The 72,089-nt window shown below is 43.6% G+C and overlaps 1 protein-coding gene across 1 annotated transcript; it reads right to left on the reverse strand.

Moving 5' to 3' along the window:
* Window positions 1–23,460: 23,460 nt before the first annotated feature.
* On the reverse strand, window positions 23,461–51,720 carry LOC311233167 (uncharacterized protein). Its single transcript, XM_084320059.1, has 2 exons — window positions 51,676–51,720; window positions 23,461–25,953 (listed from the first exon to the last, which is right to left on the reverse strand). The coding sequence occupies exon 2, from the start codon at window positions 25,912–25,914 to the stop codon at window positions 25,057–25,059; it is 858 nt and encodes a 285-aa protein (XP_084176185.1). The 5' UTR covers window positions 25,915–25,953; window positions 51,676–51,720; the 3' UTR covers window positions 23,461–25,056.
* Window positions 51,721–72,089: the final 20,369 nt, after the last annotated feature.

The raw sequence follows: 72,089 nt of genomic DNA on the forward strand, positions 1-72,089 counted from the left end.
TGGTTAAGGTTAGAGTTTGTCAAAGAGAATGGCAATATAATTTCTATGGTTAAGGTTAAGGTTAGGCATTGTTTCGGAGTTGGTTAAGGTTAGAACGGTTAAGTTTAGGCGCTGTTAAGGAGCTGGTTAAGGTTAGAGTTTGTCAAAGAGAATGGCAATAGACAGCCTATTTCCGCGAAAATGAAAGGCGCATTACTGCATGCCACTACGGTAAATTTTTGCACTGCTTGCTTGGCATAAAGCTACACGCGTAGGGTCCAGCTGCAGACCCGGAGAAGCCTGATTGATTGATTGATTGATTGAACATTTTATTAACAGATTGCAGAATGGGTACAATATAATAAAAAAAAAAAAAAAAAACGATTGCTGTATAAAAATGTATTACACAAACAAAGAAGGTACATTACACGCCCACACACTCACATGAAAGCAGGAGGAACTAATGTGTTCATTGCAGTGAACAGATGGTAAACAAGTCAACGGGGCGGTTACCTAGCAACAGACAGTTCCTGCTACTGTATGTAGAAGACAAGGCCACAGTGAGGAAACATGAAGTTGACAGTGAGAGGGCCACCACTTTCAGGATTGGTGGAAAGTTATATACTTTTTCAATGAAAGCAGAAACAGTTGTGTTTGTCTAATTTGCCAAGAGACTGTCGCTGTTATGAAGAAGGGTTCACTGTGAACAGATATTATGAGCATATTTCAGAAGAATAGTATCAGCTATTGACCTGCAGTGAAACAGCTAGAAGCTACATGTAGCCTAGCCTCCCAGCAGCTGCTTTTTACATGAAGGAGGCGAAGAAAAACACTACCAGGGCTAGTTATGAAGTGGTGATGCTAATCACTAAACACTACCAGGGCTAGTTATGAAGTGGTGATGCTAATCACTAAACACTACCAGGGCTAGTTATGAAGTGGTGATGCTAATCACTAAACACTACTAGGGCTAGTTATGAAGTGGTGATGCTAATCACTAAACACTACCAGGGCTAGTTATGAAGTGGTGATGCTAATCACTAAACACTACCAGGGCTAGTTATGAAGTGGTGATGCTAATCACTAAACACTACCAGGGCTAGTTATGAAGTGGTGATGCTAATCACTAAACACTACCAGGGCTAGTTATGAAGTGGTGATGCTAATCACTAAACACCACCAGGGCTAGTTATGAAGTGGTGATGCTAATCACTAATCACTACCAGGGCTAGTTATGAAGTGGTGATGCTAATCACTAAACACTACCAGGGCTAGTTATGAAGTGGTGATGCTAATCACTAAACACTACCAGGGCTAGTTATGAAGTGGAGATGCTAATCACTAAACACCACCAGGGCTAGTTATGAAGTGGTGATGCTAATCACTAAACACTACCAGGGCTAGTTATGAAGTGGAGGGACTGAGAGACCCATGTTACTGACCAGTGACCAGACACTCTATATCAGTGATGTCTGTTTACTGCAGAGTGGAGGGACTGGGAGACCCATGTTACTGACCAGACACTCTATATCAGTGATGTCTGTTTACTGCAGAGTGGAGGGACTGAGAGACCCATGTTACTGACCAGACACTCTGTATCAGTGATGGCTGTTTACTGCAGAGTGGAGGGACTGAGAGACCCATGTTACTGACCAGACACTCTGTATCAGTGATGGCTGTTTACTGCAGAGTGGAGGGACTGAGAGACCCATGTTACTGACCAGACACTATATATCAGTGATGGCTGTTTACTGCAGAGTGGAGGGACTGGGAGACCCATGTTACTGACCAGACACTCTATATCAGTGATGGCTGTCAGAATGTAGAGCTACTTAACACTTATTTTAACACAAAAAAAAAAACACTTACAGCATCTAAAAAAAACTAAAATAAAAACGTCAAGTACAGTACTTTTCAGGAAACTGTCTCAAGTAGCCTACAGTATGACTGTATGTGATATATGTAGGCAAACCAGGGCTCAGTCCTATATTGCACATTCAGTATTCCAAGCTATTCAAGCTTTAGGGATAAATATACAATGATGAGAAAAAAACGTAAAAAGAAGAGACCAGTGTGTCCTCTACAGAGACCAGTGTGTGTCCTCTAGACCAGTGTGTGTCCTCTAGAGAGACCAGTGTGTGTCCTCTACAGATACCAGTGTGTGTCCTCTAGACCAGTGTGTGTCCTCTAGAGAGACCAGTGTGTTTCCTCTAGACCAGTGTGTGTCCTCTACAGAGACCAGTGTGTGTCCTCTAGAGAGACCAGTGTGTGTCCTCTAGAGAGACCAGTGTGTGTCCTCTACAGAGACCAGTGTGTGTCCTCTACAGAGACCAGTGTGTGTCCTTGTTACGTTCCAGCATGTGGCTGTTGTATGTTGTTTGTACTTTTGTGCCCCCCCCCCCTTTCTCTCTCTTTCTCTCTCTCTCCTTCTCTCTCTCTCTCCCACTCCCTCCACCTGCTATACTCTGATCCAGGTTCCTGTCCTTCATCAGGACACTAATTGGAAACCAGGCAGTCATCCCAGCCATCAAGCAAATCACCAGTTGACCAATCGGAAGCCCTCCTCTTGTTTTAAAACCCATGTAGCACTTCCTGTTTCCCTTCCTGTTAGCCAACTTGGTACAAGTGTATGTGTGTGTGTGGGTTGGGAATTGGAGCAGGTAAGGGGCCCAACACATTTGGTGCTACACGTAGTGGTAATATTGTCTAGACACACTAGGTAAGGAGTGATGCCACTCATTGTAGGTTTTGGACATAACGTTTGGTTAGTCAGTTAGTGAGCAGTAGGTTTTATCTGACCTTTGTGTTTGGATATAGGTAGACAAGATATTCCTTACTGAGTTAGTTGTGTTTTGTTTTACTTAGTTTATTCCTTTGGCATCATTCAAGCTCCTTTTCCCTCCCCCCCCCTTTTCCCCTTGGATGTGTGTATCAAATCCACCATTGTCATTGTCTATTAGTCTGTTTTGTTTGTATATATAAAAGGCACAATATATTACTTTCTTTCAACTAAACTTGTTGTGGGCATTGAATTATTTATCATTTGGTTCATTTATCACTAATTACAACACAATCATCTTTTATGTTATTCACCCCTTCCCCTAGACATACTGGGGTTGTAACATAAAATGGGGGCTCTGTCCGGGATCTCCTGTAAAGGGTTCCTGGTTTTGATGATTGTTTGTGGTGATGATCCACATAATTAATTCTTTGCTACTGTTAGTTATTGGTATTTTGTGATTGGTGTACTGTTGCTGTCCACTGCTGACATGGCACAGTTTACCATAGATCAGTTTGTTCAGAATCCCTCTGTTGAAATTTTTGTTAAGTGCCGAAAGGATGATTTGTTACTGATAGGCAAGCACTATGGTCTCCAGATATCAAGGTCTCTGCTTAAAAAAGAGATTAGGTCTATGGTGTTGGACAAATTGGTGGAGATGGAGATACTTGTGTTGCCAGAGCAGCCTGGTTCTAGTGCCTTGGAGGAAGAGGGGATGAATGAATGAATGAATGAATGAATGAATGAAAACTTTATTTAACAGATTGCAGAATGGGTACAATACAGTACGGCTCAATACATACAATTGTTAAGGGGATGCAGACCTGAGAAAGACGTTTGTCTTGTTTCCATCTTGTTTCCATCAGGGTCCCCCATCAGGACTACAGAGGTTAGTTCACCTTTGTTTCAGGAGGAGCAACAAAAGTCACCGGTTGGCTTGGGTGCGAAGGCAGAGGTGAAACCACCTGCTACCTTACCTCGCTTTGACCCGCTCTCTCCTAGCTCAACCAGTTCAGTGGTTGATGCACGAATGAAAATGTGCTTGACTCGGCTTCACATGGAAGCTCAAGAGAAGGCTGAGGCACGACAAATTGATTTCAGGCTAGCAGTACGCAAGCTGGAAATCGAGGCTGAAACGGCTGTTAAAATACGACAGCTGGAGTTGGAAAATGCAAGAGATGGTTTCCAGTCTCCGATGGCACCATCTTCATCTCAATCAATTCTGTCTAGGTCATTTGACATAAGTAAAAATATATCTCTGGTTCCACCTTTTCGGGAGACCGAAGTAGATGCCTACTTCAGTGCATTTGAGCGTATTGCTACATCCCTTCAGTGGCCGAAGGAGGCATGGCCTCTATTGTTATAGTGTAAACTGAGTGGAAAAGCTCAGGAGGTGATTTCTTCTCTGTCCATTGATGATTCATTGCAATATGACATTGTGAAGTCTGTTGTTCTCCGTGCATATGAGTTGGTGCCAGAGGCCTATAGGCAAAGATTCAGGAATCACAAGAAGTCCTCAAGTCAGACATTTGTTGAGTTCGGCAGAGAGAAGGGAACTCTTTTTGACAAGTGGTGTAGTGCTAACAAGTCTACTGACTACAACTCTCTTAGAGAACTGATGCTGTTGGAGGAATTTAAGAATTGTGTGTCTGAACGCATTGTGGTCTACTTAAATGAGCAGAAGGTAACTTCTTTGTCACAGGCTGCAGTGTTTGCAGATGAGTTCACGCTTATTCACAAAACGGTCTTTACACCATCCCGTAGTGATAAGTTTGCAGGGTCACTTCCTGAAGGCCCTGTGTCACAATCAGGCTATATGACACTGCCACCTGCCCACTCAAAAACCGACGTGCATGTTATTACTGCCATAAGACTGGGCATCTCATTGCTGACTGCCACATTCTTAAACGTAAACAACAGCAAGGTCAGAGTTCATGCCAGACAAAAGGGGTAGGCTGTGTTAAGACAATTAGGCCGTCTGCCTCAGGTCAGCCCACCGAACCGGATCCTAGTTTTAAGCCATTCATTTTTGATGGGTTAATTTCGCTCACTGGAAATCCGAGTGATCAGAAGTCTGTTCATATCCTAAGGGATACTGGTGCTAAGCAGTCCTTCCTGCTTGCTAACGTTCTGCCCTTTTCTGACCAAACGTCCTGTGGCTCTAGTGTTATAGTGCAGGGAATTGAAATGGGTTTCATTCCTGTGCCGTTGCATAAGGTCCACGTCCAGTCAGCTTTGGCTTCTGGGTTCTTTGACATTGCTGTGCGTCATGCATTGCCAATCGAAGGTGTTGCCTTCATTATGGGTAATGACATAGCTGGAGGAAAAGTGATGCCAGTGCTAGAAGTATTGGATCAGCCAGAGCAGTGTCCTGTGTTAGACCTTGGTCAGTTATTCCCTGAGGCCTTCCCTGCCTGCGTGGACACCCACGCTCAGTTACGAAAAGGGGAAGAAATGGGTGATATGGTTAATCTGGCTGACTCTGTGGTAACATCCTTGTTTGTTAGTGATGATATTCTAACTGCTAGCCCTGATGTCTCCAGGTGCCCACCACTAGAAGAGACCAAAGGTCACCCAAACTCTACAGACCAGACCAAGAGTGGCTGTATTCCTCAGTTACCTGTGACTCGTGAAAAGGTTGTAGGCCTTTTGATAAGTACCCCTGACCGCAAGCGCAAGACTCGTGTTTGCCATGTTAACATGTTGAAGTTGTATTACCTTAGAGGGAACCCTCAGCCAGAGGAGGTAGAGGGAAAAGCAACCACCTCAGTTGCTTCAGTTCAGGTGATTGCTTCTGGTGTTACTGATGATGTTGATGGCAAACCACTAAACAATAGTGTGTTTGCTCCAGTGTCTACTGTTTGGGTTACTTTTCTTTTTCTGTTGCTGTCGACTCGTTATCTGTTTCTGTCGACTCGTTTTCTGTTGCTGCTGACTAGTTTCCTGTTGCCGTCAACTCGTTCTCTGTTGCTGTCGACTTGTTCCGTTTGCCGTAGACTCATTCCCTGTTGCTGTCGAATCGTAGTAATCGACCCGAGTGGTTGTTGTACCAACCGCACTCTTTTAATTTTTTGGGTAATTGGTTTGTTTTTGTGTATGGGGATGTTACGTTCCAGCATGTGGCTGTTGTATGTTGTTTGTACTTTTGTGCCCCCCCCCTTTCTCTCTCTTTCTCTCTCTCTCCTTCTCTCTCTCTCTCTCCCACTCCCTCCACCTGCTATACTCTGATCCAGGTTCCTGTCCTTCATCAGGACACTAATTGGAAACCAGGCAGTCATCCCAGCCATCAAGCAAATCACCAGTTGACCAATCGGAAGCCCTCCTCTTGTTTTAAAACCCATGTAGCACTTCCTGTTTCCCCCCCTTCTTTTTGTCTCTATGCTGTTGGTTAAATGTTTGACTCTGATATAGTTAGCCAACTTGGTACAAGTGTATGTGTGTGTGTGTGGGTTGGGAATTGGAGCAGGTAAGGGGCCCAACACATTTGGTGCTACACGTAGTGGTAATATTGTCTAGACACACTAGGTAAGGAGTGATGCCACTCATTGTAGGTTTTGGACATAACGTTTGTGTAACTGAGGGGTACAATTCCCTGACTGTATTGATAAGTATGGTATCATTAAACCACTACCGCTTTATGTACTTTAACTACTGGCCATACAGTACACGATATCTAAATATGATGAACACTTTCCACAATGAAATCGGTTCCAGTCAAAGGTAATAATCAAATATTTAATGGAGCAAAAGGTACATAGAATATTTATCTTACATTTATCATTTGAATGCACTTGTAAGGCAAATGAGTACTCGTAGGCAAATCAACACTGAATGTCCAATCTCTGGTTACGCAGGAAGCAAGTATACAACCTGGCTCTTAGGAAATTATATCTATGGTACACTTAATGATATAGCGGGATATTCTGGAGGGGGTCCTCCCGGTTGTAAGCCGGTAGGGGGGGTAGGAGAGCCGTCGGTAGTAGACCGTCTGGTCAACGATATCTATGGAGACTTCAAGTACAGAAGACAGTGCAATAGACTCTTGATCCGTAGATGAATACACCTTGGTTCTCTTGTAGGCTGTAGCTCCACAATGAAGAAGAAGCTAGGCGACCTCAGTCTCTCTGAGCGCCGACTCAACTTGACTCCTCTCGGGGGTAAATCCAACACTCACAGGCGTCGGCGATTATCCGCTCCACAAATCACAGTACCAAAGCAAATATGTATTCCAGCCGCATAGGGCTCAGCAGTCGTCGGGTAGGTAATCCAGTGTACATGTCCCCCGGTCCTCGCCTAGATCTCCTCGGATGAAAGCGCCATGTGGTCGGCCCAACCTGGATAAGACTCTAGATAACACGAGGAAGCGTTGGAGATGCTGGTCACTTTAGAACTCTAACCGCACGATGCACCATACACGATAGACTATTATTACTTGATAGAAATACGTCGCACTCGACGGTACAGTGCCAAACTCTGATAATTCAGTTATTAATTCGCACGAGGTCTCAATGCTATTCTAAGGCCAAACAGGCCATACTTCACCGCACGTCGTATCGTGGGTGAGGCTTCACGTTCTGTTACTAAGTTGGGAAGAAGGGTAAGGGACTTCTACATTTACTTGTGCCATATTTATATGCACGGTGAACAAATAGTGCCACTCTCATTTCGGTAGCCGTATCCCTGAGCGGAGCCGGGGCTAGTACGGACATGTCTCGTCGGTACCTTTGAACTTGACGCCAGGGGCTGGTCCCCTGGCGCCTGGTCCTTTGTCCAATAAGAGAATGAACTATTATGGGCTATAGTAGGCTAAAGGGATATTCCGTGTATATGTACAAGGAATATACAAGGGATATCAAACGATATACAAATACTATTCAATATATATCAATAAATAAATATATATATTCGGTTTAATCTGATCCTTCGTAACAGTTTGGTTAGTCAGTGTAGGTAGTGAGCAGTAGGTTTTATTTGACCTTTGTGTTTGTATATAGGTAGACAAGATATTCCTTACTGAGTTAGTTGTGTTTTGTTTTACTTAGTTTATTCCTTTGGCATCATTCAAGCTCCTTTTCCCTTCCCCCCCCCCCCTTTCCCCTGGTTGTGTGTATCAAATCCACCATTGTTTATTGTTTATTATTATTATTATTATTATTATTATTATTATTATTATTATTATTATTATTATTTATTGTCATTGTCTATTAGTCTGTTTTGTTTGTATATATAAAAGGCACAATATATTACTTTCTTTCAACTAAACTTGTTGTGGGCATTGAATTATTTATCATTTGGTTCATTTATCACTAATTACAACACAATCATCTTTTATGTTATTCACCCCTTCCCCTAGACATACTGGGGTTGTAACATAAAATGGGGGCTCGTCCCAGACCAGTGTGTGTCCTCTACAGAGACCAGTGTGTGTCCTCTAGAGAGACCAGTGGATGTCCTCAAAGTCCATGTTGGTGTCCGTCTCCAGTAAGCTCATGATGACAGTCATGGCCGCCTCGTCGCTGCTCAGGTTGCCTAAGCCAGGCATCCCCATGCAGTCCAACTCCAACTGGGACGCCAAACCTGAGTGACCAGAACAGTATCGGGTCAAGCGCAGTAGACAAGACTTGAAAACATTACACTTACAACGCTATAAACATAGCAAGGACAGATTGCTGTGGTTGCGTTTGCTGTGGTATGCTGGGGGGGCAACACCAACACAGACAAAATAAATAAACTGGTCAAAAAAGCAAGCTCTGTGGTGGGAGCGGACCTGAAAAGTCTGGAGGTGGTGGCAGAGGGGAGGACGAGGAGGAAGCTGTATGCTATCCTTGAGAACCCCTGCCACCCCCTCCATGATGAGCTGACGTTTAGCCACAGAATTCTTCCCCCCCCCCCCCCCCCCCCCCCCCCCCCCGACATACCACAAAGCGCTTCGGGCAGTCCTTTGTGCCGGTGGCAATGAGGCTCCACAACCAGGCAGCGTCTATGCCAAACGCAACGCAGTTCGGTTTCCAGGTTCCTCTGATTGGCCGCGACGCCCATGTGAGCCGCGCTAGCATGCCCCCTTATCCACCGCTGCCGCTACAGCTCGCCTGTGTGTTGCAGCGCGCGCGGCAGATCGGCTTTGACGCTCGCTTCCTGAGTCAAGAAACGCGCTGTTGGTAACACCACCCACTTCAATGACAGAGCTCTTTTGTTTAATAATATTGTCGCGCCGCCACTCTGAGTCAAGAAACGCAGTCATCTTAATATGCTGCTTATGCAGTTATCAGCTGTATTTGGCATAGACGCCTGAGTCAAGAAACGCTATTGTCGCGCCGCCACTCTGAGTCAAGAAACGCAGTCATCTTAATATGCTGCTTATGCAGTTATCAGCTAGCTGACTAAATGTAAATCTTATGCAACGCCAGTCAAGAAACGACCGCCTCAGCAGCATCACGCATCAACTGTAATGTGGAGTGGACTTAAACATATTTACAAATACAGCTGATAACTGCATAAGCAGCATATTAAGATGACTGCGTTTCTTGACTCAGAGTGGCGGCGCGACAATAGCATTTCTTTTTTATGACTTATACTTTATTGCATATTTTTTCTTTTTGCACACAGTACTTCAGGACAATACAATGAATGACATATTTTGCATCAGCATGGGTCAGTCCTGAAGGACAACATAGACACCTGGACCCCTAACGTCTAGGTTACACTGATACCCCCCATATGGGGGGGAAGACAGAAAAAAAAATAAAAATAAAAAATAAAGACATTAGAATAAGTAAACCTAAACAAACGAAAAATTCTACCATAACAAAAAAATAGAAAGATAAATTAGACTAAGCCGAGAATATAATGGGAAGTAGTACCAAAACAGAAATAAAACACCAAACGAAAAAATAAATCTACATTAAAACATAGCCATTCTTGTCTACATAAACATGGTGCATTTGTCAGGTATTATATACTCATGTGCATCGTCGCTGTCTTAGACAAGTGTGCCCCTCCTCCTTTTATAGTGAGTGAAATTGCAAATATTTCCCCCATTTGCTAATATATTTGTCTCCTTTCTCTCCTAAACTAAAAGATATTTTCTCAGGCAGCTACCCTACCCAGTTCTCCACTCCACTCTCGGAATGACGGGCCTTCTGGTGCCTTCCAGCCTCTCATTATGATCTGTTTGTCTATCACAATACTAGTCTGTATCCAATCAGCTAGGGGCTTTGCGATATGGCTAAGACTGCAGGGATCCCCCAGGATATATAAACCAGAACAGAAATCATACTCCGTCCCTGTGACCTCTGTGATGTAGTCATGTATGTTACTCCAGAAGTCTCTGATTTTCGGACATGACCAGAGTGCATGGACTAGGTCCCCCTCCCCTGTGTGACATTTCCAGCAATCTGGGTTCTCTTTCAGGCCCAGTCTATACATTTTAGAGGGGGTCCAATAAATGCGGTGGAAGATCTTGAATTGTATTAGCCTTGTTCTAATATCCCTGGACACCTGTTTGGGGATCCCCGAGATTATATCCCAGTCCTCTTGCTCAAATGTGACCCCTAGATCCTTTTCCCAGACTATTTTGAGAGCAGAGGATATCCCACTGCCCTCCCTGTCGATAAACATGGAATAGTAGACCGAGGCCTCATGTCCCAACCCAGAAATAGCCAAAATCTTTTTCAGCAGGTCTGTACCCTGGGGGAGGGTCTGTGGCGAGCCAAATGTGCCTATGAGAAGATGCCTCAATTGTAAATATCTCAAATTGATTGTTGGCCAGCTGATATTGTTGAATCAGTTTTTCAAAAGATTTTAATGCATCGTCTTCATAGAGGTCCCCCAGGGTGAGGATGCCTTTGTCTATCCATTCCTTCCACATAAAGGGGGATCTGCATATACACAATTTTGGGTTGGCCCATAAGCCTGCTGACAGGCTTAAATGTGGGTTGATATGAAAGATGCGAGACACCTTCTTCCATACGGCCTGTATGTGAGAGATGATAGGGTGAGTTCGGGCAGTTGGTGGTAATTTAGCTGTAATATACGACAGTGGGGGCAGCCGTGTGTATACCGACTGCTCCATTATGTACCATGGAGGCGCTCTCTCAGGGGGCAGGGCCCACTGTGTCATGTGTCTGAAACTGTAAGCATAATGATATAGTAATAATTTGGGGAGACCCAGGCCACCTCTGTCCACAGGCTGTTGTAGTTTACCAATACGCATCCTGGGTCTTTTACCGTTCCACAGGAATGTGTTGCATATTCTATCAAATTGTTTAAAATACTTGCTAGGTATTGCTATCGGCAGTGACTGGAGGAGGTAGTTTACTCTGGGAATGCAGTTCATCTTAAGAACATTAACCTTTCCCCATAGTGACAAGAAAAGGGGAGCCCATCTCTCCACATCCGCTGAGATTTTGCCTAGTAGTGGGTCAAAGTTGACACTAACAATGTCATTTACTTGCTTGGGGAAAAGAATCCCTAGATACCGAATACCCTTTTCAGGCCACTGAAAGGAGCCATCTTTAAATAGTGATTTGGGGCAGTAGGAAGTTAGGGGAAGAGCCTCCGACTTCGACCAATTAACCTTATACCCTGAAAATCTTGAGAACGTATCTATTGTCTTGAGTAGTGCGGGTACAGCATTGCCTGGGTCTGTAACAAAAAGCAAAATGTCATCTGCATAAAGCATACGTTTTTGGGCCGTGCCCCCCACTGTAACTCCAGGGAAACTTGGGTCCTTACGTATAGCTGCTGCCAGGGGCTCAAACGCTAAACAGAAGAGCAAAGGAGAAAGGGGTGACCCTTGGCGTGTCCCGCGGCCTAGTTTGAAATATGAGGAAATTATCCCATTTGTTTGCACCGCTGCCTCCGGTTGGTTATACAACAACTTCACCCATTTTATAAAGGTCTGACCAAAACCAAACGCCTCCAGGGTTGAAAATCTACGCTGTCAAACGCCTTTTCCGCGTCCAGTGAGATGGCGGCCGTTGGTTCATTATCGCTACTGACTGCCCACATTACATTGATAAGGCGTCTGACGTTATCAGACGAATTTCTTTTGCGAATAAACCTAACTTGGTCAGGATGCACCAGGGAGGATATTACTCCATCCAAACGGTTTGCCAGTATTTTGGAAAGCACTTTTACATCCTGGGAAATCAGGGAAATTGGACGATAATTCTTGCACTCGGAGGGTTCCTTATCTTTTTTCAATATTAAAGATATCAAGGCCTGTGATAGGGTGGGGGGTAAATAGCCTCTATCCAAAGCTTCAATATACATACTCTGCAGTAGAGGTGTCAACTCTGTTGAGAAGCATTTAAAGAACTCAGCTGTAAGACCATCAGGCCCCAGCGCTTTACCGGACGGCAATTTCCTAATAACCTCTGCTATTTCATCTTCTGTTATTGGGGCGTCTAAATACTCACGTTGAGCCGCGTCTAATGTAGGGAGATCCAGCCCGCTAAAAAATAAAGGAATTTCCTGCTGTGTCGCCTTGGAAGAGGAAGTGTAAAGACCCATGTAGTATTCTTTGAAAGTATTGTTAATATCACTAGCCTTAGTCACGACGGCTCCCCCCTGTACCTGAATAGCCGAAATAGTGGATGATGACTCCTTGTGTTTAATATACCTGGCCAGCAACTTCCCGGCTTTGTCCCCCGATTCAAAGTAATTCTGCCTGGCCCTAAACAATCCAAACTCGACCTTCTGTGAAAGGATACAATTATACTCATACTTTAATTGAGTTACAAGCCTTAAGTTATTTGGTGATATTTTTTGTTTGAGCTGACCCTCCGCAACCAGCAGCATTTTTTCTAAATCGCCCATTTTTTTGGCGTTCTGCTTTTTCTTATATGATGCATATTGAATTACGTGACCCCTCACAAAAGCCGTCAGAGCTTCCCAAGCAACCCCTGCTGATGGCGCAGAAGCATTTCTTGACTCAGGCGTCTATGCCAAATACAGCTGATAACTGCATAAGCAGCTGTCGTAAATTAAGTGGATCAAAATGACCCGTATAAGCATTACAGGAGGGATCAAAATCATCTAGCGGTTTCTGGAGAAAGCCACAGGAGACCTCAGTCAAAAGCTAACAGTGCAACCCTTCACCCTTCACCTAGCAGCTATAGGAAAAGGCCCAGAGTGCCATAAAGATAAAAACAGACCAAATGGCAAACAGATGAAACATCTTCCCCCACACAACGAAGTGGGATGGTGGGCCCAATAACTAACTTTAAGTCAGAAAATGACAGCCTGAAGGCCGGAGAGGAGATAGCAGGGAAGAGTTCTGTTTACTTTAGCTAGCAGACCAACCAGGCCATTCTGGGATACCCACTGTTAGGTTGAGTAGATAATATATTTCAATCTGTATGGGGGCCGTGTTCAGGGACACTTGGTTAAATCATTCTAAGAGAAAACTAGTTCAGGTAAGTGTCTAAAATTGGATCAACAGTAACCATCTGCTGAAAACAAAGGTAAATTAAGTTATAATCATTATAGAATAAACCCTAGATGTTGGATTATAATACTGGAGTATTTGAACAAAGGTAAAAACTAAACAAAATATTACCACTTTAAGTTATGTAGAGAAATAATAAAGGCAGAATGATCAGGAAATAGTCTGCCCAATAGAATCAATAAACTAAAGACTAACCCATTTGTGAGAACTAACATAGAAAGCGATGGATCAATGATTGTAAACATTATAGAATCACATTCAGATCAATAAAATAGGTTAAAAGACATATACTGGCCTATAGGAAAACGGGAGGAAGAATGGTATTACTCTAAGTCACTAAATGGGAAGTAATCTAAAAATGAATATTCCGGATAAAACAATGCATTTAGTAAACCAAGTGATTTGAAGTAAAACGGCTTATAGAAAGTAGAATTGTCCCCTCTGTAAAGCAGACTGAGAGAGAGTTTCAGTTTATTTAAAAAGGACAGTACACATGAATCAACAGTACTGTAAATGTGCCAGTTTTAGCCAGCTGTCTAATTCGCAACTGTAGTCCTTTTGGCAAGATGTTACCATACACCTAAAACAGAAGCATTTAAAGTACAACACAATCCAACATGATAATAGTAGAGAGAGAGAGAGAGAGAGAGAGAGAGAGAGAGAGAGAGAGAGAGAGAGAGGGGGGGGGGGACGGACGAGAGAGAGAGAGGGGGGGACGAGAGAGAGAGAGAGAGGGGGGGGAACGAGAGAGAGAGGGGGACGGACGAGAGAGGTAAAGAGAGGGAGAGGGAGAGAGGTAAAGAGAGGGAGGAGGGAGAGAGAGGGGACGGACGAGAGAGAGAGGGGGGGAACGAGAGAGAGAGAGAGGGGGGGAACGAGAGAGAGAGAAAGCTAAAGAGAGGGAGGAGGGAGAGAGAGAGAGGAGGGAGAGAGAGGGAGAGAAGAGAGAGCGAGAGCTAAAGAGAGGGAGGAGGGAGAGAGAGAGTGAGAGAGAGAGTCTCACTGCTTGCTGCCCTGGATTCTGACTGAGACTCCGACCTACTGGGAGCATCTTCTCTGCTCAACACCTTCAAAGACATGAGAAGTTGTCGTCGTCGTCGTTGTTGTTGTTGTTGTTGTTGTTGTTGTGTAAGATCAGACAGGACAATAATGGTGACCACTGCTCTATATATACTATAGTAGTAGATAAGTGCAGGGACTGGGAGACCCATGTTACTGACCACATTCTCTCTCTCTCCCGCTGTGGCCCCTGCCGGGGAGCACCTGGGCTGGGCGTCCTGCCTCCTCTGGCCCCCTGCCGGGGAGCACCTGGGCTGGGCGTCCGGCCTCCTCTGGCCCCCTGCCGGGGAGCACCTGGGCTGGGCGTCCTGCCTCCTCTGGCCCCCTGCCGGGGAGCACCTGGGCTGGGCGTCCTGCCTCCTCTGGCCCCCTGCCGGGGAGCACCTGGGCTGGGCGTCCTGCCTCCTCTGGCCCCCTGCCGGGGAGCACCTGGGCTGGGCGTCCTGCCTCCTCTGGCCCCCTGCCGGGGAGCACCTGGGCTGGGCGTCCTGCCTCCTCTGGCCCCCTGCCGGGGAGCACCTGGGCTGGGCGTCCTGCCTCCTCTGGCCCCCTGCCGGGGAGCACCTGGGCTGGGCGTCCTGCCTCCTCTGGCCCCCTGCCGGGGAGCACCTGGGCTGGGCGTCCGGCCTCTTCTGGCCCCCTGCCGGGGAGCACCTGGGCTGGGCGTCCGGCCTCCTCTGGCCCCCTGCCGGGGAGCACCTGGGCTGGGCGTCCTGCCTCCTCTGGCCCCCTGCCGGGGAGCACCTGGGCTGGGCGTCCGGCCTCCTCTGGCCCCCTGCCGGGGAGCACCTGGGCTGGGCGTCCTGCCTCCTCTGGCCCCCTGCCGGGGAGCACCTGGGCTGGGCGTCCGGCCTCCTCTGGCCCCCTGCCGGGGAGCACCTGGGCTGGGCGTCCTGCCTCCTCTGGCCCCCTGCCGGGGAGCACCTGGGCTGGGCGTCCGGCCTCCTCTGGCCCCCTGCCGGGGAGCACCTGGGCTGGGCGTCCGGCCTCCTCTGGCTGACGTGGAAGGGCCCGGCTCAGTACTCTGCCAGTGCCACCCGTACGATGATTAGATCTACTGGTTAACGGTGTGAGAGGCTGTTCTACGACTCGATTTGGCCCTAGAAATTCAATCTCAGACTGATCCAGACCCCGAACTGAGAGACGGAGGCGTTTAAGGGCTTTTACTGTGGGCCTATAAGCTCAAGGCCAAACTTTTTCCCCCCGAAAATATTTTTCAACCCGAGCAATTAAAAGGTCCTGTAAGGTGTTTTTTTGGTTAAAATAAGTGTTAACATTCCAACAGCCATCACTGATATAGAGTGTCTGGTCAGTAACATGGGTCTCCCAGTCCCTCAGCTCTGCAGTAAACAGAAAATACATTTGCTGGTATCCTGTTCCCACTTTATCCAATCAGGAGAGAGAACGTTAGGTTATGACTATAACCAAGTTCTGTTAACACTTAGTGAACGCTCAGCGTTCATTGCATATATATCTCACTTCAGCATATATACACTGAATAATTTCACAATGTACCTTTAAATGCCAGCATTCATCTGGCCACACCCCCATCCGCTTACCTATATAAGCAGGGATGGTGCCACACACTCATCTCCTTCCCAACAAATTTCATCACAATGAAAGATCAAGGGCCTGCAGCGTCGTCTAAACGCTGAGCGTTCACTAAGCGTTAACAGAACTTGGTTATAGTCATAACCTAACGTTCTGTATCACACTTAGCTCACGCTCAGCGTTCATCGCATAATAGGAGCTGAGCGGGAGCTAGAAGCTCGACAAATGTACCCTGCTGAGGCCCCCCACAACCATCAGACCAGGGAGGGCCGAGCCCCCCCGACCCACCCTAATGGAGAGCACCCCCCCTATTGGTGGCTTCACGGGAGGGCGACGGACCCGACTGTGCGAAGAGGCACTCAAGCAACTCAATGCACAGGGTGAGCAGACCGTGGCTTGACCCCACGACAACACACACGCACAACCCGCATGCCACCCGGGAACGAACGGAGGGATAAACCTCGTTACTGCCCCCAGAATCACGGGGTCAAGGGTAAACCCAACCCCGTGGCAAGGCCGTAGCCGCGGAGCGCGTAGGAAGACCCAGACCCACCAAAGGGACTGGACCCCCTGGAACGGGGGCCCGGAGAAGTCCATGATGCCAGCATCAAGACCCCACCAGGTGGGCACTTAGTGACCCCGCCCCCCACATCGCCAGCGTATTCGGACAAAGGCCCCTCAGCCGAGCGGGCCCTGTCCCCCCAATAGTACACCGCCTGGCACACTGACCCTGCAGAACAGGCAGTCAGCATGGCCGTAAGCACACAAAAAAGGTTAACCAACGGAAGCAGGCAGCGCACCGGAGAAAAACCAGGCAACAGGCTATTATAGACAGGCGCCAGAGGGGACAGCTGAACACAGCCGCCCCGGCGGAAGGAGCGGAAGCTGGCGGTGTTGCATGACCAAGCCTCCATTTAAAAACCCCCACCCAGAGGGGTTGAGGCAGAGAAGGCTGACACGATTGGCAGACGTCATGAACGTGCAGGGGCACCCTCAAACGGTGAACCCGGGAGTTGACACTGCTCCAACACACCAGGGAATCAACCACCTTGGTGTTACCCAATGCGGTGGTTGTTCCATAACCCCTCAAGGAAAAACTCCAAAACACACCTGCGGGTATACACCGGCTATACCGCAGTACAAGTGTTTCAGTTTTCAAAAAAGGGTTAACCCAGGCCTACGGGTCGACGAAACATTACCTCGGACCGGGCCTGGCGATACGGAAAGCACAGGGTCACCAGAGGAGGTCAAAGACCACCACAACAGGCCCCTCTTCGCCATGCGTGAGAAATGAGCGAAAAAGAATGGAGAACCAGCCCCTAAGCACACCGTACTTGGTATTCGCAGGCGGTCTCCCAACCAAGTACTAACCAGGACCAACCTGCGTAGCGGCCGAGATCCGATGAGATCGAGCGTGTACAGGTTGGCATGGCCGTAAGCCATTACGACAGTGCTGAGTAAAAACGTACCCAACCAGGGTCTCCATAGCGCTTAACCCTGTGACACCCGGACCGACCTGGCATTTTTCCCCCTGAAAAAAGCAAAAGTCCCTCAGGGTACCAGAACAGCAGATCTGCATCCCCGGCGGACAACGGGTTCAACTGATCCGGACCAGCGTGACCAGAACCAGTCCCGTGCCCTAACCACGCCGACATGCCTACTCCAGGAGAAAGGGCAGATATGCGTGTCGATCTTAACATGAAAAGAAGGCGCCACCCAGACGTTCGGGCGAACCGCGCCTGGTGGCCCACCCCAAGGGCGTGAGACCCCTCTACATATGTTCAGATCCATTCCGTCATCATCCCCCAGACATGAACGAGAATCCGTCGATAACCAACCCAGGTCGTGGGATGTGGTCGTCGGAAGAGGAAAAACCCCCATCTCAGTTGCTTTATAAAAACGCCGTTTTAACCACAAGCAACCAAGGCGTGCCAGTCAGTCGCCTGTTTACAGCGAGCTAGCACTATACGTGCGTCGGGACACACCCCCATCAATGAACAGGCTATTTAGACCGGTCATTGAATCCCCAAGGCGCCCAGGGGAACGACAAGAGGGGTTTGACACTTCCTAACTCCAACACTTTTTGAATAGAAAAAGAAGGAAGCACCAACAGTATGTATCCCAGTCTACACAGCCGGGGGTAAATTTTTTTCACATTTTTACATCCCACCACCCTCCCATAGGAAGGAGACGGGGATCCCCAGAGAGACTTCCCACGCGAGCTGTACAGATTGAAAAGAATATATTGCACCTTGAGCCATGTAAAAAATTGGTCTTAGGGCTCTCCGGGGAAGAGGCACTGAACCCATACACACTCAATAATCGAATTGAATCGAATACATACACAATAGAATAGGACACCTTCTAGAGGATCCACTCACTTTGACAATCTGAGGAGGAAGGCTCTGTACTCTGATGGAGGCTCCCTCACATGGAAGGAGGAGTCCGAACTCACAGAAGGCCCGAATAGGCGCTTGGTGAGGAGGAGCCCTGACCACCCCCCCGAAACAGATCCATCACATGGACCTGAACAGCACACGGAAGTCCTACCAACAGAGACGTGCACAGTGACGTACTCTATGGCGGGGGAATTTCTGCGGTGCACACGCCCAATATTCCAGGCCGTGGCACCAGGAAAACCCCCCCCCCCCCACCCCGTAACGTGCCGAACCGCAACGTGACAGGAACCTTGAAGGACAGTGGGTGTACCCCTGACCGACAGAAACAAGGGGGAGAGGAAAGGTTACCAGTTCACCCCTTTACGACCCCACACCCATGATACGATGTAATGACAAAAAGAGAATATGACAGTCATAGTCAGCTCTATGAAGCGCTTGACAGCTCCACACAGCGCATGAGCTAACCTGCTATCTGATTTTTACTAAGGAAAAAACACAGAATAGAGAGGGCTCTCTAAGAGCCCCGGTCCAACATACACATGTGCTTCTGTGGCCAGTCCAACCCAGTTGTAGGTCACATGACACACACAACCCATCAACACCTACAAAAAATGGCAAAAACACTCTACAGAGGAATGCCGTTTTTCATAATGAGAGAATACATAATTCTCTATTAGCATCGGCCACAGGCCTTGCTAAGCACACACGACAGCGACCAAACAATCTTTTCTTTTAGGAAAATAAAGTTTCTCCAGCAGTTTTAGCACAACCTCAGCAATCAAGCTAAGGGTTACATCGCATCCCTACCACACAAAAGACACAATGTAGTGCAACATGTCTGATAGGAGGATGAAAAAGTCCCCAGGGAACCGGGGGGAAACACAATCCTCTTATTTTACCCTTAATACGGCCAGTTAAAACAGGAAAACCTGTTAATATGTGAACACACTGTTCATTGTCATCACAGGCTGAGAAAAGAACATTCTTTTACTCACTTGTCACTAAGCATAGCTTCATAGGTTAGTTACCTTAGTTGTGAGTACACGGTACATATAAACACACATGATGTTTCTCACACAACAACCAGATCATTTTCACATCTGTAACAACCCGATTTGCACAGAGAAGCTAACTGCCAGTGACAAAGACAGTTCACACATAACTCGCGTCGTATCCTAAATGCATTGCAGCAACACACGTTTTGGGAAAACATCGTTATTCACAAAACATTTAGAAAGGTAAAACCAGAAGACGTGTTATAAGGTCTGGTCAAACCTTGTCCTACCCGGAACGTAGATCAGCGAAGTGCAGTCTCAAGACACCGTAGAAACACAGCCGTCCTGTGTTGTTCGATCCGGGCAGCGTCGCCGCTCTACCCATCGCAACGGTCCCTTTGTTGACGCAATCCTTGCCGTCCTGGCTCAGGGCAGGGTCGACGAACATCCCCTGTCAAAGATGACGTCGTAGTCAAGAGTGTAAAACATGTTATAATCAAAGCACGTTCAACAGAGTAGCATTAAGCTAACGGCCGCTCCAACCGTCGGTCGCTATTACCCCTGCTCGCGAGACGCCGAGCGAACGGCGCACGCAACCAGAGGGGAGCTCACGGCGGCGCGCGAGTAACCGAAGCTACCTCGCGCTGGCCTTGTCCGATAGCAGCAAGCTAACGTTTCCCAGAGATCACAACAGCTAGCGCCGCAGCTAACAGCTGACAGTAGGCCCAACCTCTGTAGGCCACGCAGTGATGCCAGCAGGCTAACGCCGCAGCTAACAGCTGACTGGCTAACCGTAAGCTAAGCAGCTATCACCTGAACTTGTACACAATGATATAACACTCACCCAGACAGGCCGTCGTTCTGAAACCCTCCTCACTTTTTAAGAGAAAAGAGAAACAAGATGTCAACACAGCTTTACAACGGTGATTTTACCAACACCCGACGGAATCAGCACAATACCAAACTGGCCTGTGTAGCTGACTTGAACATGGATCTTCCGCTATCGAACATCCATGCACATATCTCCTCGTGAAGGAATACTCTCATTTGGATATGAAAGAAGGGGCTACACGGTGACAGGGAGATACCCACTCGTCCAGAAAACACAGGGATCACCAGTGTTAATGGTCGCGGCCCACTAGTTAAACTACAATGGTCTTCAGACCAAGGTCTTCTGTCGCCTAGGTGGCTGAACAAAGGACCCTAGCCTGGGGCCGGTTTTCATAAACATTGTCAAGTAGCCCCCATAGCACTAACAGACAAGTGAAGCCTGCCAGCAACAGTACTCACCCAACCTGAAACCTACCGCTTCTCACAACAGCGGCGCGTCCGACAGTTCAGCTGTGGCCTGAAAGGTTTCACCCCAACCAAACACAGCAAGGAACTGCAGTTGAGAAGCATGCAGCGGCGTGCTCCCAATACGAAAACCGGTGGAGGGTTTTAGAATGATCACCATCTTCCAGACACTCCAGTGATGAAGACAACATCGCCGTATTTTCTCGAAAATAGTGAGAGAGAAAATAAAGATATGATGTCAACGTATCTCCTTGTTCTTACTCTCCTCGTAAACATTATCTTTCTCCACGTCAAGTGGGCATATAGCAACACGTTGCTTGTGATGAAATTTGAGAAGGAGATGAGTGTGTGGCACCATCCCTGCTTATATAGGTAAGCGGATGGGGGTGTGGCCAGATGAATGCTGGCATTTAAAGGTACATTGTGAAATTATTCAGTGTATATATGCTGAAGTGAGATATATGCAATGAACGCTGAGCGTGAGCTAAGTGTGATACAGAACCCTAGATAATGTTAATAAATCAGATTTTCTTACTGCACTGGTAGATTATTTCAATTGTACTTGACACATTTGCTTAAAAATAGTTTTTATATCTTATCTTTTTGCAGTGTGGAGTTCTCTCTCCTGATTAGATCAAGTGGGAACGGGATACCAGACAATGTATAAAGACAGGCAGTCAAATTTGAATAAATAAATAAATAAAAATATGAGAAAAGTAAATTGTGTAAACAATATAATAGGTCCACAAGATCTACCCAGAGAGGGGACTGTACTGTGCCGTTTAGGTCCAGCTCCTTCAGTCAGTCCTGTTTTGCAGTCAGAGCCACTCAATTTTGGAACATCCTACCAACTGAAATAAGATACTGTGCTATCTACCACCTTTGCAAAAAAAACTCAAGACCTGGCTATTAACAAATCAAACATGTGCCCACTTTTAATCAGTTCCTTGTGTATTTTGTTATTGCTTTTACTATTATCATGTTGGATTGTGTTGTACTTTAAATGCTTGTTTTAGGTGTATGGTAACATCTTGCCAAAAGGACTACAGTTGCGAATTAGACAGCTGGCTAAAACTGGCACATTTACAGTACTGTTGATTAATGTGTACTGTCCTTTTTAAATAAACTGAAACTGAATTAACAGTGTAAACAAGGTGCAGATGAGGGTCTATATGCACCATCAGTTATATTAAACATTACAGTAAATATAGGCAACAAATCCTTTGAATCTTAATATATACTATGAGTAAGAGTAAAAGTACACAGTATACACAAGGTACCCTGACTGGCATGCTATACGTCATACGTTGTAGTCCGTGCAGGTTTAGGTGGTTAAGAGTCAGACACACATTCCTAGTAGTTGAGCTGTGATGGACCTGTAAGCGCCTGGCAGAGGGCAGCAGGTCAAACAGGTGATGTGCTGGGTGGTGAGAGGAGGTCAGAGGTCATCGTGTCACATCGTAGCCCCTCCCTGCTAGCTGGCACACCTCCACCATGCCGTATCGACGAGATGACCTGCCTTGTGCAGAGCAGACAGGTTTCAGATCACGTGCAGGCAGCTTAAAACGCCTTAGACACCATTATTCTGTACTAGAGATAAGTAATAGAGATAAGGCTTATAATACACAACGGAGTAATTCGGCCTCCACATTGTTCAGGTGTAATGCCGGTGGATATGGTGCAATATTGCCCTAAATTATTATCTCATAATTGAACTACGCAGTTACATCATTAGGCCACAAGATGGCCCCGTTGTATGACTGAAGTAATGGATCGGTTTTGTCAGCATTTTGCCGTCTGTTTCGAGTAGGGGGTATCTGCACCATTCGCAACTACTTGTCCAGACCACTTATACTTGTCCAGACCACTTATACCCGTCCAGCCTGGCTCTGCGGCTCTGCAGATACCCCCTATTGTCTGTTTCAGTTACGGCATACTGCTACTGTCTTTCATGGATCAACAATCATTTTAACATTCTCTTTAGTCTGTGTTACAACCCCAGTAAGTCAAGGGGAAGGGGTAACTAGCATAAAAGATGATTGTGTTGTAACCTGGGATAAATTAACCAAAGGAAAAATAAACCAATGCCAACAACAAATCAGGTGAAAGAGAATTATATATTGTGCAATTGATATTTAGTGTTTGCAATAAACCAAAGACACAACAATGAAAATGGTGGATTCTGGAGAGACACGACCGGGGGGGGGGTTAAGTGATGCCAAAGGAATGAAGGAGTAAAACTAGGGATGCCCCCCGAAACCCGGTTCTAAACGGGAACCGGTACTAAATTAGAAAAAAAACAGAGTATTGATAAGCTCCGACGTTATCGGTACTGCTATCGGTAGTCTTGGAGCGGATTAGCTACGGAGCTAACAGAGTGTACCACTATGAATTGAAAATGGGGGACCCTGATGTAAACAAGACAAAAGTCTTGCTCTGGTCTGCATCCCTTAACAATTGTGTGTATTGAGCCGTACTGTATTGTACCCATTCTGCAATATAAAGTTTTCATTCATTCATTCACCATCCATCTGCGACGCAACGGAGCGGATTAGCTACGGAGCTAACAGAGTGTACCATCCATCTGCAACGCAACGGTGGCAGCAACACTTGAAACGGACTAAGTTACTCCGTTTCCATGAAGTGTTTAATTAGCAGCAATCTGTTTGTTTTTTTGACCAAATGTTTTTAATTTTCCCTTTTTCTTTTTACATAAAACAAGACAAACAATACAATAACAGTAATAATCAACGATAAATCACAGGACAATAACAGAAATAATAATAACAATAATGACAGTACAGTAATTTAAATCAGAATGAAGTAGATTAAAAGACATAAAAATAATAAATACAATACAATACATGGGCTCTTGCTCGCTCTCCCCTCCCCCCCCCCCCTCTGCCCCCTCAGGACCCCCACTTGGACTATACATCCACTACTTCATTCAGCATCAGGAAATTCCTAATTTATCTGCGTTCCTTTATCTTATCCACCACAGCTACCCAGATTGCTATGCTGGCTTCGTTAACACCTCAAATTTGTGCAATGGATATCTCTAGATAAATCACATCGAGATAGGTGAGAATCCATACCTTCCGGCACATTTTATCCGGTTGAATCCAGCGTGACGCTATCAACTTTTTGGCAGCCGTAAGACCCGCCAAAATGAGTCTCTTTACATGTACAGAGGTCGATAACTGAGAAACATCATTCAACAACAATACAGAAGGCAGTGGTCAGAGACAAATTCTGATAATTGAGTGGTGACATTTTCCCAGAAAGTTTTCACAGGAGGGCATTCCCAATACATATGCATATATGTACCAATAGCGTCGCTCAAAGCTGCTCTTATTTGTAGATAGAAGAGATAAGTGGAAGTGGTGAGGTTAAATTTGTTGAATATATCTCGATAACTGCGGAAACCATGGTCATCGAAGACATCCCCCAATGTATGTATGTCTTTCTTTTCCCATCCAGGGTATCTGATAGGTTGTTGTGCAATAAGGAGTAAATTGTTATTAAATAGGGGAGAATGCCTGTGCCATTTATGTTGGTTAGTACACTTTTACTGTGTGTCACGCCATATCTGGATCACATGTGTAATAAGAGGGCCAAATCTTAAGTTGCATTGCTTAATTGATAAGTTGGTGTACACTATATCCTGCAGTCTATGTGGTGCCACTATATTCTCCTCTAATGGTCTTCAGGATACCGCTGCTTGCGAATCAAACCAGGTGATCAGTGGGCTTAAAGAAAACGCTTTAAAGTAATAATTGAAGTCTGGAAAGGCTAAACCCCCGTCGGTTTTATTTCTCTGTGCAGTGGATCTTTTTAATCGTGGACGTTTGTTGTTCCAAATAAATGTATATGCAGCGGAGTGTAGTTTTTGCCAGTAACCAGCAGGGGGTTCTGTTGTTCAAAATGTAACGTTAAACCGGAAATGGAAACGCGAGGACAGGAAGCCGTCATGAAATCGTTGTAGTCATATTGTAGTCTTTTAGTCTTATTACCTAAAAGATTTTAACAAAATAAAAAGCAGCAGCACTATTGGATAACTGAGTCATGTTTGCTATACATTTCTTTCTTTAGGGGAGTAGGACATTTGTTTCACAGTTTTAGCATTGATGTTTTATATATGGCTAGGTTAAACACAGGTTTTTGTTTTTAAGAGAGGGGTTTGATTTGATTGAAGTTTATTTCAAATATGCAACACAACAAACAAACATCAAGTACAGATATAGCCTTAAGCCGTTCAAATAATAAATGTATACAATTTCTTTTAAATAATAATAATTGAAAATAACCGATAAAGTACCGAACCGTTAAGCAGTATCGATAAGAGTAGTAGTATCGATAAAATCCTAACGATACCCATCCCTAAGTAAAACAAAACAAAACTAACTCGGTAAGGAATATACTATAACTGTACAATAACGCAAATGTCAAACCAAACATGCCCAAAACATACAAAGGGTGGCATCACTCCTGACTAGGGATGTCAGATATTATAGAAAAAACTTAAGATTGCCGTTATTCTCACACTGGTCACTTCTCTCCTGTATGAATGTGCTGGTGTGTCTTTAAGCTGTCAGATCTACTGAAGCTCTTCTCACACTGGTCACAGTAGTAAGGCTTGTCTCCTGTATGAATGCGCTGGTGTTTCTTTAAGTTGCCATAATGACTGAAGCTCTTCTCACACTGGTCACAGTGGTAGGGCTTCTCTCCTGTATGAATGCGCTGGTGTTTCTTTAAGTTGCCAGAATTACTGAAGCTCTTCTCACACTGGTCACAGTGGTAGGGCTTCTCTCCTGTATGAATGCGCTGGTGTATCTTTAAGGTGCCATAATGACTAAAGCTCTTCTCACACTGGTCACAGTGGTAGGGCTTCTCTCCTGTATGAATGCGCTGGTGTTTCTTTAAGGTGTCATAATGACTGAAGCTCTTCTCACACTGGTCACAGTGGTAGGGCTTCTCTCCTGTATGAATGTGCTGGTGTCCCTTTAAGGTTCCAGACTCAGTGAAGCGCGCTCCACATTCGTGACAGCAGTAGGGCTTCTCTCCTGTATGAATGCGCTGGTGTCCCTTTAAGGCTCCAGAGGTCCTGAAGCTCTTCTTACATTGGTCACAGTGGTAGGGCTTGTCTCCTGTATGAATGCGCTGGTGTTCCTTTAATGCTCCAGACTGACTGAAGCGCGATCCACACTGGTCACAGTAGTACGCCTTCTCTCCTGTATGAATGCGCTGGTGTCTCTTTAAGTTTTCAGCCCGACTGAAGCGCGATCCACACTGGTCACAGTAGTACGGCTTCTCTCCTGTATGAATGCGCTGGTGTTTTAGAAAAGCAGACTTTTTGCTGAAGCTCTTCTCACACTGGTCACAGTAGTGAGGCCATGACTCATTCATATCTCTGCTTGTTGTTGGGGAGCAATGCAGCAATTGTACCTGGAGAAGAGAGAAGTACACCAATGAACAGTTCAGATTTTGCATTCGTTCAGTTTGTATTTCTCAAGTTCTCAAAATGTTTTATGCTCCAAATTTAGTTGATGTGATTTAAAAGTGAATCTGCTCCAAGGGCGGTTATTGAAAACTGGCCAACATTAATAAAATACTGAGATAAATCCCAACAGGCAGTTGCCTGCAATATGACATTGTGGTTGTATCTGTCCTTGTAACAATATCATTGTTGTTCCTAGTTTGTGTTGTTTTTGGGAGCAATTAAGAGTACACAGACCACTAGTACAGATAATTCAGTCTGAAATTATATATTCAATGGAATGGATATTATATTAGCAATATCAATTATACGTGTCAATTAATCCATGTATTGATTAGCCAAAGAGTAGCCTATAATTAGCCAAAGAGTAGCCTATTGATCATTAGTTTGTAATATATCTATCAGATCAAGATCATGAATTAAGAGACAACTGTTGGCATTGCAGCCTTGATGCTGCTCGTTAATCCTGTTGTGGCCTATGGCTGAAAGAAAGGTAAAGGAGGAAAGACCTTTTTCTGTTGATTTGGTCATATCCGTCTGTCATAGTAGTCTTTACAGCTAGAGGTTGTAATATTGTGAAGAGAATGAATGTAATATTTAATTGTGAAGAGAATTCCGTCATTGCAGATGCTAGCAGTTAGCTGACCATTATTAACACTTTGGGTGCCATGGGTTAAATTCATTATATACCATAGGTTGCCGGCTCTATTTGTCTATGGAGAAGTACCCCTTCTTTGCATGGCTATAACTTTTTAAATTCTATTGCTACATTGCCATTATTAGGGCCCATTCAAAGTCCTATATGTATTGTTCATTGTGTAGCAACGTTAAACTTTTTCATTCACATATTCATAGTAAAGTATGGTCTAATGTATAAGTATGTTTTCATCTCTTTCTGCAGCTTTCTCCAGAACGTGATATATAGCCCCAAATGCATTATATTGATGATGAAATAGAGTTTGATGGCAATCGGGGCGATATAAAAAATTAACCCTTTCAGTGCCAAACACGTAATATTACGTTTTTGCTCGCCAGCGGTTGAGTGCCAGTCACGTAATATTACGTTTTTGGATAGTTTGTCCTTTTTTCGATTTTAATATCCTATTCAATGTCAGGGACCCGTATGTTGCCGTTAGAAGGCATACTGTGACTCAGAGGGTGCAGTACCGGCCAGATCCTCCCAGGTGGCAGTATCGAGTGCAGTAAACCCTGTTCCAGACCCTGTGTTACACTCAAATGTCTCCGGGCGCAGTTTTTCAGTAGAGGGAAGCCTAGAGGTTCAATCGATCGCATCCAAACGTCTACGGGACATCCGATGCATATGCTGTGGTGGGTTATGTCGTGGACCAGATGGACAGCAGATGGACCAGATGGCGATCAAACAATTGGAATATTATTTTTGGAATACTCCCCATCACAGGTAAGGACGTCAATTTCAGCTTGATCGTGCAATGTTCTCATACACATCCAGCTGATCAGCGTTTTGTGTTCAAAAACGAATGCCGTTACTGGCAATCAAAGTATCAGAAACGACCCCCCCCCCCCCCTTTCATGCATTCATGATGAAACATAATACCTAGTATATACATTTGATTTGGAAATAGTAGCGTGTCCAGACAAGAAACACCAACGCTTATAGTAGAATTCAAATAGCGCCCTATTACTCGCCTTTCCGGGAATGATCCTGGATCATTCTGAAATTATACTTATATTCACCACGGGATAACGCTTTTTATTTTTATTTATTTTTTGGAAACATGTGGAAATATGTAATGTAACTGTCTGACAAAATTATCATTTTATTTTCAAAAGTATTCAAGTATAAACATTATAACCAAGGGCGCCCCAGTGGCTAACCACATAGCGCGTTCAGCCGCGACACGGCCGACCCGGGTTCGATTCCTGAACCCGTCGTTATTTGCCGAATGTCTTCCCCCCACTCTGTCTCCCATTCCTCCTCTATCTCTATCTACTGGACTGCCCAGTAGAAATAAAGCGATAAAACGCCAATAAAAAAAAAAAAACATCATAACCATGTCGAAAACAGCAGTTATAATGTATATTATCATCAATACGTTAGTTTACCAATAGGTTAAAGTGTTATTAGTGCGATTTTAGTATTCGTTTTTGTGTTGTTGTGATCGTGAAAGTCGGCCATTTTGAAAAAGCGACCGTCGGTAATTGTAGTCATTTTGACGCCATTTTGAAGAGGACATCCAGAGCTTTCAATGAGCGTTGGAATTTTAAAAAGAAAAAATACACTTCCCAAAGGCCTCTAGGTGACTTCAAGCAAATTACTTCTGTATGCATTTTTTTTATATCTCTTATTACTCTGGATAATATACCACAAAACTGAACGTTATTGGCATATATTGAAGCGCAGTTAGTTTGTATCCGCTATTTTGAGCATTTAGCCACAACCAGATTTGAAATCAGTTTAAAAATGGCTGAACTCTTGCAAGAATAAGAAACCTACTGTACATACAGTAGATTTCATTCTCTGTTCTTCATGCACAGCTGGTGATACTAAATCCAAATAGAACTCGCCCATTTAAAAGATAAGATTTGGCACAATCCATAAATGTGCTATAATAAGGTCTACTGTATATATTGCTCCACTTCTACAAGTCCATTTGCATATTCTTGGTATCTAGGGACATCCATGGACCTCAGTGGATGTATTCCCAGTGTCAGAAATATTGTATCTATTACTAGGCTTGCTTAAATTGTGATTTTTCTTTGCATATTTGACAGTGAATAACACCATGCTAATAATGACCAAACATTAAAAACTGCCACTGATCTCGTTCAGTACCTTCTTGATGTGTACAAAAGATATAAGGAAATTAATAAAGGGAAGATGATTAAACAGAAGGTTCTGTAGATACAGTACTGAATTCTCCCATCCGGACCCATGCCATTTGAAATATTATTATAGAATATATAATAGCAGGCGTATAAATTACCTTATTATAGCCAATTCGCACATTTATATATACACATATTATCTTTCAAATGGCTGAGTTAAATTTGAATTTAGTATCACCAGTGCATAAGAACAGATAATAAAATCTACTGTAATCTACTGTATTTTTTTTATTTTCACCACGGTGCAAACGTTTTGAAACAAATTTCATATCGAATTGTTGCTGCATGCTAACAATAAGGAAGAGAAACTAACTGTTTCAATATTTGTCAAAAACAAAAAAATGCATACAGAACTATGAACCTTGAACCCCATAGATCCTTTCAGGAAGTGTAGTTTTGAAAAATTGCAGATCCAGAGCTATGGATGTCTGCTACAAAATGGCCAGAAAAAAACTACAATTCCCACGATTCAAGGGTTTCCACCTTAACCTATTCCTAAACTAACGTATTGATGATCAAATACATTATAAATGCTGTTGTGACATGGTTATGATGTTTATACTTGATTATTACATGGCGTTTTCACATTCGCCGAAATGCTTGCTTGTGATTGGTCAATAGCCCCCCGACAGCGGTCATTATTTTTCAATAATGACCGCTGTTTTTTCAATAATGACCGCAGTGCGCAGCTGTTGGCAATCAAGCCCACATCAGTGCAGCAAATCAGACACACCTGCCGCGCTGCACTGACAGCGGAGTGTCAGCGGAGCCAGAACAGAGGCTGCCCGCGATAATAATAATCACTTTATTTGGGCTGACAGAGCCACAGAACTGCGATTTGTCAAATGAATTAGGTATATTGTTAGTAAGTTAGCCATGTAATAAGCGGGATAATGTATAGCCTACTCGGTCATTGTCGCAAAATAATTGACCTTCACTACGTTTAAAACACGTTTATCCCGCTTATTACATGGCTAACTGGAAGAGGTTAAGAAATAAAGAAAAATTTGGCATTTTATCGCACTTTAATCTTTGTGCACTCCAGACCCTGCAGAATGTTTCTCAGTGGACCAGTTCCAGGCATACCGTTTATTCAGTTGCACAGCGTGCATTGAGTGACGTCAGAGAGTTATAGCCAACATGGAAAAATCTGTTGAGACTGCGTTGCTTGGCCCATTGAATGGGATGTTTCGATATAAAAAACAACCAGATGGAAGTGTCGATAAGAGAACGGTAGCATGCACTTTGTGCAGCAAAGACTTTGCCCATCACCGGAGCATTTCTAGCCTACACTATCACCTAAATGCCAAACATGTTGGAGCTACCACGGAAGCTAAATCTAACACCGGTCAGGTTAACATTACCCAGAGTACAAGCAAGCAGGGTCGCCTAACCACACTAGACCAGATGACGGGATTCAGAGCAAAAATTTGTCAGACCAGGCGGCTGGGTAGCGCAGTGGAGAATGCACTCGCCTACCACCGCAGAGACTCTGGGATCAAAGCGGCTGGCTGACTCCACATGTATCGGAGGAGGCATGTGGTAGTTCTACACCCTCCCTAGGCCGATAGTGGGGCAATGCACGCAACGACCAGGAAGGGAATTGGCATAACGACAAAATTGGGATGGGAGGAAAAAAATTAATAAAACAGAAAAAGTGAGAACAAAAATATTATAAAAAAATATATATATATATATATAATTTGTAAAAATAAATAAAGAAATTGTCAGACCAAGTGTAACAAATTAACTAACTCACTGCTGGATTGCCGTGGACTGTAGACCACTTTCGGTGGTCGAAGATAAGGGGCTAGAAAATGTGCTGCAGATGGCATCGTCTGACACAACATATAAACTGCCGTGCAGAAAGACAATGTCCAAGAGAATCCAGCAGCTTTATGAACACTGAAAAAGAAGCAAAAGAGTGTGTTGCTCTGACTGGGGATCACTGGACCTCGGTAAGCAATTCAAATTACATTTGCCTTAACATCCAGAAAACAAACATGATCTTCTGTCTGTGGTAGAGGCCTGGGACGTTCAACAAAAGGTCACCACACTCGGAACAAACAGCGCCCGAACCATGATCACTGCAGCAAGACAGCTCACTTTCCAGCACATGTCGTGTGTTGCTCACATGTTGCAGAGGGCCATCACTGTTTGCCTTGGTGACAGCGGGTTTACTGGCATGTTGGCAAAGTGTTGCAAGATTGTAGGTCACTTTAAACACAGCCCTGCCAATACGGATTAACTACACCAGCAGCAAAACGTACTTGGGCAGGAAAGAGCCACTGATACGGTTTCCACAAGGTGGAATTCAACGCCCTTTATAATCTCTAGTCTCCTGAAGAACCAAGAGGCTGTGAAGGCGACTCTAACCAAACAGAGGCACAAGCTAACCATGTTGACTACAGCAGAGTGGGGAAAACCCAGAAGCTGGAGACCCTCCTTGAACTATGCAGGTAAACAAAAACAAACAAAAACCCACCTACAACAACAACTGTTTTACAAGATGGCGCCCCCCGTGGCTGACGTCTCCTCCTGACAAGTACAATACACCATCCAACCAGAGTGGATAAAGAAATGCTCCAGAAATAAATATGCCTGGAGAAAGGCTTAGTGAGCCTCCGCGCGCAAGCACACACACAAACACACAGATGTATTGTACACGTTCGAAATTAATCATTCCAGCAAAGTAGGCTTCTATTATTCTAATTACTTGTTTTATTGGGTATCATAGTAGCACGTCCTACTGTAGAACATGACATATTAGCATGACATCTGATTTCTTCATGCCAATATATATTTTTTTTTACTTACATTTCTATTCACATTTACAGACATACAACACTTAGACAATACCTACAATAACATCAATAACACAACAGTATACAGACATGGGCCCCTTGAATTAATATGACTGCGTTCAGCCGCCCAGACCCCCATAAGAGGGACCGCCCCCTCCCGCCATCCACCCCTAGAAATAGGGCTCCCCAAATCCCAGGTCAGTCCCACGCGGGGCCGAGCACTCAGCGACATGGGTCCCTTGAATTTAATTGGGCCAGGCTCAGTAGAGGAGCGAGGGGTGGTACTCCCCCCCCCACCGAGCCAAGCCCGCTACCTCCCATGTCACCAAGCACCCCACCCACAACATTTACATCAACATTTACATTGTCATTTAGCTGACGCTTTTATCCAAAGCGACTTACAAGTTCTGTACGACAAGCCATCAGGAAGGGCACAACTCTATCAGCTGAGCAACAATGTTCATCAAAGTGTTGAGTGCTACAGTGTAAGTTAGTTTATTAGGACAAGTGCATGACAGTACGGTTAGTTAGGGTTCGATTTATTTGTATTTTTTAATTTTTTTTCAGATAATGGTTGAAGAAGTGCGTCTTTAGTCGACAGCGAAAGATTGGACGTGATTCGGCTGTCCTAACTGGGGTGGGTAGTTCATTCCACCATTGTGGGGCAAGGACTGAGAATAGGCGACTTCTCTTTGATGACCCTCCCGGAGCTTGGATAGGAGTAGGTCTGAGGCGGCCAGAAGATGCAGAGCGTAGGGGTCTTGAGGGTGTGTAGTTAGAGACCATTTACCGGAGGTAGGCGGGAGCGGTTCCCTTTGCTGCACGGTATGCCAGGTCGAGGGCCTTGAAGCGGATTCGTGCAGCAATGGGGAGCCAGTGCAGGTCCCTAAGAAGTGGGGTGACATGGGCCGACTTCGGTAGGTTTGAGATCAGGCGGGCCGCTGTGTTCTGAATGAGTTGAAGAGGCTTAGTGGCAGTGGCCGGGAGCAGGGACCGAAACTAGAGAGCGACACCCGCCATTTGCGCTCAGTTTTTACGTTTGGCGCCTCCCACTGAGACGTCTGAGCGCCGTGTGACGGGCAATCAAATAGTCATGTGAAAACCGAAAATCATGATCCAATTCTTTAGCGGAGTTCTCACTCGCTGTCTCAGCACAGACATGAAGCGCGCACCGCGCACTGCTGCTGCTACCCCCTCCCCACCTGTTTCTGTATGCCTGCATGTAAACAGAGGCTATTGCCTCCGAGTCACCGTGACGTTAGTTAGCACTGCTGCTGCTGCTCGTACCCCTGTATGTCTGCATGTAAACAGAGGCTATTGCCTCACCGTGACGTTAGTCTAGTCAGTGTGGGACCTTCGTGAGATAACGTTAGCTACCGTTACAAAATGACCCAGTCAACTATTCACTTAGTTTAATACACAAGGCATTGTGTAACGTTATCCAGCCGGCTAGCTACGGATAGCTCCCGACATCAACAAATCCTCCAGCAATAGTCCAGTGCATAATACCTCCGTTGGATAGGTAACTAGTCACTACGAAATGTCGCAGTAAACTAAATAGTTCACTGAGGCGTTGTCCCAACGCCATCCAGCAGTAGCTACAGATAGCTCTTGGCATCAATGTCCTACAACAACAACATGCGTATTCGAGTCCCTGGTTTACATCGCATGAGTGAGGGCTGCTGACTAGGGTCCAGGTGCAGCGCCGGAGAATTCTTTTGCATGCTGAATGTAGCGTTTAGGGTCCAGCTGCACCCCCGGAGAATCCTTGCTGGAGCTGGAGGCCACTCGAGTATACACACAGACAGTGGAGCTGTTTGCAGACAGCGAGGTGGCGATGTCTCGCAGATAACACAATCACAAGTATGATTATATAATATATATATTTTATTAAAAAAAAATCTATATAAAATAATAATAAAAAAAAAATTTATCAAAAAAAAGTTGGCGGGTAAGAAATATGCTTGGCGGGTAGATTCTTCCCATCTACCCGCCACTGGCCGGTGAGTCAAAAAGTTAATTTCGCTCCCTGGCCGGGAGGCCAGCAAGCAGTGCGTTGCAGTAGTCGAGGCGGGAGATGACTGTTGATTGGACGAGGAGTTGGGTGGCTTCTTTTGTCAGAAAGGGGCGGATCCTTCTGATGTTGCTCAGGAGGAATCGGCAGGTTCTGGTCGTCGCTGCGATGTGAGCAGAGAAGTTCAACTGGTCGTCGAGGACAACACCAAGGTTCTTGGCGGTCGGGCGGTCACAGCTGCATTCTCGACTGTGATTGAAAGGTCGGTTAGGGGGGAGGATTTGGCCGGCAGGTGGAGCAATTCTGTTTTGCAACGACCCCACAACATTCAAGACCCCCTCTCCCGGGCCAAACCGCGTAAGCGATGGCCCCCCTCCCCCGACATCCCCCCCCCTGAGTTAAGCCCATAGAACTCCCCCATATCCCAGGCCGATACGCGTGGAGCCGGGCCCCCAGCGCCACGGGTCCCCTGAATTAATTGGGCCAGGCCCAGTAGAGGGGAGGGAAGGGGACTCCTCCCCCACCGAGCCAAGCCCGCTACCTCCCATGTCCCCGAGAGCACCACCCCACGCCCACCGACCCCGCAACACACAGGACCCCACTGGGCAAAGCTCAGCCGATCTGACCCCCATAAGAAAAACCCCTCCCTCCCGCCCTCCTCCCCGAGAAACAGAACACCCCCATATCCTGGTCCACCATGCACGAAGCCGAGCACCCAGAGCCCCCCCCGCCCGACCGCCAGGCCCCCGAGAACCCCAAGCCCTTGAAATGAAAATAAAATAAGCTATATGGTTAGAACTTTTTCCCCCGTTGGCGGTTTGGAGGGGAATCAGCTCTCCTATTGGAGAAGCCCCCCCCCCCCCCTAGTGATGGAGATACCCCCAATGGAGATTCTCCAAGCTTCTCTTCATGTCCAACATTTTAGAATTTCTGTCCTTCACAAATGTCCATGTGCACATTTAAAGCAACTGCTATTCTAACATAACTCAGATTCTAACATAACTCAACGAAAAAAGACAAGATTTGGCGCTCCAATGGTGTTAGAGGATCTTAGTTGTATCCCTCTGTTCCCCGTTGGAAGGGTGAGGAGTAATGACTCTCCTAGTGAGAGGGCTCCCCCTAGTGGCAAAGTGCGCACTATTTAAGTCCAACATTCGTTCTGTGGATGGCCTCAGAGCTCCCGGTCAATGTTTTGAATCCGTCTTTCTTATGCGCATGTTCATGTTTTCCCAATTCTGGTGTTATAGTTTTATACTTCTTGGGGTAACTGTTCAATTATCTTTCCTCTGTTGCATCTATTCTCATCCCCAGGTCCCCCGTGTGTATGCTTGTATTGGGTACTTTTCCACATTGATTTTGTCTTGTAACTTCATTCGGATCACCGTTGTCCTTCATGTCCCTTTCTCGTGTCCCTTTGTCGTTCTTCATAGTTGATCTGCTTTGAATTGGTTCAGGTCCCGTCTTTTCCTCCTCCCGTCCTCCTCTCCTTGTCCTTGTCTCTCGGTTCTGGTCAACCTGTGCACCCTCTCCATCCTCTGCGTCAGCGTAGGCCTCTCTCCTTCCCCTCCCGGCACCTTCCATCCTCTCCGCGCCGTGTCCCTCGCCGCCTCCGCATGCCGTTGGGACCTAGTTCCTTTCTTTTTCTGAAATGTCTTTATATCTACATAGCTTTGACGCTTCATTGCCACCTCCGTTGGATTTTTCAGTGTTACATTGTATGCTCTGCATTGCTCCTAATCCAATCTGTGTGGTGGCCTGGTTAGCTTCTATGTTAGCTTGTAAGCTAGTTCGTATGTTAGCCTGTAGCTTCTCTGCATTTACATTCAGCGTCCCGCTAGCGTGTAGCCTTTTTACAACGCATCCGCGTTTCCGGCGCTCTGATTGGCCAGGTCATGCGACATGTGCGCCCAATAGTGAGTTTGCCCATTTCAGCGTCGAACAGCCTGCAAACGACCTGGCGTTCTATCGCCATGCTCTAAGACAAACTCTAACCTTAACCAACTTCGAAATTAGTGCCTAAGCTTAACCGGCAAAAGAACTTGCCGTCACGCTCTAAGACAAACTCTAACCTTAACCAACTTCGAAGAGTGCCTAAGCTTAACCAGTGTAGAAACTTGCCGTCCCACGATTGGCGCTCATGTCACATGACCTGGCCAATCAGAGCGCAAAGCGGGAACCCGGAAACGGCGATGCGTTGTAAAAAGGCTTCAAGCGTCCCGCTAGCTTGTTCTACCTGTTGCATCATTGCCTCGTGTTGAGTCTTTTCCATCAGTGTATTTACTTCATCTGGGGTTGCTTTACCTTCATTTGTCCTCGTGTTCAGCTCACCAGAACGTTGCAAACCGGAAGTCTGCGCAATTGGCTCTTGACAAGTGTAAACTATGGATTAGTCAGTTGCAGTCAACGTCGGACCCTTTAGCTCAACTGGTTAGTGCCACTGCCTGTCGATCCTATGGTCCCAGGTTCAAATCGGTTACACACGTTTATTTTTTTATTTCATTAATTAATTTATTTCTGGAGCATTTCTTTATCCACTCTGGTTAGATGGTGTATTGTACTTGTGCTGTATAATGACTAGGGATGTTCGATATTGGCTTTTTTACCGATATTCCATATACCGATATTGTCCAACTCTTCATTTCCGATACCTAGCAACCGATACTGATATATTTCAGGTAACTAACATCACATATCTCTTGTCGTTAAATTAACACAACATTATGTATACTTTTGACAATAAAAAAATCTGCATATGGCTCGCTGATAACAAACTATCATTACACATGGGCAAAACAGAGTCCATTCTCTTCGGTTCAAATAACAAGCTCAGCAAGACCGACGGCTTCTCAGTTACAGTGGGTGACAATATTGTCACAAGGAAAGACGAAATTACCTACCTGGGTTCCATCCTAGAGGCAAATCTTTCCTGTGACAAAATGGCATCCAATGTAATAAAAAAAAGTCAACCAACGAACTAGATTCTTGTACCGAATCTCCTCTCTGGTAAACAAGAATACCCTGAAGACTCTGGCAGGAGCACTCATTCAAGGGTACTACGACTATGCATGCACCTCATGGTACCAAAGCACCTCAAAGGCGCTTAAAACAAAATTACAAACATCACAAAACAAACTGGTCAGACTACTACTTGACCTGAACCCCAGAACCCACCTCACCCCTGCCCACTTTGACAACCTAGGATGGCTTAGAGTAGACGACAGAGTACAGCAACTTGCAATGGGCCTGGTCTACAAGATACACTATACGACCGGGGTACCCATGTACATGTCAAAATACTTCCCAAAGGTCAGTGAATACCACAACCACTACACCAGAGGAAGCTCAACAAATCATGTAAAACCCAGATTCGGCTCAAACAAGGGACTAAACACGTTTCGCAATTATGCCACAACAATGTGGAACGCCCTACCCAAAGCTGTAAAGGAATGTGAATCACTACCCACATTCAAAACCGCTCTTAAAGAGCACCTACGGGAGGCTGCAATTCGAAACTGGCCACCGTAAATGCCCAAAACCCCCACCACCTCCAAATAGACAGTCTCCTCCCCACCGCATGTATATATTCCCTCCCCGCCGTATGTATATTTCTCTCCCACCCACCCACCCCCTCCTAATGTACAGTCCCCTCCCCATCATATATACTTTGTCAGGATCTAGGGGTAACAGTACTGTATATTTGAATACCGTTTATGTCACAAATGTATCAGTACTAAATACCTATATGTCCCTATGCCATAAATGTCATGTATGTTGTGTATGTCATAAATGTCTATATGAATTGAAAATGGGGGACCCTGATGGAAACAAGACAAACGTCTTTCTCAGGTCTGCATCCCCTTAAAAATTGTATGTATTGAGCCGTACTGTATTGTACCCATTCTGCAATCTGTTAAATAAAGTTTTCATTCATTCATTCATGCATTGATGTGTTAATTTCACTGGATGCATTCAACAAGGCTTTCTAAATGTAAACATTATCTGTGCATCTCCCATTTTCTTTTCACTTTCCCTTTCTCCCCCTCTCTCTCCTTCTCTCCCTTTTCTATTACTATACTATTGCTACTGTAATTTATTTATTTTATTTACTTGTGCATAACCTTGTTTTTGTTGCAGTTCCCTCAAAGGCTTTAGCTTTTTGGTAAGGGTGCTTTTGTATATAAGAATGTGTTCTTACTCGCTTGCCTGGGTAAATAAAGGTTATGTTACAAAGGGTCAGATTAAACCGAATATATATATTTATTACTTGAGATATATTGTATAGTATTTGTATATCGCCTGATATCCCTTGTATATTCTTTGTACATATACACGGAATATCCCTTTACCTAGTACAGGCCAGACCATAATATTCGTTCTCCTATTGGACAGCGATCCCCTAGGCGCCACGGCCATACCCCCAATGTCTAGTTCAAAGTCACCGCTAAGACATGCCTGAACATGCCCGGTTCTGCGCAGTAATATGAGACAGAAATAAGGCTGGTACTAGATTGTTCACCTTACGTATAAATACGTCGCAGGTGGATACAGCAGTTAGTTACCGTAACAAGTTGAAGCCTCACACCACGATACAACGTGCTGTGAAGTGGGCCCGTTTTGCCCCGAAATAGAGCCTTGAGACCGCGTGCGAATTGATAGCTGAAGTGTCAGAGTTTAACGCTGTATCGTCGAGTTCGACCTATTCTATTATTAAGTAATAGTCTATTATGTATAGTGTATCGTGCGGCTACCTTTCTACAGTGACCAGCATTACCAACGTTTCATCGTACCGAGCTAGTGTGCTTATCCAGGCTGGGCGGCCTAACCTTGTGCCGTCATCCGAGGAGCCCTAGACGAGAACCGTGTGGATATGTACACTGGATAACCTACACCGACGACTACAGAGCCCTTTTCGGCTGGATTATAATGCTTTGGTCCTGTGGCTGTTGGAGCAGAGAATCGTCTACCCCCACTACCGTGTGGGATTTACCCTGTGAGGAGCACCGTCGAGCCCGCCTCTAGGACTCTGAGGCTGGCTAGCTTTCCTCCATGCGGCACTGCACACCGGAGAATAGCTGTTGCTTTGTCTACGGATCAAGGGATTATTGCACTGTCTCCTGTACCTGGAGTCTCCTTATTCCTCGTTGATCCAGACTTTTGCTACCGACAAATCCTCTCCCCTGCTGGCTTACAACCGGAGGGAACCCCCTTAGTATCTCCAGCTGACCTACTAGTGTACCATATATAATTCTTATGCTACAGGTGGTATTAATTATCCCCTTCGTAATATGCTCATGGACTTACGCTCTTGACCTATTCATGCACATTCTTCGCCTTACAAGCGCAACTCTCAATCTTAATAAATGTAAGATAATCTTGGTGCTCTTCTAATAAATATTATTATAAACAGTACTTTCTTGTTAAGCCGTGTTATTGTGTGGGTGTTCATCTCATATACATGTGTACTGTATGGCCAGTAGTAATGTACATAACTCAGTAGTGGTTTAATGATACCATACTTATTCAATACAGTCAGGGAATTGTACCCCTCAGTTACAGGTTACATTAAATGATTTTTTTAATTAAATTTTTTTAAACAGATACCGATCATTTCCGAATATTACATTTTAATGCCAATATCGGTAGGCCGATAATATCGGACATCTCTAATAATGACAATACATTTTAATCGGATCTCATCTTGAGATCGCTACCTGTTGAGTGGATCAGCATGGTGCAATGCCGAACCTCTGAAGCAGTTTTATATACGGCACATTTTGCCACAGTCGTGTTCATATGGTTGAGTTTACCTCCGCCTGAGTAACGCCCCCCGTTGATGACAAAGCGGAGCAGGAGCTTGAACCGGAGCCCTGCTGGAGTGAGAGCACCCAGTGAGGACCTCACCTGGGCTCACAACACCCAACAGATCATCAAAGAATCCCAGCAACGACTACTTCCTGAGATCTGCTTTTAACACCATGCAGATACTCTCTCATTCAGACTTATTGACACAGGGGTAAATGGAGATATCATCCATCTGATCAGAGACTTCCTCTCTGACCGCCCTCAACGGGTCCGTGTTAATGGAAGTCTATCTGATGTCACTACGCTCAACAACACAGGATAATATGGCCTTGTTGCCTTACTGAAGAAGAGGGATACTATGAGAGAGGGTCCATACAGGGACCATGAGAGGGTACATACAGGGACCATGAGAGGGTCCACGCCCCCCCCCCCCCCCCTCCGCTGATGAAAATGAAAGTCATACCGTCATATACTGTATACCGGGGTATTAGGTCATCAGAGTATGACGGTCAGGGGAGGAAATTAGGCCACTTTACTGGCCAAATGCTAGTATTTTTTACGTTTGGCTGGTAAAAAAATCAGATACCCGCCAGTTGGCTGGTAAGCCAAAAAGTTAGTTTCCTCCCCTGCTGGCGAGTATACAAAAAAATAAAACATTCTGCAATCACTGCACTGGCAAACGGTGCGCGTCTTCTGAGTGTTCGCTTTAGTTGACAGTGCCACGAGAGCACTGCACAAGACCACCCGCGGACATATAATGTTTAATAAACGTTTGCGCAGTACTGGCCAACCCGCGGACACATTTAAATCACAGAGGTGTAATGTTAGTCTACTGGAACTGTATACAGTGGTTAGCTTCTAGTTAGCGTTTAGCTATAGCTGCTTGCTAGCTAACGTTAGCCCTGTGTGCTCAAAGCAGCCAGCTAGGTGTATCTGTTATGACTATAATGTTTCCAAAAAATCACCGGACTACGACGTAAGGTTAGACATTTTATTTAATGCTCAAAAGCCCCTGGCTTGCACATCGCAGTCACGAAAGGGGCTAGCTCAACCAGTGCACTGTGCACAACAGCACACCAACCCAACTGACGTTACCACAACACTTGACGGTACTTCACAGCACTGTCGTAAGACCACCGTGCTGTCTTAAAGGCACAGTGTGCCTACCCAGATGCATACACAACATTGACGCGGCTTGACATACAAAGAAGTAATTATCACAATTAGCGATTTTTTTTGTCTGGTAAAAAATCTGTTTGGCTGGTAAAAAAAATCAGATACTCGTCAGTTGGCTGGTAAGCCAAAAAGTTAGTTTCCTCCCCTGATGACGGTATGAAAAAAATGATACCGCCCAAGCCTAGTACATACAGGGACCATGAGAGGGTACATACAGGGACCATGAGAGGGTACATACAGGGACCATGAGAGGGTACATACAGGGACCATGAGAGGGTACATACAGGGACCATGAGAGGGTACATACAGGGACCATGAGAGGGTACATACAGGGACCATGAGAGGGTACATACAGGGACCATGAGAGGGTACATACAGGGACCATGAGAGGGTACATACAGGGACCATGAGAGGGTCCATACAGGGACCATGAGGGTACATACAGGGACCATGAGAGGGTACATACAGGGACCATGAGAGGGTACATACAGGGACCATGAGAGGGTACATACAGGGACCATGAGAGGGTCCATACAGGGACCATGAGGGTACATACAGGGACCATGAGAGGGTCCATACAGGGACCATGAGAGGGTACATACAGGGACCATGAGAGGGTCCATACAGGGACCATGAGAGGGTACATACAGGGACCATGAGAGGGTACATACAGGGACCATGAGAGGGTACATACAGGGACCATGAGAGGGTCCATACAGGGACCATGAGAGGGTACATACAGGGACCATGAGAGGGTCCATACAGGGACCATGAGAGGGTACATACAGGGACCATGAGAGGGTACATACAGGGACCATGAGAGGGTACATACAGGGACCATGAGAGGGTACATACAGGGACCATGAGAGGGTACATACAGGGACCATGAGAGGGTACATACAGGGACCATGAGAGGGTACATACAGGGACCATGAGAGGGTACATACAGGGACCATGAGAGGGTACATACAGGGACCATGAGAGGGTACATACAGGGACCATGAGAGGGTCCATACAGGTACCATGAGAGGGTACATACAGGGACCATGAGAGGGTCCATACAGGGACCATGAGAGGGTACATACAGGGACCATGAGAGGGTACATACAGGGACCATGAGAGGGTACATACAGGGACCATGAGAGGGTACATACAGGGACCATGAGAGGGTACATACAGGGACCATGAGAGGGTACATACAGGGACCATGAGAGGGTACATACAGGGACCATGAGAGGGTACATACAGGGACCATGAGAGGGTCCATACAGGGACCATGAGAGGGTCCATACAGGGACCACGTGTCATCTCTCCTGAACTGGTGAAAAGAAAGTTCCTTAGAGATGAATGTAAGTAAAACTAAGGAACTTGTCATACATAACAACAGTATCGAGGACGTGGGCGACGTGCGAGACAGAAGAGGGCTGAAGCACGGAGAGAGAGAAGGAGATACAAACCAAATTATTAAGTAAACAATAAACAAGGTGGCCTATTGGGATGTTAGATCATAATGTGAAAAACTGATTTTTATATGTCTGCACTTTATGTGCTCATTTTGTGTCTTTTTTCTGTTGTGAAGCACTTTGAGCTGCAATTCTTGTATGAAAGGTGCTATACAAATAAAGTGTATTATTAATGCTCTCCACCTGGTCAAACAAGACCACAGTGTCAAACAGACCAACTCTCTCCACCTGGTCAACCAAGACCACAAAGTTTCTCCCAAAACTCCAGTCCCACAAACCCACCTGGTCTGACATCAAGGCCACCCCATCATCACTTCCGCTTAATTGGCTGGTATCAATCCCCGTTTCCTGAGCCTTTCAGCCATTGTGTAGTGTGATGTGTGCCTGGTGCCAGTCACTGTCTCGCAGCCATTGAGCCTGTAGCCCAAGGTTGGGTGCTACCCAGTGGTGAAGGAGGCCATTTACATCCTACACTGTAAAGTGCTAGGAGTGTCTAGAAAAGCACTATATAAATACAATGATAATTCATTCATAGTTTCAGGTAGGGGTGCACGATATTGATTTTTTGACCCCGATATCGATACCGATAACTTTCTGCTCCTCAAGGTCGATACCGATACCCGATAATATATATATATATATATTTATTGTATTATAAAAAAATCTTTAATGTATATTCCTGTAGTTTTGACCTAACCAGATTTATCATGACATGAGCGTTACTACTATGAACAAAACAAAGCCAAGAGAACAGTTTTGACTCTTCAAATAAAGTTTATTTATTTTCCAAATAAATATAATTTGAGTCAATCACAAAATTCACAATCCGTCAATGTCATTAACAATGTGTTTCCTGAACAATGAGTGAACTAAAAACCAACAGGTATTGTGCTATAAAACATTTGACGCTATAGGAGAGGAGACTGTTGTGGTCTTGGTGCATGAAACAACTATTACCTGGCATTTATAGGACAGCACGCCTCAAAAAGAATTCAATAAACCAAACAAATCATCTCTGTCAAATGTTTTTAATTTTGCAAACGCCTCGTCAATAGGTACAAGCCGCGCCGGTTCGCGAACTGCAAGTGTGTTGGTAAAAGACTACATGCCGCCGGCTCCTTTGCAGCTGGCTTTGGATTTGCAGCAGCTTATCCTTTAGCTGCTTGCGCGCCGTCGTCGGATTTTAATACACCATCGTAGCGGTGGTGATGTTTCAGGTGACTTATTAGGTTGTCTCCCCTTTCCCTCCTCGTGGAACTTCTGCATTTGTTACAAATAGCAAGCAAACTGTTTTCCTCTGAAACTTTGAAAACGTCCCACACTACCGACGACGCCATGTTTGTTTACCATCTGTGCTGCTTCTGAAACTACGTCATGAGAAAGGGAGCGCTGGATTTGTGAAAAACTCCCTCTTCCTAAACCACACGCTATCAGTCGTACCACAGTACTGGCAAAACGGGAGGAGCCTACAGAAAAAACAAACGGCCTTCATCCCAATCCACCCACACCGCATTTCTTTTAACCAAAAAATGTATTATATACTATCGGAGCTATCAATAATGTTATCAGGTTTATCTGGATGATGTCATAATTGCTGATATCGGCCCGATAATTATCGTGCATCCCTAGTTTCAGGTCATGACCGTGAATTGCATGTAATAGTATTGATTCTGAATTCCAACTCAACTTCTAACATGAGGCGACAGTGGTTCAGGAGGTAAAGTGGTCGTCTGGTAATCGGAAGGTTCCCGGTTCGATGCCCACTCCTCCCGGGGAGCATGTCAAAGTGTCCTTGAGCAAGAAAACGTAACCCCTAATTGCTCCCAATGAGCAGGTTGGCACCTTGCACAGTCGGTGTGTGAATGGGTGAATGTGAGGAACAAAATCGCAAAGCGCTTTGGATAAAATCGCTATATAAATGCACCATTTAACACACACATTAGAAAGAGATAAAGTAACACTCTTATCCGAACCAGATTTGACCGTTGGGCTTTAAAGTTAAAACCGCTCTGATTTTCTAATTCTCTCGGACACAAAAGTCAAAACACCACTTCAGAACCCTGACTTGTATTGTTAAAAGTAGAAGTGTTTACTAGGGGTGCACCGATATATCGGTCAGGTATCGGTATCGGCCGATAAGTGCCTTGTTGACTGCTATCGGCCTATAAGCTCAAATGTGCCGATAGCAGTCGCCGATAAATAACCATCAATTTGTGTAGCGTCAAAAGGCAAAAAAAAAAAAAGTTCACTCGCGACCTACCTGCACAACGCCCGCCGTCCCCCACACACACACACACACAAGCTACTGCATCAAAGTTACTACTTATGATTAACAAGGCATTCGTTTTGTGGCATTAACGTTATATAGTTAGTGTTACACGGACAATAACATCAGCATATTATTATTACCCATAGCAGCAAGACATTACTCTGAGTCCGTTCATAGCTCAGTTCCATTCCGTTGCTCATTCCGTACCCAACTACCCCCACACACACACACACAAGCTACTGCATCAAAGTTACTACTAAATATTCAACATTCTCTTTTGAGACTCCGCTTCAGACTCTTATCATTTGGCACTAAAAGCTAAACATTGTCACCGATATAGCTGTCCACAACATGTCATTAATTGTGTACGCGAGGTGGTCGCTCAGTGACGACGCTAGCATGAGCTACCGGGAGGCAGAAGACTAATGTTACTGGTGAAAATGTGATTTACGTTGGAATACTCCTTTGCTAACTTGCTGTACTTTGCTTGCAGGTCTGCAGCCATTATTGCTGGATTATGAATAGCCCCAACTTTAGCCAACGTAACGTTATGGCTAAACCTTTAACATTAGTTAACGCTAGCTTTCGGTTAGCTGTTCAATGCTAATAACACAACCAAGCGAACCCATCAGAGCTCCCCATCAACACCGCTCTGTCGGGAGGATGGCATTTAAGAAAGTATCTGCTGTTAAAATGACACAAACATTCGTTTTGTGGCATTAACGTTATATAGTTAGTTACACGTTCAATTACATCAGCATAGTATTTACCCGAAGATAGCAAGCAAGCCGTTCATATCTCGGTTCCATTCCGTTGCTCATTCCGTACCCAACTACCCATTCTGCAATCTGTTAATAAAGTTTTCAACCAGACAAATGTATAGAAAGGCTTTGTTTTATTATAACATTTGTTGCAGTCAAATCATTGTGTCTCGTTTGGCCATCCTGTGGAGCGCGCTGGTCGGCGGGCACTGCCGGGCAGCTAACGTATTAGCTTGTTGTGGTTCTGAGTTTGACTCGCATTCTCGCAAGCAGATCAATGGCGGCATGCCCCAAAGCAGAAAATGAATAAACGCTTGTCTATTGGTGGTAAGAACAGCAGGAGGTGGGTGCTAGCGGTGTGGCGTAATTGGCCGAATCGACTGTCAATCAAAATGGTTCCATTGCATTGGTTGAAAGCTCTGGTTGAGAAAATAGTATCCCTCTGCAGGCCGCCAGACGATACTGGGAGAGGGATAGTGATACCATAAACATATTTCTTGATGTTTCCTTTTTTTAAGTAAGTAAAGAGGCCTACAAATACAAACATACACATACAAATATACAGTGGTTTCATTAAAAAAAATTTAAAATAAAACATTAAAAAAAATATTAAAAAAAATTACAAATACTTATTTTTTGCCACAAGTATCGGTATTGGTATCGGCCGATTGTGTTAGTTGAACAATCGGTATCGGTATAGGTGGCCAATTTTCATATCGGTGCACCCCTAGTGTTTACACTCACTAGAACAGATATTATGGCTAGATGATGCCTCAACCACAATCTAAAATTGTTATTGATTTGCTTGATTTATTTGGATGTATCTTAGCTAACCGACTAATCGTCCAAGAATCAGGAATAATCCAACACCAATCTCTCTGAGCAGGGTTTTGGTCTGAGATGTGTTAGAAAAGGTACACAACGTAGGCGGTTAGGTGGCCGAGCGGAGATTGCGTTCGTCACCAGCCCCGGAGCTGAGCTGGATTTGCCTGTTCGAATCCAGCTCACAGCTCCGGGGTTGTCACCAGCTTGGCTGGCCGTCTGCACTGATACAATTGGCTGTATCAGAGGGTGGGAGAAGCTGGCGGGGTGGGTCCGGGTCGTTGTAAACAGCGACTCCTACAGTTCGGTCGGGGCGCCTGCTAAGCGCGGATTGGACGTGAGGGGGATAGTGTGGTCCTCCCACGCGCTACGCCCTCTCAATGAGAGTCCGCGCTGCCAGGTGAAAAGAAGCGGTGATTGGCTGGACGTGTGTTGGAGGAAGCACGTGGTAGCCTCCACTCTCCCAGATGATCTGACTGTGGGGGGTAAGTGCGCAGCGACCAGGAAGGGACTGGGAATTGGCATACGACTAACATTGGGATGGGAGAAAATCGGAGGAAAATGGAGGGGGAAAAAGACAAAAAAAAAAAAAAAAAAAAAAAAAAAGGGTACACAACAGGGGTACATTGTACATCCCACTATCAAAGTATGCTGCGCAAACTAAACTGAGTGTGTTTGGTTAGAGCAGTGGTTCCCAAACTGTGGTGTGCGAGCGCCCTCTAGGTGGTGCGTGCCATGAAAAGGCTAATGGAGTTATTTTACTAATAAATGTATAACTAATATACATAATTTCAAATGGGGATTTTCACTGTGTAAATCATGAAATTCAAGAAACGTTTTAATAAAAAAAACGTACGTTTTAAATAATAATAATAATAAACAATAATGTCTCGAGCGAGTCTGACACATGCAGGTGCGCTTCATCTGTGCTGATGCGCTCCGCTCTGCCTGGAGTCTCCTCGGGTCTCCTAATATGGGCATATGTCCCAGTACCTTGACCGACACATACAGTGGCGAGCGTGAGTCGATGACAGTGCACTTAATATGCAATGCACTTAATAACTTCCTGCCAAAAGCGTGGGACCAGCTTATTGTGGCACTCACAACATGCAGAGCTGGCTAAAAACAGGGAAACTGTCAGGTGAATCTAAAGTCAATAAAAGTAATGAAAGAGGACAGGAGGAATTGGAGGTGAGAGAAGCGGAGAGCAGAGTTGGAGTGGAGACAGAGAGTGATGACGGTGACAGTGAAATGGGGGTGTGTGGAGCACAGACACAACAGCCTGGCCCTCCACCAAGAAAACAGGGTAAAAAAAGACGAGACTGGGCGACAGACTGGAAAAAGAAAAAGGAAATATGATGAAAATTATCTGTGTCTGGGCTTCACTTGGATTGGTGATGTGGATCACCCAGATCCCCAGTGTGTGATGTGCGGTGACGTCCTATCTAACAGCAGCATGAAGCCCTCATATCTACGTCGCCACTTAACGACTAAGCATGCCGAAGTTACTAAAGAACCCCTTGCATTTTTCAAGGAGGACTTGAAAGGCAGACAAAATAAACTCCAGTTTCATTCATGTGGTGGAGCTACCAAAAAGGCACTAAAGGCTTCTTATCTCGCAAGTTACAGAATTTCTAAAAGGGACTACCTCACACACTTGTGGAAGACGTGTGCCTGCCAATTGCCAAAGATATGGTTGAATGTATGATTGGAGAGAAAGAAGCAAAAAAATTGGATATGATCCCGGTGTCCAACAACACGGTGTCACGACGCATCGATATGATGTCCGAAAACATCCTGGCTACATTAGTCAGTCGCGTGAATAACAGTGAGTTTTATTCTCTCCAAGTAGATGAGTCCACTGATGTGGCAAATCTGGCCAATCTGTTGGTGTACATTCGTTACATTTTTGAAGGAACCGTGAAGGAGGATTTCTTGTTATGTCGAAAATTGTTAATTTCATCAAGGCTCGTCCACTAAATTCAAGGGTGTTTACAGTGTTGTGCAACGAGATGGGAAGCGATCACACAGCATTGCTTTTGCACACTGAGGTGCGCTGGTTGTCGCGAGGCAAAGTGTTGACGAGGCTGTTTGAACTGCGACATGAACTTCAAATATTCTTTGAAGACAACCCGCTCCACCTGGCCTCCAAACTGCATGACGAGGATTTTCTGCAGAAGCTTGCCTATCTGGCTGACATATTTTCGGTTCTGAATGAACTGAATTTAGGTTTACAGGGACTCAGTGTTACACTGTTCAACACACAGGACAAGATCGAAGCTATGATAAAAAAGCTATGATTCTGGGCTATCTGTGTGAGCCGGGATATGCTCATGTGTTTCCCTACACTGCATGCCTTCTTGGAGGGAAACGAAGTTGTCATGGGTGAAAATATAAGAACAAGAATAACAGAACACCTCAACCAACTCGCCGAGCAGCTACGGGCACATTTCCCACCCATGGATGCAGCCCAGACGTGGATTCGCAACCCATTTGAAGTGTCTCCTCCTGTCCCACAACTGTCACTACAACAGCAGGAACAGCTGATCGACCGGTCATCTGACGGAGCTGCTGCGGTTAAAAAGAAAAACACTTGTGGATTTTTGGACCGAGGCAATGATCCCATACCCAGACCTGGCAAAGCAAGCCGTGCAGATGTTAATGCCCTTCGCCACAACATATGTGTGAGGCTGGATTCTCTGCTCTCACAGTAGTGAAGACCAAATATCGCCAACGACTGCAGGATGTCGAGAAGGACTTGCGAATCAAACTCTCGTCAATTACACCAAACTTCACAGAGCTTTGTGCACAGATGCAGGGCCATCCGTCGCATTAACAAGGGTAAGTAATTAACCATCAATATTATTATTGCTACCAGGTTACTGCTGGTTTTAATATATTAATTTAAAATGAAATGCAGGTAGAACATGACTCCGCATAACCAAGAAAACAACACAAACCCAAGTAATTGCAATTATGATTAATCTCAGGCCTACTGGGGATAATCACCCTCTCTCCCCCTTCCCCTCCCTCTCTCTCTGCCCCCTCGCTCTTTCTGCAGGTCAAACCTCCTGCACTGCACTTGGCCAATCTGTTTTTGTTAGACTTTGGGCTGCAATTCTTGAAAGCAACTGATTAGGAACATACCATTTCAGCTGGGAGCTTAGCCAGAAGGCTGGATGTTTGACTTATCTGGCGCAGTGCTACTATATGTGTATGTATTGTAAGAGCCTATTTACATGTTAAAGTGCCATGTGTTATATTTTATGTATTTGTTTGGTTTTATGTTGAGTTCTGCCATTGTATTGTATACATTGTGCCTGCCAAGTTCAGGGCAGCAGTTCTATTATTAGTATTCATTTCATTCACTTGAAGTTAGCTTATGTAAATTCATATTAGAATGACTAGTCTGATGATTGCTGTCACTCTCTCTCTGCACTGTCATCCTCAACGACAGTAGCTACAGACATTTATGGAATTGTATACCATTGTCAAAGGATATACTACCATTATATTATAATTATTATTGTGTTCTATTATTAGTATTATTATATTATGTATATGGTTTTATATTATGTTCTGCTGTTATCATTATTATTAGTATTTATATTGTTATTATATATGATTATTTATATGATTTTATATTATTATCTTGTTATTATTTATGTTCTTATTGTATTAAATGTTGATGCCTTTAGTACACCTATGAATAGACTGTGTTGCATTTTTTATGTTTGTATGTTCAGCTAGGTCGGGAGGTGACAGGGGGTGCACGGCCAAAAAAGTTTGGGAACCGCTGGGTTAGAGTGTCTCTCTCCACACCTCTCTCTCTCTCTCTCTCTAAGAGACAGTAGGCTACAGACAAACACCCAGTCAAGCCCAACTCAGCCAGGAACAAGACATGGCAAGCCTAGCCAAGAACAAGACTAGGCAAGCCTAGTTAAGCAAGACACAGCCAAGAATGAGACATGGCAAGCCGAATTAAGCAAGACACAGCCAAGAACAAGAATAGGCAAGCCTAGTTAAAGGCCAACTTGCAGGTTGTATTTTTGTTCAATAAACAATGTGGACTAGGCCAACGGTGACTTTCATGAAGAAGGAAAAAAAATTATTGAAATTGACCCAGTTTTAGCGTTTTTATCAAACATTTTGTCTGCCCAACACAATCACCACACACGTGGATATTTTAATCCATGGATCAATAACATGAGTGTGTCATCCTAATGCTGACGTCAGACGAGGTACAGGGCAGCAGCGGCTCTGAGAGTCACACACAGCTAGTGGCAGGCAGAGAGCCTTGCTACTACTAGCTGAGGAGTAATGAATGATCTGTTTCACCTAACAACACTATTGCTCCGTGATCATAGCCATCCATCTCTAAAGCTAACCACTATTTGTAAAAGCCACAACCACGTTACCATATTTGTAATAATGAAAATCATTGTGTCGTTGTACATATTGTGTATACACCGTTAGAAGCTAGCTAAGTTAGCTAACGTAGCTTAGCTTAGCTTGGTAGCCATTGTGCTAACAACATGCCCCGACGTCTAGCTTGCCAGCCGGCATGAATACCCGATTTAAAATGGTTCTCTCCTCTTTGTATACCTTTGTCCTCACCAAGTATTATGCCAGGGAACTTATGGACACGACAATAGTAGTAGTTATAAGGTGTTTGAGCTTGTAGCGTTAGTTAGCTCATAGCTATCGTCACTGATGCACCGAGTGGGGCTAAAGGGGCTACTATCGTATCAACATGCCGGGGCGCATAGCTTGCTAGCCAGCATTCTCGAAACTCCTAACATCACCCGATTTAAAATGGTGTGTGTGCAGTGCTTTGCCCCACAGGTCTGAGAAGAGGACCTACACATTTTACTCGTTCCCAAAACTCTTTTACATGCACGACAGTAGATATAATGCTAAGCTAACGTTAGCGGGGTAACGTTAGCCAGAGCTATATAGCCAGCTTGATACTATGACGCGGGGATAAGGCGACAGCCCACAGACCAGTAGCGCTGCTGTACTGAACAACAGGCTGCCTAGTGGTAAATGTAGTTCTTTTTTTACGACATTAAAAACATTATAACTACCTTGTTTCAACCAGTTGTAGCTGGTCCATCAAAGTCTCAGATGATTAAACCCATTTGCGTCTTGTAAGGCGTCCATTTGGATCAAGGAAATAGCTTTCTGCACTAGTCAAAACTCCTTTACCTGACGTGACGTCATGGCCCTGATAGCTCTGATAAGCTTTTTTGATTTGCGTGTGCATGTTATTCGTGCGTGGACCTTTTTAACTCTTTCTGAGTGGCATTTCCGGCGTCAAATGGAAAAAAATAAATAATGAAATTAGATACCAATGATGTAAACTACCCATAATTGAAGAGTAGGGTTTAACCTGCAAGTTGGGCTTTAAGCAAGACCCAGCCAAGAACAAGACATGGCAAGCCTAATTAAGTAAGACACAGCCAAGAACAAGACTAGGCAAGCCTAGTTAAGCAAGACACAGCCAAGAACAAGACTAGGCAAGCCTAGTTAAGCAAGACCCAGCCAAGAACGAGACTAGGCAAGCAATTATTATTATACATTTTTTTAATACAGTATACCTATATTTTTATCATGTAAAAGTTTATATATAAAATCAGCAAATGGATTATGCAAAACAACTCCCAATGTAATATTTCTTCCCCATCTTACCGCTGACAATCTTTTGAGCGGGATTTCCAAGAGTCTTGTCTGTAGTTTAGCTCCACTCTTCTCTCCAAGCTCCTCATAACCTTGGATTACAAACCAGTCCGTGTCCTTTTCTGAAACTGAGAGAACAGTCATATTTCCATTTGTTTATTAAAAAAGATCGCCATTAGCTGATGCCAATGGCACCAGCTAGTCTTCCTGAGGTCCAAAATCCCACATATCAATATATACATACAAATATACATACACATGTGCACATATATACACTGAATAAAAGACAAAAAATAAATTATTGTTCTTTAAAAAAGAAAGTATCATCATTCCATTTGGGCTGTGGGGTGTGCTTAATGTCTGAAGGACTCGACTGAAGGCTTCTTGTCCTCTGCGAAAGCATGCAATTGGTCCACCAGATGGATACATCTTGATATTTGTCTAGTGTGTTCATTAGACAGGTGAAATCCTCTTTCAGTGCCTCTGTGCCCATTTTCTTAGGCAGTTAGCATTGCTGGTATGTGCGCCATTAGCATTAGCCACGCTTATAGGCCTCTTTGCTTTTGGAAAGAGTGAACAAAAAAATATATATATTGTGCATTCGACTAAGAGGTTGGCAGTCGACTATGGCTCCTTTCGATTGATTAGTCGACTATTCGACTAGTCATGGTCAGCCCTAGTCATTTGTAATCAGATTTGTTATTTGACTTGCCACAAATCTCACCCCACTTATAGTCTAGTGATTCATTCTGTATTTACAGGTGAAAACTGACCGGAGGAACAGGCTGCAGGGAGACCATCTGGCCCCTTGTATGCGTCTCAGCATCAATGTATCTATGTCTATGTTCTCTATTTATAGTATCTATTAAATCATTAAATCTATTAAATCTATCATCTATTAAATCAATACAAATAGTGTACATTTAAGTGTTGAGGCATGTCATTAATCTTGACTTTTACCCTGATTACAACTACACTGCAAACAAATTTAATCTTATCAAGTGAAAATATCTTGTATTTGGTACAATAATTTAGCTTTTTTCTGATTTTGGTCAATGTAATATTGTTTTAAAAAACAAGATTAACATTTTCTTAAAACAAGATAAATTGACCAAAATCAAGAAAAATAATAAGCCAAATGATCTGCCAGTGGAATAAGATAATCCACGATAATTCTACAAAATATTGGATTTATTGTACCAAATACAAGATATTTTCACTTGATAAGATTTAATTGTTTGCAGTGTACAAATATGCAGCTACCTGAGCCTCCAGAGCACTTCTAGTAGGGCTGGACGGTATGGTCTCAAATTTATATCACAGTATAATTTGAAGTAGGGATGCACCGATATGAAAATTTGCCACCGATACCGATAGTTCAACTAACACAATCGGCCGATACCGATATTTGTGGCAAATTCTTTTTATAAAAAAATTATATATATATTATTTTTTTGTAATTTTTTTGTAATTATTATTATTATGAAACTACTGTATATTTGTATGTCTCTAAATGTTTTGATGAATTGAAAATGGAGGACCCTTATGTAAAAAAGCCGAAAGTCTTTTTCTGGTCTTCATCCTCCAGTCCACTGAGCTGTACTGTACCCACTCTGCAATCTGTCAATAAAGCTTTCAATCAATCAATCAGACAAATGCATAGAAAAGCCCTTATTATAACCAAATAACAAAATTATATTGTTTATGAAAATGTTTTAGCCCTATGCTTGACTATTATTTTAGCCATGGCAACAAATAAAATAATAATAAAATGAATAAATAAAATATTAAATTTAGGGATGGGTACCTTTCACATTTGAACCGATACGGTACCGGTACCTGTGAATCGATACCGGTACCCAACGGTACCTTTTTTCGGTACTTTAGTCTCAAGAAATCCGTCGTGAAAAAAAAATCCAAAGTTCAAATAACTACAATTTTGACAGTTTTCGGCTTGCCATTGCTCCGACTGCTTTGTTGTTGAATCAAGTCAAATCCTAGGTAAGCATATATTGTGCGTGTGAACGTTGACATGAAAAGAAAAAAGGTAAATAAAAAGGTAAAAAAAATATATATAATAATTTTTTTTTCTGTATCTCACTTGAATCGATACTCTGTAGTACCGACGTGTTTCGGTTCGGTACCTCAAAAGTACCGAATCCGGTACCCATCCCTAAATAAATAGGCTATACGTCTCTCTGTTTGTGTTACAAATTGTGCTCACCGATATGAACATAGGCCTCTTTACTTAACTTAAAAAAAGGAAACATCAAGAAATATGTTATGGTATTAATTCCACCATGCCATGTAGCACTCTCTCTCTCCCAGTATGGTCTGTCGGGCTGCAGCTGGATACTATTTCTCCCAGTATGGTCTGCCGGGCTGCAGCTGGATACTATTGTCTCAACCAGAGCTCTCAACCAATGCAATGCAACAGAACAATTTTTTGACAGTCGATTCTGCCAATTACGTCACACCGCTTGCACCCGCCTCTGCTGTTACCACCAATCAGCAAGGCGTATTCGTTTTTTACGTCCTAGATTGCCGCCATTGATCTGCAGCGAGAGAACAACAAACTTACCGTAGCTAATACGTTAGCTCCCCGCCGACCACTAGTAAATTACCAGCGCTCCGCAAGATGACCAAACGAGGCATAATGATTTTACTGCAACGAATGTTATAATAAAACAAAGCCTTTCTATACATTTGTCTGATTGAAAACTTTATTAACAGATTGCAGAATGGGTACAACTCAAGGCTCTATGAGCAACGGAATGGAACTGAGCTATGAACGGAGTAATGCTTGCTACTTGCTATGTTCGGGTAAATACTATGCTGATGTTATTGAACGTGTAACACTAACTATATATATTGAAATTCTTTATTAGGAATTACCCCTTGAGATGAACCATCTCGTTTTCAAGGGGGTCCACAGCTTACAGAATACATACATTATTATGTATTAAACATAACAAAACAAAAGAAGCAAACAAAAACCAAACACAAAACAAGATAAAATTAATAATAAACAGGTTCAAACAACATCAAACAAGAGGAACATAAGACAACCAAACAACAAAACACAGAGCACATATTCAAGTTATTGCTTCAAAGATCTGTTATACTATTATTGGTGGAAACATGAACAAGTAATCTCAAGGTGAGAGGACAGCACAGTTTTAAACAGTTGTGAGGATGTTATAGCTCGAATATGAACTGGGAGATTATTCCAGTCAGATGGACCTTTGAACATGAATGCTTTTTTGCCAACTGAGGTAGTAACATTTGTTGGAACTTTAAAAAATAGCTGTGCACAGTGTCTCAGTTGATGTATAGAGGTGAAAGGGTCCATATACTGTTTGAGATATTGCGGATAATTGAAGTGAATACATTTAAAAATGAACTGTAACCAGTGCTGCTGTCATCTTACTGTGGGAGCTGGCAAATTAAGATTTTCATACATGGTGCAGTGGTGTGTCAAATATGGGCAGCCAAGAGCAAATCTGCATAGCCGGTGTTTAGTGGAAGAAGGTTGGTTTTGGATGCAGTTTGGTAAACTACGTCAGCGTAATCCATGATGGGTAAAATTAGTTGCTGAACCAGTCTCTTTCTGACAGGGAGTGTGAAACATTTTCTGTTGCGGTAGAGAACACCAGCACTAAAGTTGACTTTTCTAACAATATTATCAATGTGATATTTATATGAGAGTTCTGAATCAAGCCATAGACCAAGGTATTTAATGTGATCAACTCTATGCAGTTCTGTACCGTCCAGACAAGTGATATTAAATGGTTGATTAATGGTTTTGGATGCAAGATTACGGGTGGTCCCAAAGAGCATAGTATTAGTTTTAGTTTTGTTGATTAAAAGTTTATTAGCCGAGAGCCATGATTCGAGTTTATTGAAATTTGATTGCAGTGTTGACTGAATTTGAGGTAAGGTAATTTGAGATGTGTATATCACTGTGTCGTCGGCATAGAGTTGAGTATTACAACCTGTGAAAATTGAGGAGAGATCATTAATAAATATTGAAAACAAGAGCGGGCCTAATGTTGAGCCTTGTGGCACCCCACATTCCTGTACTGCCAATTCAGATCTACCATCCTGTATAGCAACACATTGTTTTCTGTTGTGCAGATATGAATTAAACCAAAGCAGGGCATTGCGTGAGAGGCCAATAGCGTACAATTTGTCTAATAGGAGATAATGGTTGACCAAATCAAAGGCTTTTGTTAAATCAATAAATATTGCACCAGTGAGATTACCATTACCAGATGAAGAAAATATATCATTAGTGAGTTTTAAGTAGTAGTTGTGGAATGATTGGAGCGAAAACCAGATTGCGAAGGTGATAAAATATTGTTGTTGCTGAGATAATTAGACAGTTGTTTATAAATTAACTTTTCAAAGACTTTTGCTATGGAACAGATAATTGCTATTGGTCTGTAATTATTGGGATCTAGTACATTGCCTGCTTTGTGGAGAGGAGTGATTTTTGAGTGCTTCCAGATAGATGGTATTTCATGTGATAATAAAGACAGATTATAGAGATCACATAGGGGGTACATCAAAATGTGTGGAACAAGTTTAAGAAATTTGCTTTCTAAACCATCTAGGCCTGGGCCACTACACACTTTAAGGTCTTTTATGGCATTCAGAACATCAATAGGTGAGATTTTCGTGAACGAGAAGGAGCTGTTGCAAGGTGGTGCATAGTTACAGATGACATAAGGATCCGGTATTGTGGGAGTACAGACTGAAGAGAAGTGTTGGTTAAAGGCTTGAGCTACAAGAAGAGGATTATGCAATATGGTGTTATTAACTTTTAATTGATTACATTGAATATTTTTATCAGATGAATTAGTTATAGTTTAAATTTTTTTCCAAAATTGTTTAGTGTTTTTAAAATCAGAGTTGAGAGATTCTTTATAATAATTTGATTTTGCATTCAGAGTCAATATTTTACTTTTATTTCTAAGCTGTCTGTATGTTTCCCAGTTTGCATGATCCTTAGTCCTACGATATGTGGCCCATGCCTTATCTCTCTGCCTGAAGGTGCTGATGAGGTCTGAAGTTATCCATGGAAGGTGACTACCCTTGACTTTGATAGTTTTGAATGGAGCATGTTTGTCAATAATTCTGGTTAGTTCCGTGTGAAGGAATTCCCAGGCTTCATGAACATTTGAGATGATTTGATATCGGTCCCAGTTAACCGAGATTAGATCATTAATGAATTCATCAACATTGATTTTTCTATCTTGCCTAATTTTTATGAATTTTGGGGGAAGTTTGGGTAATTTGATTTTCCAAATGCAGAACACCATGCAATGGTCACTAAAGCAATCTGCCGAAATACCTGAATCAATAATACAATTAGGGTGTGAAACCAAGATCCAATCGAGCAGAGATTGGAAAGTGGGTGTAACCCGAGTGGGCTCACTTATTAGCTGGGTTAGATTCAAGTTCCCAATAATGTTTTTAGCATTTTTTTAGGCTTTATCCAACCAGCAACGGTTAAAATCTCCTAAAATTACAAGTTCATTTTTGTCATGAATAGAATTTATGGTGGAGACTAAACAGTTGAAGGAATCAGCAGGAGCTGAAGGGGGTCTATAAATGTTACCAATTGTTATATATTTGTTCTCGTGTAGGATTACCTTCACAAAAATACCCTCAAAATTAACAGGGACAACTGCAGGCACAATTAATTCAGCAGCCAGATCTGATTACACATAAGTGACTATACCACCACCTCTCGAATCTCTATCAGTTCTATATATGACATAATTAGTTAGCTTGATTTCGTTGTTGGATATCTTGTTATTAAGCCAGGTTTCAGAAAGTGTAATTACATTGGGTTTATGCTGTTCCACCCACGGCCGCAATAGGTCAATTTTGTGTTTGAGACTCCTTATGTTCAAGTGTATAATTTTAAGTCCTTTTGTATTATCCATCTTGATCTTTAGTAATTGGGAGAATACCATCAATGACCCAATAAAACAGCATAGATCCAGGAACAATAGAGAGTTGAGCAAGTATAATGAACATGTCAGGACATAACAAGACAATACATAACAAGACAAGACATAACCAGATAGGACAAGACAAGACGAACAGACAAGACACAGACAGACAATATCAAAACAACCAACACAGAACCACCCAGCCCATTTAACCTTAACCACATAGGTCCAAGGATTTTGGGTGAGTAGCCTAACAATAACCACAACTCCCTAGCCAAAAGATGAGAATATAGATGGGTGGGGGGGGGGGGGGAGAAAGAGAGAGAGATCGGATGGACAATGATATCAGTGCATACAGAAATACATAGGTATATATAGGTATGTGCGTGTACAAATAGGTACACGCACATACATATGCACATGCACATACGCACACAGAAACATTCAACATGCATATATACACATACACACGCAACATGTACACAACATGCATACCTTCATACAAACATGCACACCTACATATGTGCATACATATCTTCTACGTGCATACAAATAATTCAAAAGACATGAATTCTAAATGAAAGAAAAGGAAAATAACATAATATTAATTATTAATCAGTAAACCAACCAATCAATTCATTAACTAGTATAACCAATATTAATAGTAATCAAAATAATAATATATGCGAAGAAATAATATATAAGAAGGAACATTAAAAGAAAGTGGAAAAATAGGCAAAAGAATGTCTTGAGAAACTTAACTACAGTTGTCTGCAGGATCATCATCACAGAATGCAGTCCAGGTAGTCTTGGTAAGGACAGCGTGCTGCTGACGTCATCACCATGCGTCCATGTTTACATCGGCTGTGAAGCATGCTTCAAGTGTTTACAGTCGCTGGGGCAGTAACCCTGGTTACTGGGGCAGCATGCTGGATAGTCCGAAGATCATCCTGAGCATCGCGAACGATATCATCTTCACCACCACTCAGCCAGTATGTTGTGTGAGGATTCCTATAAAGGATGCCATCGATATATAGTTTGTCAACAAAGAGCTGAGCATTCTTCCCGTTTTTCCTCGCCTCTGACAAGAAGGGGTACAGTAGCCTCCGTCTGTTCATGATCTCGGCTGGGAATTGATCACTAATGGAGTATGTGGAACCTTTCAGCTCTTTCCCCTTGGACATGACAGAGTATTTCATTTTGGAGTCGGTAACTTTGGCCACAATCGGACGGGGCCGCTGCTGGTCGACTCTGGCCCTCCCCAGGCGATGCACCCTGGAGAAGCGGATTGCTTCTGTTTCCTCCATCCCCATTTTCAAGTTGTTAGTCAGAAATGACTTTAACAGTACTTCGGATTTCAGGTGAGTTTCATTTGGTATTTCCGCAAGTCCATGAATTATAATATTATCCCTCATGCTTCTGCATTGAAGATCCAGACTGTCATTAGCCATGCTGGCTCGATCCTTTTGTAGTTCGCCTGTCAAACATTTCAGTTTGTTGACTTCAATCCGAAGTAAGGCATTGTCCTCCTTTAGCACTTCGATGAGGGAGTTATTCCACTCCACAGAAGATTTGAGATCTTTCACGTCATTTGTCAGTTGATCAAGTAAATTAAGCTTCTGGAGTTGCTGTTTTATCGCTGTTAGAGACTCACGGATGTCACCCGATGAGTCGTCAATGTCGCTAGAGCTCAGTTCAGACCTAGTGCGTTTGTCTGCCTGGTTCGGCATAACTTTAATGTGATACAACGAGTCAATGTAGTCTTCCAAGCTCTCTACCGTTTCTGACGGGGGCGAATCCAGTTGAGAAAATTTGCGTTGGTCACAGATCAAACAATGATTAAAGGCATAATACGGAGGTTTAGGCTAAGGCGTACTGCTCAGCACTTCACACAGCAGCCATCTTGTATATAACGTCAATGCCACAAAACGAATGCCTTTGTTAATCATAAGTAGTAACTTTGATGCAGTAGCTTGTGTGTGTGGGGGGGCGGTGTTGTCTGCAGCTGGACTGAACTTTTTTTTGCCTTTGACGCGACACAAATTGATGGATATTTATCGGCTACTGCCATCGGCACATTTGAGCTTATCGGCCGATAGGCCGATTGCAGTCAACAAGGCACTTATCGGCCGATACCGATACCCGACCGATACATCGGTGCACCCCTAATTTGAAGCATAGACGGTAACAGTATATATCACGGTATATTAACTTATCTTAAAATGTCTATATAAATGCTTCTGAAGGGGTAAAACACTGGTATGGCAGCTATTACTGTACTCTTGTATTACTAGGACATATTTCACATTGCACAGAGGTATTTTAAGAACATTTATTGTGCAAAACTGCAATAGAAAAATGCAAACCCTTTTCTCAAGTGTCTGCAGGCAGGTAATGTAACGCGTATCTTGGATCCAGTGCTTTGACCATGTCTTTAACCCTTTGGTCGCCAGGCTTAAATTCAGAATAAACCATCCCACGCCAGCTCTATTTGTCTATGGAGAAGTTCCCCTTCTTTGCAGGGCTATAACTTTTTAAATTGTATTGCTAAATTGACATTACTATGGCCCATTCAACATCAAGTATCTATTGTTCAGGGTGTAGCAACGTTATACTTTTTCATTCACATATTCATACTAAAATACGGTCTAAAGTATAAGTATGTTTTTATCGTTTTCTGCAGCTTTCTCCAGAACGTGATTTATAGCCCCAAATGCATTATATTGATGATCAAATACAGTTTGATAGGAATCTGCGCGAGATAAAAAATGTCAAATGGACGTGCTTCTAGAAGTTACTACTGATCATCTGATGTTGACCGGATGGGGGGGGGGGGGGGGGGGGGTCGTTTATAATTCCGTGGCCAACGTTAGATGATTCATCTAGTGTGGGTGATATGATCATTAGAGCAGTTAGTATCGAACACGTTAAAAAATAACGCTGAATCTTACCGTAGCTTCCTCATAGCGTTGGGCGATGAGCGTGGAGCAGAAATATTCCTATTATGGGATGTAGAAATATGCGATCCATTTCCAGGTTGTATAATAGTATATACGTCCAAATCATGTTGTTTATCGAGTTATTGGTAACGGATTGCTATCCGTTGTGTCTAGCTCGAGTCCTGGGACTATTAGCGAGTGATCGGACCGAATTGGAATGAGCACCAGCTTCCATTTCCTGTTTCCGCTCTGGGCGATCCGCCGATCGGCCACCAGATGGCGCTCTTGAATGGTTGGAGAGTTGAGAGGGGATCAACAGTAGATCTCAAGTCTCCGGGGGAGAAATATGATTTCGATCACAGATTTTTGAAATATTGATATCAAAGACGTGGTACGGCGTCTTTGGCAGAATGAGCATGGCGGGTAATGACGTGGTACGGCATTTTTGGCGACCATAGGGTTAAAGCCCTTTCTATCGACAGTTTGAAAAGGAACCATGTCATTACAGAAGTAAACAGTGACAGCGTTTGTTATGTCGGTCCACCGCTGGCTTTTTTTGTCGTTTAACTCAACTTAAAACGTAAATAATCAAAAATAATAAAATTGTTCTGTTACAGCTGCTGAGCTATACTATAGCTAATGGCAATCAATATCTTCCTTTTTAATGAAATAGGTTTAAGAATCGAATCAGGATTGTTAGCAGAGAGAGAGAGAGGGATGGGGGAGACGGAGTGAGAGAGTGAGAGAGAGAGGGAGCTGCTGCTAGAGTGGAGCTAACGTTAGTTTTCTGAAGGCTACATCAACAGTTAACATTACATAAGGTTTTAGCGCGACGTGGGCATTCCAGAATAGCGAGGATGCAAAGCATGTTAGACGATTGGACCCGTCTCAGAGTTTACATTACACATAGAAACTGCGCAACTCGCGAGATAAGTTGTCACACAGCTGTGTGCAACGCAGGGCTAGTTCGCTTCTAGAATTGAAGGTCCGCTCTGTTCCGTGTCTATTATGAAATGACAATTGCGCGTTGACACGCCCACTATACAAAGCCTCTGTGCTCCTAAATAAATGTTTCCAGTTCGCACATATCTATTTTGCGAGTGAAATAATCACAGTGTAGAGCCCTGCCTCAGCAAGCTAAAGTTAGCTCCACTTAGCAGCCCCCTCCCTCCACACTGTGGTTACGTCATTGCTACTTTAGAGTTGCTCTACCGGTCACAAGGTATAGTCAAGATCCATACCGTAGCGCAAATTCATACCGTTTATACCATATACCGTTTATACCGTCCACCCCTAACTTCTAGTGTCAGCGGACACACCAAAAACCTCCTAGCAAATTCACATGCACATGACTCCATGAACATGAAAAACTAGGGGTGGAACGGTACGCATTCGAACCGTACACCGTTCGGTACGACCTCCACGGTTCGGGGCATGTGTGTATTGTTCGGTAATTGGGATGCGTTAGCCTCGAGCTAGGCTAACGTCACGTTAGCCCCAAGCTAACTAACTTTAGCTGTGAGCTAACCAACGTTAGCCGCAAGCTAACCGTGGAAACACTCACAGCGAAGTGACTCCACGACACCAGAGTGGGGAAGGGGGGTATATTGACAAGGCTTAACAGAGGTTCAAAGATAACTGTTTGTGTTCAATAACGAGCCAGGAGAATAGAGCGTCTGTGTCAACTGTGCCATGCGTCTGTATTGCCAACCCATAACACGACATTTACATCCTGGTCCCTGCTGGGACGTACCAACTCCACACCACTGTGGGGGGGGTTTATATAACATTCCCCATTCCCTTGTAACATCTCCTCTCTTCTTTTTTTGATAACAGTTACAACATTCCTTAGTGCAAATCATTATTAATACAAGTAACCCCATAAACGTCCTTATTTAAAACCCTAATAATATTTTCTGTGACTTTTCCTTTTTGATAAGAAAGTCTAGTGCTGGTTGAGCATATGCATACTTTATGTTGATGGCCTTCGTCTATAATGTGGTCACAAAAATGGAAAGGTTTAATTTAGAGGTGGGCATAGATAAAATGTTTTAATCTAGATTAATCTATCTGCAATCCTGGAGTTAATCTAGATTAATCTAGATTAAAATGGCTCATTTGAAGTCTGCCGAAGGGATTCAAAATATGTGTGTTCTACCCAAATAATGACCACAAGTAAGTCCTTACTTTTTCTTTCCTCCTTATGTTTCTCAGGCCAGGTGGCCCATTAGGGCCATTACACCATGAGCCCATCTCCTGTTTCCAAAATGCATTACAGACTGTTTGAAAAAGCTGTTTTGCTATGATAATTGGTAATGCAATATCAAAATAATGTTCAATAAGATGTACTTGTGTTTAATAAATTGTTTTATTCAGAACACAAATAATGTTACCAGTAGGCTTGGGCGATATGACGGTATACCAGGGTATTTCGAAATCCTGTCGGTATGATTTTCAATACCGTGACGTCACAGACTGTGCACCAAATCACAGATGCGTTGCTTGTAGTGCACAGCACGTTCCAGCAGAGGGCAGGGCAGTCTGTCTTTCCCTCTCTCAGTCAGAGCTCAGCAGAGCCACGCACGTGTTCCTGTGGGTCTTTCATCTCGCATGTGTGTCAATCTGCACGACAAATAAAGACTTAGGGCTAGATCCACAAAGAATGGATTGCACGGAGCAAGTTGCACCCTTACTTACAATTCATTATGAATTGAAAATGGGCGACCCTGATGTAAACAAGACGAAAGTCGCTCTCTGGTCTGCATCCCCTTAACAATTGTGTGTATTGATTTTATTAACAGATTGCATAATGTGTACAATACAGTATGGCTCAATACACACAATTGTTAAGGGGATGCAGACCAGAGAAAGACTTTCGTCTTGTTTACATCAGGGTCCCCAATTTTCAATTCATAATGAATTGTAAGTAAGGGTGCAACTTGCTCAGTGCATTCCATTCTTTGTGTATCTAGCCCTTATTCTTCTATAGAATGCGGTTATGGACCGGTGGCCGTCCGTTTATTAAGGTCGAATGGATGGACCATGGGTCCACTTCCAGACATTGGATGATTGAGGAATCGGGAAACTGAGCGTTTTTCTAACATTTTGAAATGGATTTGTGCATGAATGTGGACTCGGGACGCGTTGTTTGGGTACCGGTAAGTAAGTTATGTTATGGTTAAGCGTATGGAAGATGAGCGTACGAGTTATGAATGCCGGGAGTGTATGTTTCGTAAAGCGTTCCAGTTCAACTGTGTGTGTGCGTATTGGCTTCTGTGATTCACTAGAGGGGTTTAACGGCTTAAGCTGGGTTTTGATTATCACTTAATCAATGCAGAATCAATTTTGTGAGTCTGTATGTGTAGTTGTGTACTACTGTTGTGAGTTTGTGAGTCACATTGGTCTAATTTCAGCCTCCGTTATACGTCATTTGTTCCGTATGACTCGTTTCATATGTGTGTCTCGAATGTGCGCACTGATTTGTTTAAGTTGGTAACACGGGTCGCTAAGGAATTTAGGTTCGAGGTTGAAGAAAGTGCACTTTTAGGTTGAAAGAACGGCCCTAATGTCAACGTGTTTCAATATAACCGTTATGTATGGTGATAACAAGTATATTGTTAACTTAGCTCCGCTCCGCTCCCCCCCGCTGATGAAAGTCATACCGTCATAATACCCATACCGGGGTGTGATGTCAGCAAGGTATGACTATGAAAAAAATGATACCGCCCAAGCCTAGTTACCAGTACAGTCACTCAGTAGCTATGTGACATGGCTTGACTCAATCAGTCCAATCTCTACTTCTCCTTCTTCCACCAGTCACTCAGGCAGACCAGCTTGTTCACATTGGCTGGTGACAAACTAGCTCTCTTCTTCTGTACAATATGGCCTGATAAAGAGAACAGTCTCTCGCATGGGACAGTTGAGGCAGGGGTCCCCAAGTACTTCAGGGCAATGTGGGCCAGCTTACCATAGACAGCAGTGTGGTCTGACCACCACTTTAGTGGACACTGATACCTCTCCACAGTAGGGCTGGACGGTATGGTTTAAAATGTATATCACGGTATAATTTGAAGTATAGACGGTAACGGTATATATCACGGTATATTCATCCATCTTAAAATGTCTATATAAATGCTTCTGAAGGGGTAAAACACTGGTATGGCAGCTATTACTGTACTCTTGTATTACTAGGACATATTTCACATAGTACAGAGGTATTTTAAGAACATTTATTGTGCAAAACTGCAATAGAAAAATGAAAACCCTTTTCTCAAGTGTCTGCTGGCAGGTAACGCATATCTTGGATCGTGTTTTGACCATGTCTATCGACAGTTTGAAAAGGAACCATGTCCTTACTAAAGCTGTCAAAGTTAACACGGTATTAACGCGTTATCACCAGATTCTATTAACGCCACTATTTTTTTTAACTCACGGTGAATGTAACAAGTTCCTAACCAGGGGAGGAAATTAGGCCACTTTACTCGCCAATTGCGAGTATTTTTTACGTTTGGCGAGTAATTCATGAAGAGCACTCGCCAGTCTGGCGAGTACTAGTAATTACAAAACAAAACAAAAAAATCATTCTGCAATCTGCTGATTCGCTCACTGGCACAAACCGAACTCTGACTCCCCCCTTGATTCCTCCCATTTGCGCCACATAATAATCAGACTATAACCAATGAACATCATCGTTGTACAGATGCGCTCTAAGCTCCTCCAATGAACACTCGTTTTCTAGAAGATGCCGCCCATCTAGGGGAAGTGGACAGACCACTGCGCGCAGACCTACAAACTCCTGCCACCGGCAGCCGGCTTGACAACGTAGACAAACTTACAAAAACACATGAGTGGATGAAAATAATTGCATGTAGAGTCGTCGCTTTCGGATATCGGTGCGGTCTGACATGGGGGCGAACAACAGCATGCGACGCGTCTCCTTCGAGTCGGATGAGAATGACAAGTCAACCAGCATTAGCCGGCTAGCTACCTAGCATGTAACAAGCTACCATAACGCGCATTCAACATAGTGGACGACTATACTGAGCGGCTTTGCTTAAATGCAGCCGAGTGACATTTTATTATTACCGGGGTTCCCCCCATATCACCACTCGCCCATATGCCCTTCACAACGGTGATGTTGTCATACTTGGCATTCAGAACACACCTGCTGAACCCCTAGCGTTGTCGATTCGGTTCCAATGTATTGTCATCTTACAGCACAAGTACAGTACAACCAGAATACATTTGGCATACAACCAGAGTGCAAATGTAACAAGTCAAGTTCAAGTTGTTTTATTTAGCTATTACATTACAGTGAAATGCTTGGTTCTTTCACTGCCCAACCCAGTATTGATTGATTGATGGAAAACTTTATTAACAGATTGCAGAATGGGTACAATACAGTACAGCTCAATACACACAATTGTTAAGGGGATGCAGACCAGAGAAGGACTTTAGTCTTGTTTACATCAGGGTCCCCCATTTCAGTCCTGTTTGCTTAATGCCTTGTCCACTTCCTCCACACTCCAATATGTTATGATGAATTGAAAATGGGGGACCCTGATGTAAACAAGACGAAAGTCTTTCTCTGGTCTGCATCCCCTTAACAATTGTATGTATTGAACTGTACTGTACCCATTCTGCAATCTGTTAATAAACTTTTCAATCAATCAATCCCTTCAACCCTGCTCCTGTCAAACCTGCTCTTTCCATTCCCTCCATCATGTCCCCCCTTTCTGATGAATATTTCCTGCACTTAAGAGTCAGACACACATTCCTAGTAGTTGAGCTGTGATGAATGAAAACTTTATTTAACAGATTGCAGAATGGGTACAGTACAGTACGGCTCAATACATGCAATTGTTAAGGGGATGCAGACCACATCAGGGTCCCCCATTTTCAATTCATTTTCAATTCATCATTCAGTATAACCTAGACCAGCCCAACCCAGCATCTTTCACTGCCCAGTTCAGCCCAACCCAGTCCAGTATAGTTCCCTCTTTCATGTTAATATGTGATTTAATGATGTAATATTTTGAAGAGTAGAGACAGTGTGATTAATTTACTATGATTGAAAATCAATTTAGACGAAGACGTACAAAGAAGTAATTATCACAATTAGCGATTTTTTTTGTCTGGTAAAAAAATCTATTTGGCTGGTAAAAAAAATCAGATACCCGCCAGTTGGCTGGTAAGCCAAAAAGTTAGTTTCCTCCCCTGTTCCTAACGTTTTCTTTCCCCTATTATTTCATGCACACTTTATTCATCGTTTTAAATTATTATTTTCTTTTAAGTTATTTTGTGCATCACTCTGTTTTGAATTTGATGCAAATTTGCAATGCATGAGGGTCATCCTTTTGTGTTAAATGGCTGCATAAAGCAAGCATTTGTTGACTCATGTTGATAAGAGCATTAAAACTTGGAACTTGAAAAAGATCTGTTTAAGGTAGATATAAAAAAAAAAAAAAAAATGCGATTAATTTGCAATTAATCGCGAGTTAACTATGGACAATCATGCGATTAATTATATTTTAATCGATTGACAGCACTAATCCTTACACAAGTAAACAGTGACAGCGTTTGTTATGTTGGTCCACCGCTGGCTTTTCTTGTCATTGTTGAAACATAAATAATAATAAATAAATAAAAATATTCTGTTACAGCTGCTGACCTATATACTATAGCTAATGTCCATCAATATATTCCTTTGGAATGAAATAGGTCCAAGAATCGAATCAGGATTGTTAGCAGAGAGAGAGAGAGGTAGAGAGGGAGGGGGGAGAGAGTGAGAGTGCTAGGAGTGGAGCCAACGTTAGGTTGCTGAGGCTAACAGTTAACATTACTTAAGATGTTAAGCGCAACGTGGGCATTCCAGAATGGCGAGGATGCAAAGCATGTTAGACCATTGGATCCGTCGCAGAGTTTACATTACACATAGAAACTGTGTGACTCACGAGAGAAGATGTTGTTACACAGCTGTGTGCAACGCAGGGCTGAGGAGCTCGTTTGCTTCTAGAATGGAAGGTCCGCTCTGTTCCGTGTCCATTATAAAATGACAATTGCGCGTTGACACGCCCACTACGCAAAGCCTCTGTGCTCCTAAATAATTAGTCCAGTTCGCACATATCTATTTTTATGGGCAAATGCGAGTGAAATAGTCCCCCCCCCCCCCCCCCACACACACAGTCACACACACAGAGTAATTCGACCAGGTATACATCAGCTAATGTAATTGGCTCCCAGACCCAACTTTGAGAATAGATTAACGGCGGTAATTTTTTCAATCTTTTTTCAAATTTTTCCAAAGAGTCTTCAATCTCTGGACCAAAAGATTTCCTTATGGATTTATTCCCGACTTTGACCAGGGACCGGCCATATAGAGGAGGGTCTACCGGCTAGTGTAAGACAGTCAAAGCTATTCCCTTTATAAAGAGTAATGAAACACATTTATTATTTTACTTTCCGTAATGGGGTGTAACGGTACACAAAATCCACGGTTCGGTACGTACCTCGGTTTTGAAGTCACGGTTCGGTATTTTTTCGGTACAGTGGATACCAGTGCATGCATTAAAAAAAATGTAATTTAAAAAAAAATTATATAAATTATACTCTTTTTTTTTTTTTTTTTTTTATATATATATACAGCTACTGTTTTATATATACTGTTTTTTAGTAATAACTAGAAAGTAACGGTATTTATTCAACAACAGGTGATTGATTAATGATACTGTATTATGGGGCTGCAGCACTGCAGATATACCCTACTTCAATGATCCACTCACTTTGCACTCGCTACCCAGTGGCTCTGCAGATATACCCTACTCAGTCAAGGCTCCGGTGAAGTAGCACAGAGGATCTGTTGTGATTTTTGCACAATAAATATTCAACATTCTCTTTGGAGACTCCGCCTCAGACTCTTATCATTTGGCACTAAAAGCTAAACATTGTCACCGATATGGCTGTCCGCAACATGTCATTAATTGTGTGTGAGAGGTCGATCAGTGACCACGTTAGCGTGAGCTAAGTTAGCATGAGCTAACATTAGATGGAAACAAGACAATATAACGTTACTGGTGAAAAAGTGATTTACCTTGGAATACTCCTGTGCCAACTTGCTGTACTTTGCTTGCAGGTCTGCAGCCATTATTGCTGGATTATGAATAGCCCCAACTTTAGCCAAGGTAACGTTAAGCTAAAACTAGCTCTTCAGCTAATGCTAATAACACCAGCAAGCGAACCCATCAGAGCTCCCCGTCAACACCCCTCTCTCGGGACGATGGCATTTAAGAAAGTATCTGCTGTTAAAATGACAAACAGCATTGACACTTTAATTCACGGTCGGTTAAACACACATTTGTTTTATAATGCTCACAGCAGACCGCAGTGTTGTTAATAAATTACGTGGGGCTGGGGGGATTTAAGTTCCGCAAAAAAAGGTTGACCATACCGTTGCAATCGTACGGTGCACAGCCCGTACTGTACCGGAGGACCACATTGACGCGGTACAGTACGTATCCGCGTACCGTTACACCCCTAGAATGTATATGTTAAAATACCTCACTTTATTATGGTAAATGCAGTGTTTCCCCTACCATTGCCTTGGCGGGGCAGCACACCCCGCCAACGGGACACCCCGCCCCTCCAGAAAGAATTATATACAAAAGGTAATTTATAAAAAAAAAAATTTTTTTTTACTTTTTTTTAATTAACTGGATAGTTCATATAAGCCATTCTCCCTTTCTGTGTGTGTGTGTGCGCGTGTGCATGTGCGTGTGTGTGTGTGTGTGTGTGCGTGTGTGTGCCCATCCCAACTCTGGTCTTTGGCAAGTTTGATAGTATTTACTATTTACTGAGGATGGCCAGATAATGTTGATATTTAAACTTAAAAAATTATTATACAGAGAGAAGCTTCAGCAAGTACAAAACGCTGCTGACCGACAAAAGACAATCCCTCACTGAGGAAAACACAAAGGCCTAACCATCATGTATCACAATGGTGATGTCAGCCAGAGATGGGGAGAAGCATGAACCTTTAAAGGACATCTCTTTGAAATAAATTACATTTTAAATTTTTTTTCTGATTTCTTTTAAACAAATTATTATTTTGTATTATTTAACTATTTAATTATTATTTAGTTATTGCACTGCACTGGCAGTTGAACTGCATTGAACTGAACAGAATTGGAAAAAAATCAGAGAAATCCGAAAACGGGGAAAATTAAAAACCGAGAAATCCGAAAAGAGGAAAATTCTTATCCGAAAACAGGAAAAGATAAAAACGGATTAACTCTCTGAAGTCGACGGGGCTTTTTGGACCCGTGGGCGGAGAACAAAGGGATTTAGAATGACTCATAAATGCTCTGGAAGTCGCGCTTTTCAGAAATCTGTAAAAATAGAAAAATGACAATTTCGAGTGCTTTGACATGTAATATATATGTCTCCTTACTTGCTAAACGTAATACGACTTGTAAATACGTTTAATTCTTGCTAGATGGTATGATTGTAATTATCTCCGTTTGCCAGAGAACTACAGTGCGTCACGAAACGCACATGCGCGCACACACAAGAGCAGCGTGTGCGCTGTGAATAGGTTTTAGACCCCGCAGAGGTGAGAGGTATCAGAGACTCGCTACCCCCCATACAAATTCTAAACAACAGATCGGCATCGGCTTTTCATAATATGTATGAATTATCTCTTGCAATAATATCCACGGGACTCGACTTTTGCAGTCGTTGTGTATGTGTGTGCACTGAGCTGCTTCGCAGAATAATGTGGTGTGTATGTGTGCGCTGAGACGCAGCGTGGACCAGCTCTGTAACAACTCATGTCGAGTCTGCTTCTATGTGCGACAGAAACTCTGCAGCAGTGGTTCCAATAACATGCTTTTCATCCTCGCCAGTCCTGTATACCCACGTTGCGCTAAAACATTAACTACTGTATGGCAGAGTGCGTGTGTGTATATGAGTTATGAATTATCTCTCGCAGTTCATTCAAGCGGGCTACGTGAACTACAGTATCAGCCACTGGCTGCTGTGTGACGAGTTTGGTGTTTTGGTCACCCGTGCTGTCTAAACACGGACTGCCTTTTGACAGCTTACGCATCGATGCGCTTTGTGAAGTTTCTCTCTCTCTCCCTCTCTCCCTCCCTCTCCCTCACTATATTTTTTAACTTTTTTTTAATGAACTGGATAGTTCATATAAGCCATTCTCCCTTTATGTGTGTGTGTGTGCGCGTGTGCGTGTGTGTGTGTGCCCATCCCAACTCTGGTCTTTGGCAAGTTTGATAGTATTTACTATTTACAGAGGATGGCCAGATAATGTTGATATTTAAACTTAAAAAATTATTATACAGAGAGAAGCTTCAGCAAGTACAAAACGCTGCTGACCGACAAAAGAGAATCCCTCACTGAGGAAAACACAAAGGCCTAACCATCATGTATCACAATGGTGATGTCAGCCAGAGATGGGGAGAAGCATGAACCTTTAACACTTTCCCCGCCAATCACGTTGTACGACGTGTTTCAAGTTCATGCGAATTCTGCCAATCCACGGCGTACAACATATTTCATATTTTCTCCATGGTATTCATATTTCCCTCACGGAGCCTTGTCTGATGCTGTGGGACTCGGCACAACTCTGCAACGCTTCAATACTGCCCCCTGGTGGATGATCGGCGAGTTGCCAAACCGGAAATGCCGGTTGGATATCATGCGTCTCCTAAATACGTCCGGCCACTCGCATATCGTTGCAGGACTCTAGCCACACACCGTGGATATGGATCGCTGCCATAACTCAATAATCGACATGATTTTGGCGTGTATTAGTATTATACAAACCGGTAAGAGGAGGCGGACGTGACTTTCAGCGTTTTTGTTTATTATTATCCATGCAAACTGCTCTGATCTATATATCACCCATACTACATAAATCATTTAACGACGATCACGGAATTATAAACGACCCCCCCCCCCCCTCCGTTCACCCGCGCATGATCAGTCATAACGTTTAGGACCATGTACAGTAGACATTTTTAATATAGCGTGGATCGGCAACAAATGGCATTTGATAATGTATATATGCATTTATGCCTATATCTCACATTCTAGGAATTACTGCAGAAAACGATAAAAACATATTTATAATCTAGACGGTATTTTCGTATGAATGTGTGAATGAAAAAGTAAAACGTTCCTACATCCTGAACGATAGATAATCGATGTTGAATGGGCCATAGTAATGTCAATTTAGCAATACAATTTAAAAGGTTATAGCCCTGCAAAGAAGGTGAACATCTCCATAGACTTACAGTACTGGCAGAGAATGGTATAAGATGCTGAAACTCCATACACATGGAATACCCTGCAAAAGACTCTAAAGCTCGGAACATTCCCGTCATTCATGGAGTTTAAAGGCATTGCACTTGACCTATGTACTGAATCATGTAATTGTTTTTAATCCATCATTGTAGTAATTGTAATTCATTGTAATTATTAACTGTTATGATATTTGTGTCCTTTGTTAACT

The sequence above is a fragment of the Notolepis coatsorum genome (assembly GCF_963971535.1).
Source record: "Notolepis coatsorum genome assembly, chromosome: 8".
NCBI classification, from domain to species: domain Eukaryota; kingdom Metazoa; phylum Chordata; class Actinopteri; order Aulopiformes; family Paralepididae; genus Notolepis; species Notolepis coatsorum.

Bases quoted from the DNA above. Each gene is read 5' to 3' on its own strand.
- LOC311233167 (XM_084320059.1), bottom strand. From the start codon at position 25,914: ATGAATGAGTCATGGCCTCACTACTGTGACCAGTGTGAGAAGAGCTTC.